The 64,410-nt window shown below is 35.3% G+C and overlaps 1 protein-coding gene across 2 annotated transcripts; it reads left to right on the plus strand.

Annotated features, from left to right (window-relative positions):
- Nucleotides 1–12,302: 12,302 nt before the first annotated feature.
- On the plus strand, nt 12,303–39,550 carry LOC110094400. 2 transcript variants are annotated; one of them, XM_028692454.1, is made up of 5 exons: nt 12,303–12,733; nt 12,824–13,048; nt 29,373–29,398; nt 29,486–29,751; nt 39,130–39,550. In XM_028692454.1, the coding sequence occupies exons 1-4, from the start codon at nt 12,374–12,376 to the stop codon at nt 29,721–29,723; spliced, it is 849 nt and encodes a 282-aa protein (XP_028548287.1). In that variant the 5' UTR covers nt 12,303–12,373; the 3' UTR covers nt 29,724–29,751; nt 39,130–39,550. The 2 variants fall into 2 exon arrangements, with proteins under 2 accessions (XP_028548287.1, XP_020675287.1); XM_020819628.2 differs by lacking the exon at nt 39,130–39,550 and having other exon boundaries at nt 29,486–29,892.
- Nucleotides 39,551–64,410: the final 24,860 nt, after the last annotated feature.

The following is a 64,410-nucleotide window of genomic DNA, read 5'->3' on the forward strand; positions in this document are numbered from 1 at the left end:
AGTTTCTCGAATTTTAAATTTAAACTTATTTAATTTTTAAAATTTATTCATATTTAATAAAAACTCACATAGAGTGGTAAAGATATGTGAAGATACCTCATGATATTTTGGGACTAAACTAAGCTAACTTATGATAAATTTAAGTCTCTAATGGATTTAACCAAGCTATGATTCCACAAGGGTTAGCCTAAGGTTAGGCTTGTCTCTAGGTTAGCCCAAGCATTAGTCTAATCAAATCTAAAGCCCTAATTGAGTCTTAATTAGCCCAAAACACATTCAATTGGGTTTTTTATACAAACATATTAAGTTGTCCTTTGGTGTATTAGAGGTGAAACCTAAGATTGACTAAGCCCACGTAAATAGATATATTAAGCCCATATGGCCCATCCAACTGTATTAAGCCCACACGGATTGGTCATTATGATCAAAATGGGACCTAACTAGAACCAATAACTTCATCGACAAAATTGGCCAACGCCAGGCTCAATTGAGCTCCCCACATCTAGTTGTTAGATCCCTAACAATGAGCCAAGTTCAACCATGCTAAAATTGAACTTACCTAGATATAACCAAGTCTACCTAAGCTAGTTTATAAGAAAATATGGAAAAATCTAATAGTCGAGCTAACAGAAATCAACCAAACATCTTTAGCTCACTCCTTTAATCTAAGGGATCATTTGAAAGAACTCTCATTACCATCTAAAGGTCTAGGGATTAGTGACAACTTAGTTATGACAATCTTTATAATTTTCTTGGCTAGTTATTAATATAGCTTCAGTAGGGACTGGGAACCTTAAGGCACCATGTCCTCCCTAATGTCATAACGGTTGGATAATGCCTAAGCACAAAAAATTGATTGGATTAATCTACATAATCATTTTGGATATTGTTGCGTCCTGGAATATTCACGGCGGTAGAGAAATATATGGTTTAACGTCTTAGCATTGTACGAAGATCCAGCACACAAGCAGATAAGAGAGGGGGTGAAAAGTTCATAAGAGACACCAGAGTTTTTACGTGGAAAACCCCTGTAAAAGGGAAAAAAACCACGGGGCCTGGCCCAGTTTGAATGAATCCACTAATATTTATAGTCGATTACAAATGAGGCCCTTCCTTTCAAGAAGGCCTGGTATTGATGTAGCAAATATATATCATATATATTGCATTACATGGTAGGAGTTACATATACATGTTTGTTTGGTCGGAAGGACCGTAGTCGGTAGGAGACCGGGGTCAGAAAGACCGTTGTCTGTTGATGAAGGGTCAGACGGACCATAGTAGACGACGGAGGTAGGAAGGACCGTAGTCGGCAGGAGACCGGGGTCAGAAAGACCGTTGTCTGTTGATGGAGGTCGGACGGACCATAGTAGGCGACGGAGGTCGGGTGGATCGTAGTCGGCAGGAGACCGGGGTCAGAAAGACCATTGTCCTGTGATGGAGGTCGGAGTGACCGTAGTAGGCGACGGAGGTCGGGTGGACCGTAGTCGGCAGGAGACCAGGATCTGAAAGACCGTTGTTGGCAGGAGACCGGGGTCTGAAAGATCGTTGTTGGAAGGAGACCAGGGTCTGAAAGACCGTTGTTGGCAGGAGACGTGGATCTGAAAGACCATTGTCTTGTGATGGAGGTTGGAGTGACTGTAATAGACGACGGAGGTCGGAGGACCGTAGTCAGCAGGATATTGGGGTCAGAAAGACCGTTGTCCTGTGATGGAGGTCGGAGTGACCGTAGTAGGCGACGGAGGTCGGGTGGACCGTAATCGGCAAGAGACCGGCGTCAAAAAGACCGTTGTCCTGTGATGGAGGTCGAAGTGACCGTAGTAGGCGACGGAAGTCGGAAGGACCATAGTCGGCAGTATTCTGGGAGAAATGTGGGCATCAGGTGGTGGCCTAGTGGAGCTCAAAGCCTTAAGTAGTGGTCCGGCGGAAGTCTGGGCCTCATGTGATGTTCTGGTGGAGCACACAGCCTTTGATGATGATCTGGGGAAGACAAGGGCATCTGGCGAAGGTGAGGGCCTCTGGCGAAGGTGAAGGCCGTTGGTAAAAGTGAGAGCCTCAGATTGAAGACGTCAAGCCTGAACGTCGAGCCTTGAGCAGAAACATTGGGCCTTCAGCAGAACGTTGGGACTATGAGCAGAATGTCGGCGATGAACGTTCGGGCTTTAGGTGTTCCCGAAGGTTGGTGGTCCGGCGAGGCTCCGGGGGGTCCGGCGAGCTCGGGCGGTGTCCGCAGGCTGGTGGTCCGGCGAGGTCCGGCTGTGGTCGAGGAGGAGCTTCTTCCTTCTCTTTACCTTCTCCCTTTCTCTTCTTGCTTCTTGCTTGCCCTCCCCCCCCCCCCGCCCCCTGTTCAAGAAGAATGAGGGTCTATTTATAGATTTTCTGGAAGTGGCAGTGCCCGTAAAATAGGTGAGAAGATCAGGGTAAATGGGGAACGTGGTGGACGGACGGCCGAATTGAACCCCTTGATCATGGACCGTTTTTGTCAGGCATTTTGGAGGTCTTAGTGATTTAGAATCGGTGAGTCTTGGGCGTCGTTGGATTCGTGCTCGTCCGAGCCATTCGATTGAGTATATGCTCCGTTAAAAATCGAAGCTCGTTTAAAGCGAAAGACCGTTTGGTAATCCAAATTATGGTTTGAACCTTTCAACAGCGCTTCGGGTCCTTGATTTGGACCCGTTTGGGCTCGGATTGGGTTGAATTTGGTGTCGTTGGGTTTGCATTTCCGAGACACTCTGTTCGACTGTAAGTTTGCTGAAATCGGAGTTCGGATGGTCTCCGAATTAATTTTTGAAGTTTCCAACTTGATTTTGCATCGAGATTCGCGCCGGATTAAGAAAATTTTTTGGACGACATATCAGATAGAAATGAAGAAATACTCGAAATCTTAGAGTTGAAGCTTTAATATCTATTATTTTTCATGGGTGATCATTAATGATTCTCCTTTATGGTTTATTTAAATATTTTATGGGTCTTTAATAGGGAGATCATATCCCCTCCTTTTACACCTTATTTTGGTTGATTAACTCTGGCATATCCATCATAGTTGTTCATTTTTGCATAATTCTATCTGATCTGAATAATTCACACATACAATCAATTATGTATGCACAACAATGCATCTTAATCTACCCAATTTACTTGACTCACAATCAATTCCTACAGCTCTGATAATAATCAATTCTTCTAATAATATTGCTTTAATACTAATAATCACATTCCAGAATCTAATTTGAAAGAAATTTTCTTTTATATTTTATTATACAATAATTAGAGCTATCTAATTTGATATATTAGAATAAATAACGTAAACAAATTTTATAATTCAAAATATTAATACACATATATATTCATTGACCTAAAAATAAATCATTTATAATACTCAGGAATCTTATAATCATAATATATCCTTCCATTCATGAGTATAAAAGAATAACTAAAAAAAGATAGAATCTGAAAAATCCTTGATCAGTCTCATACTCTTGCATCTTTTTTCTAACTTGAAATTATTTAAATAACATATAATGAGTTAAAATGTCCAGCATGTCACTAAAATCTAATAACTGAATTCAAAATGTGGTAAAGAAGCAGTATGCATGTTACCAATCAATTCATGATAATAACAGTAATATAATTAAGAATTAATATAAAAATAATAAAACTCACATATATAGTAGCAGTAGCATATGTAAACAATAAAATAATATAATATGAAAGACAATAAAATAATACAATGAAAAATTAATAAAGTTGTACAATAATAATGATTCTCTAACATATATTTTGGTAGTCACACTTAAACAAGTAAAAAGTCCTAGATATCATGGTATTTTTTAGCACTCGTTAAATAATAATTAGTAATCATTAGCTTAGTAAATAGAGTCGTTACTCTTTTCTCGTGGACACAATGATAACTCCTTATAACTCTCAATCGTTGTATCATTGTATCACGTGAATTAGTAGATGATATCACCCAACCAAAGTGTTTGAAGGAAAGACCGTCGACCCACCATCCTATACAGATCAATCAATCTTCAACAAACATGTCAACCAATCTTTACTTGTCTTTTACATATATTACAATAAAAATATAGTGACTAACTATTACCCAATCACATATATATTTTAGTTCTTAATGATTGTATTAACATTATGCTTAAATAAAAATACTCAATTTCTATATAGTGTAAATCATATAAAATTCAATAACTTTTATTTTACCCGGTGAAATTCATAAATGTTGCAGTCAAAATATTTAGGATAATCAATATGATAGCATATAAAAAGTTGTGCGGTAAAAATTAAATGAAGAGAAAAAAAAAAGTAAAATCAATTTTGAGGAGAAGTCAGCGGTCACAACCAAAATATTCGATCGGTTTCAGTGGCCCAAACAGCTCCACCATTATTGTAAATGATGAGGTTTCCATCATGTTGTAACTTGAGGATGCAACCAGATCTCTTTCCATTGGTATTTGATTCCCATATAGATATAGGGTTGTAGGAATCAAAGAGGACGATATTACAAATCTTGCTGCATGATGATGAATAAGAAGCCATCATTCGACAAAGACTCTCTTGACCTTAGTATTTGTGTGGATTCCAATATGTTGTGAGCCGAGGCCGGTTTGGCTACAAGACTCATAATTGCTATTCCAGACAAGACCAGAATCATCGCAGAGCCGAAGTAGGAGATCATGGGATTTAGTTTTGTAATTGATTGTTTAGCTTGTTTGATAAGTGCATGCTCATGGTATATATATAATTACCTTGATATATTATCAAAAAAATTATCTTTATGGGGCACGAATCTCAAGGCAAATCAAGTTGGAAACTTCAAAAATTAAATCGGAGGCTATATGAACTCCGATTTTAGCAAATTTATAGACGAACTCAACGTCTCGGAAATAAGAACCCAATGACACCAAATTCGACCCAATCCGGGCCTAAGTAGATCCAAATCAAGGATCTGAAGCGCATTTGGAAGGTTCAAACCATAATTTGGATTACCAAACGGTTTCCAAATATGACATGCTTATAGTTAAATCTAGCGGATCGATGAGAGAAATCCAATGAGCCCAAGATCGCTAAATTCTAATATCATTAAGCCATTCAATGTCTAGTAAACGATCAATAATTAAGGGAATCAACATCGGTCGCCCATTCAAACGACTCCCAATTTATCCTTGATCTTTCTCCTATTTACCGGCCATGCTACTCCCAGAAAATTATAAGTAGACCTCTCATTTATCATTAAGGGATACAAGCAAGAAGAGAAGAAGAGAAGAAAGAGAGCTGTCTTGCCACCAGACTCTTCCTTGATCACCGCCTGATTTTCACCTGGCCACTGACTGACGCCAGACTTCCACCCGGCCTCCAAGTAATTTGCTATAAATTATATTTGTTGCCATGAATATTATATATGAATTCCACTTCTATAGATAATTGAGCACTAACAACAAAGCATATATGCGGGGGCGTTTAGGATTTATTTTGGGATAATTTTTTAACCATTATATTTTTAAAGAAATTTTTATGCTAGAAAATTTTAGTAGAAAATTCTGACAAGAAAAATTTTTTTTATTGGAAAACTTTGTATTGAAAATTCACAATGAATATTTCTTTCTAAAATTTTAATAATTTATGAGATTTTCTAGTAGCTTCTCAAATAAGATAATTATCATTAATTAAGATGGTAATCACGAAAGGAGCTTATAGGGCCACACAAATATATCGGTGCAGAGAAGGCAAATCGAGTTATACATCATTTTCCATTCGGATCTCATAAAAAGGAAAGATTTTCGTTCATATGAATTTTTTAGCCCCTCTCGAAATGTCTATTAATATTAAGATTTCATTTGGAATCACTTATTACTGTTTTATGAAGTAAATTTTTAATATAAAAATTTTTTAGTTTAAAAATTTTTTAAATAAAAAACTATTTTAAAAAATAATAAAAAAGCCGTCTCAAACGAAACCTAAGTAGAAATCAGATTCCTCAAGTAGAGCGATGCCATTAGATCTAATAAAAGAAGTGGGAATATTGAGATAATTTGGATTATGCTGAGATGACTGATGCTTAAGTGCCCGTAAAATAAGTAGGAGGTGGTTGGCGGAAATGAGGATGGTGGTCATTGGCGATTGTTAAAGATGGTTGCAGGCAGCTTTGGTGGTCGGCGTTGGCTATCAGTCAGTAGTTGCGGAGGTAGTCATTAGAGAGTACTGGCGATATATGATAGTGGCTGATGGTGCTAATTGTTTTTTAATAAAATACATCTAAAATTATTTTAAGCATTCCTAAAAATAAATTTATTATCATTTGTGATCTTGAAGAGATTTATTATCTTAAGGTTTGCTTGGTTTGTAGGAAATTGGGTATGAAGTATTCTTTTTGTAGGAGTTTAGAAAACATTAATATTTGGTTAGATTAAAAAAGAATGCAATTTAAAGTATTTTAAAGGTAATGCAAAGTATTATAGTTAATTTTTTGAGTTAAAGTAAACTTGCCTAATTTTGAGTGAAAATTTCTTTCACAGCAACTAAGCTACCATGTCAACGTCTCTGCCAGCCATTGCCCGCATGTCGCTGGCATCCACCACTATCGTCGGTCACCACTAGCCGCCACCACCATCGTTGCAACCAGTCGCCAATATTGCAGCTAGCCACCTTCCGTCGTCGCTCAAGCACCACCATTTTGAATTTTGTATCGTACTTATTTTACTTTTGTCTAACTACAAAAAGTAATATCATGAATTCATTTTACACTCATTCAAACAACTCATTCTTTTTACACTCCATTCTTTTTTACTATGCATTATGTTTTCATTAGCTAGTAAAAATAATGGGTTGCAAAAAATATGAACATTATTGAGAAGAAAAGGATAATTGCTTTTCCAATCCATGAAATCCCCATTCCTAAAAAGAGAGTAACTATGCTAATATATAAGAAGAGCCTCATTGAGCCCAAATTGTTCATATACTTGTAAGGCCTTAGCTCTCCCGTAAGGAGCAGTCTTATAGCTTCTTTATTTGGTGTTGGGTTGGGTTAACCTTGATTCTTGCTTTTAAGTTTCTCCATTTCTTATATTAGGGGTATTCTTTTAGGCTAAAATTCTTTCAACATTAACCTCTAACCTCCTTTGTGTTAAAGATATTAAACTTTTAATTTAGATGAGTCCTATAACTTATCTATTTCATAAAGGGAATGTTCTATGAAGATTTATATATCACTTTTGTGAGTGGACTGTCATATCACTAATATACTATGTCATTTCTCTTGGGAGCGAGTGTCTCATTAATTTTGAAGAAATGTGTATTTAAGTGCATTGATGGTGGTGTCAGGTCAAATTTATAAAAAAATTTAAACATTCAAGACTGATTTGGGCTCTTTGTTGTATGACGTTTTGTGTTCCCATATCCATGTTATAAATTTTAATATAGGGTCACTTTCCTCATAATTATTCTACTTCTTAACTTGGATATTTGTCCTTAATTAATAAGTCTTACTTCCACCTTGAGCGACATGTCTAGCGATTTCACTTTTTGTATTGAAACATTCTAAGTTTTGATTTTCACTGCCCTTTGTTAATTATAGGACACAACATAGTATGACTACGAATAAACTTTGGCATTAGTGATGATTTCATGGTTTGAGTTCCTTTGAAGGGTGAGTCCCCCAATTTGTTGAAGGGGGATGAATTTTATGTTTATCTTGACCAATTTTATTGTGGACTACGACTTCTCATTTTTGTTGAGGAGGTGACCATGTTTGGTTGCTATCGGTTAGTACATGCCCTAATTGTGTTGAGTACCTTCATCTTCTAGCCACCCTTTTGGCCATTTTATAGGAGATAACTATAGTGGAGCATTTGCCTTTTTTACAACCAATTCAAGGCAAGGAAGGTCTAGTGCAATTGCATACTCTTCTCCTCCTATAATTTAATGATTCATGAAATGAGGGCGACGAGTGTCTGGATGAGAAGATTTTGTTTTCGTGAAGTCGACGACTATAAGATGTACCAAGGCTATATTAATCCTCAATCCATGCTAATACCTTGTGTTGACCCTTGATTTTTTCTCTAAAGGAGTTTGACTTTGACAGGAGCTTGCCAAAGGAGGGGCTAGATTGCTAGAGTTATATACGTGACACACCTATTTGTGTGACCATCCCACTTCTACTTAGTCCTCCGTGTAAGTTGCTTAACCTTTAAGTTTTTTTATTATATTACTTATAACTTTTCTTATTCTTTCAATTATCAAAGCCACGCCCCTAGTTCCTTGTTCTTTTGAAGTCAATGAGCTTCTAAAAGGTGAGAGATAATAGGTTAGGGTCAAATCTAGTTCCACTTGCCACTCTTGATTAGAAAGATTATCCATTAGGATATGAGTTTCGAGGGACTCAATTATCAATTCTGAATAATGATGCAAAGATCTTAATGTTTAGGTTTTGTCACTTAAGGACTAGAATGTCAAGTTGAAGAATGTAGAGAAGTTCTGAAGGGAAAGAGAGTGGCTTTCTAAGTTATCTTGAATTGAGATTGGTATTGGCTATGCATAGGAGTATAATCATCTAAATGACACTTGCATATATGATTTTTTTATCTTATTGAATACTTTATACTTAACTTCAATTATGAAAGTATCACACACACACACACGCACACATACACACACACATATAGATGTATGTATATATATATGCATCTATATATGTGTGTGTAATAACAACTTTGTTGAGTGTAGTATTTTTTATCTACCTTAATACCTCAGCTCACTTAGATGTTACCTATATAGGGGCCTCAACTTAGTTGCATGAAGTAATCTTGCTACTTTTAATATTAATTCTAAGATGAGATTGCCCTGATCCTATTCTTAAGTTAGTTTATCCCCTTTTTTTTTTAAGCGAGATTTCACTTACGAAATAATTTTTTCTAATATTGACCAAGATTGTTGATGTGCCAACTTAGTTTAGGGCTAGTGGGCTCAAAACTTTAGAGTTGGCCACTAGGTTTTATGTCTAGGTTCTTGACAATTTATGTTTTGTGATGATATTTGAAGGTCATGATGATTTGTGGTGGTGACATGCAAAAGAATAGGAAGAAGATTTCTTAGACAGGAGCGAGTTACCTAACTTTAAAGTCAAATTCCATTGAGTTATTGAATGTTATCTTCAACATCTTTGACTAAGTTGAATTCTCACTTGGTGAGTTTAATATTCGGAGGGAATAAGTATAAGGCGGTGAGTTCCTTGAGTTTTGCTAGCAAAATAGGTGTGTTCCTTGAGTTCTAAATGAGCAACCAATTTTTTTTTTTTTAATGAATTCCTCTTTCCTTCACCCACTATGCAGGGGAGGATTATTCTTTGGTGTTTGGGTAGAAGGTCTCATCAATTCCATGCATTATTATATGTTCCTTATCAATAGATTATGCCTTCTTAATGATTGAATCTAAGGATCCGTTTGATATGTTTGCCCTTAGGTACTTCCTAGTGACTTTCTTCAACACTCTTCGATTATCCTTATGATTCTCTCCTTCATCTCCATTAAATCACACCAGGTTGTAAAGTTTTGATTTTTTCATGTCCACCGATGTCTCATCGTCTTAATTTTTTACTTCATGAAGTACTTATTTTATGATCAATGGAATTAAGTCCACACTCACCACACCTTTTATGATATTGGAACTAAAATTGTTTATTGGTGATAATCTAAAAACATTCTTTAAAGTAAAAATGGTATGAAGACCTCAAAATGTGTTTATACATTAAATTTATAATGTGTGAATGACCACATGCTACACTTAAAAAATAAAGTAAAAAATACATAATTTAACTGATACATATACATAGACATGACTCTAATAGTGACACGTTGATAACCATATCCAAAGTGTCCCTTGCAACAACCTAAGGATACAACAAGCATTTTAAATGAAACATATGAATTTTTTCTTTACTGATTGAACTGGAGCACCTTGGCATTATACATGTGAGCATTGTGGTGCAAGGGTTAAGAGCACTGTAGTGCTAGAAACTGCCACTACGGCACTAGTATCTTTGTTCTATATTAAATCTAAATTTTTCATGTGATGTTGTGGCGTTGGGATTGAGCACCACGATGCTAGGCCATTAACAATATTTTTTTAGTATTTTTTCCATCCCACCGCCTCCCTCACCCCTCACTTGCATGCCTTGGCCGGGAAGGAATCGAAGGAGAAGGGCAACAAATAGGAGAAAGAGAGGAGAGAGAAAGTTTATTGGGGCATTTTTGTTTGCCATTCCTTTTATGAATTGTGTTCTAATCATAGTAAGTAACTATCCTCTTACTTTTGTTTTTTATAGTTATAATTTCTATGGATTTATCTCTACTAAAGATGCAAAAAATACATTATCTCTTGATTTTGTGAGCTTTCACCACATAACTTTTGATATTTTATAGGTTTGATCATTATGAATAATTTGATATGATTTTCTTGCATTTTCATTGGTTAATTTTAGGTGTAAGAATTTCTATGTGAAAGATGTGGGAAAAATATGTACTGAAATGGAAGTGAAAGGAATGAAATGTGATTGATGAGATGTACTGAACTATAAGATGCTAAATTTATTGATTGATACTAGAATATAATAGTAATTTGACTGAGAAAGGAAAGGATGTACTGTACTAATATTGATGTTGATTTGATAGAAAATGGATGTATTGATTGATATCAAATATATGATATGATAATCCTATGATAATACAATAATTAGAGCAACAATTGGGAGTCATAAGTGCATGAGCAAGATACCCTTACAATACCCTAAATTGAATATCAAATACAATATTGTTTACTGATAATAATACATATTACTGACATTGATCACTGTTACTAACGATTATTGATATGATCACTAACACTGATATTGATATTGACACTAAATTGACTATGTACTGACACCGTAATAACACTTCTACTGATTATTGGTATTGTTACAAACTATTATTACTAACACAGATATGGATACTCATACAGAATATAGACATCGCTTAATGTTATTGATTACTATTATTGATATGATCACTATTACTGACACTATGATTAATGATGTAATAGATCAAGATGTGATGTGTTATAAACTAAGTAATTGGTAGAGATAATCATTATAGATATTGATGCATAGATATCTTGATATGATTTACAATGTATTGTTTCTCTTTATATTACATTTATTTATTTTTTTGAAGGATATTGTATTTATTTCAGTTGTAAGATATTGACTACTTATTGGCCTAGTCACTCATTACGTGGTTTAAATGATTTAAGATAAGGAACTTAGAGCTCGAAGTTATGTATGCAGTGGTGCTAGTGTAGTTTTCATTTTAATTTTTTGGTTTTTGTATTCTTTTGTAGCCAAAGTAGCTTTATATATTATTTTGGACTCTGTCGATATGATGTAATTCTGGACTATAGAAATGTGAATTATATTTTTCGTTGTTTATTGTTTTTCTATAATACAATTAATCAATTTTAAATGTTTATCGATCTAGTTGATAAATGAATAGAATGAAATTGAAAAGATAATAGCACGAAAAAGAAAAAAAGTATAAAATAAATTATTTCACTATGGATCCTGGGGGGTGACCTGGGGGTGACAGGCCCTGGGATATAGCCAATGAGATTTTTGAGAGAGGCCTTATTGAATAACCTCGTAGGCTAAGTTGTTGACATGTGGACAACCATATCCAATGTGGCCCTATAATATAGCCAACGATTCCCAGTGCCTTTATCAAATAATCTTTTAGGTTGAGTTGTTAGCTAAGTGTAGCCAATACTATTGAATTGGAATATGTGAGCATTTGTTGCTCATGGTATGAGTAGTGGGTGCTCTTGTAGAGTGGACTTCCACATCTCTGAGGTGATTAACTCCTAATTTTCACAACTAGATTATCCAGATGCTGAGTTCACATATAGTAGCACACAAATAACATTAGTTTAACATATTTTTATCTTGATTTATTTGATTTGTCTTAGATGAGAGGAGTTTATTTATTTACTCTTATATTTTAAATATTTAGTGTTGAAATATAAATATCAATATAATTTTAATGTAATAATAATAATTTTTAAAATTTTTATCAAATAAATTTAGTGGCACACAATTATGAGGAAATCCATTATTCCAAGAAAAAAATAGAATATCTAAATGCAAATTGAGTTATATATATATAATTTTAAATTTCTGTCTGACTTTCTTACAAAAGTTTTTTTTTTTTTCAAAAAATATTTCACACATAGATTAAAAAAAAAAACACATATATCCACAAATCATAAGAGAATCCTCCATCCTTTATCCCTTAACAAATCTAGTCTTCCCTCCCGACTGTGATTGCAAGCTCTGGCGATGCTTTGTACCCATCAAATCACTCTGCACTTATCTCCGCTCTCTTCCTCTCTGCGACATCGTCACTCGCCTCTCTTTCCTTTCCATGCCTCCCGCATCTTCATCTCCCTCCGACCGTCGGCACTGGCGGCCGTTTCCCGGCCATGGCTCGCGGAGCTTCCCGAGCCACCATCTCCAGAATCACCAATCGGAGAAACCGAAGGACCCGTCGAACTTATTTCCTCTTCCTCGTCTTCCCTCTTTGCAATCGATGACAATCCGACCCCCTTGCAGATTGCCACTAGTGTTCTTCTCACCGGCGCCATAACTATCTTCCTCTTCCGCTCCATTCGTAGAAGAGCCAAGCGGGCAAAGGAGCTGGTACTAGCTTCGTTCATCTCTTTTGGTGTCTCTGTGCCAGTGCGTAATTTTGTCGAACACTTATAGTGTTATATTGGAAACCTGTTGTAGAGAGTGCGTTCTACGGGAACGACGAAGGTGAAGGGTATAAAGGAAGAAGCTTTGGATAGCTTGAAAGCAATCGGAGTTGGTCCCGTTGAAGCTCAGAGTCCACCTTCCCCTGTTCAGGCGTTGCTGGGAGGGATTACGGCTGGGGTAATCGCTGTTATACTGTACAAGTTCACGACCAACGTTGAAGCCTCTCTTAACCGCCAGACTATCTCTGATAACCTATCTGTAAGTGTCTCCGCCTACAACACCTTTAGTTCGTGGAACCGAGCATGTAATTCCCCATGGTAGACCTCCTTTGAGAACGAGGATAGAACTGTGGAAGAACGCAAATAAACTAGGAACACTATAAAACATTTCTAGGCATATCCGCCTACTCCAATTTTCTGTTGATTGAGAGAAGATTTCAACAACCACTTCACTTTAAAATATTTCTAGGCTTTAATATAATCCATCATTCATAGGGATGCATCATTTTAAAATGAGATTACAACCACACAATAACAAAAAAAAAAACGTTTAATAAAAATGAAATATTAAATTCCTCTTGATAGTTATCTACATATCCACCATTAACTTCCACTTGATAGTTATTCAAGTCTCAAGTTTGTTACCCATATTATATGGATGATTTGAGTTTATCAACAAATTCCTCCCTTAAACTCAAAGTCCCTTCCATTCTTCATGCCGATTTCCATTTGCATTTTTTGAACAATATTTTGGGCAACGACTTTGTAAATATATCTGTTAATTGATCATGACTCGCAACCTGACTCATTCTTATGCTTCCTTCTTTCACGTGTTCTCGGATGTAGTGAAACTTGACATTGATATGTTTGCTTCTTTCATGATGTACCGGATTCTTTGCTAACTTGATACAAATTCGTTATCAATATGAATCTCGGTAGCCTCTGTTTGTTGGAGATTCAATTCATGGAGTAAATTCCTTAGCCAAACTGCGTGACACACACATAATGATGCTGCCACGTATTTCGTTTCACATGTCGAAAGTGTCACGATCGGTTGTTTCTTTGATAGCCATGTAAATGTTGTTTCTTCCATAAAAACACATACCCCGATGTACTCTTTCGATCATCTATGTCTCCGCACCAATCACTGTTGGAGTAACCCATCAATCTATATTTCTCTGTCTTCGAATAAAATAACCTAAGTGATTCTGTCTGTTGGATATATCACAAAATTCTCTTTAGCGCTTTCCAATGTGTGTAAACCGGCTCTTTCATAAACCGACTTACCACTCCAAGTCTCCAACACTGTAGGATATGTCTGGCCTTGTGCATGTGAGATAATGCAGACTTCCCACCAAACGTTAATATTTTGTTGCGTTGACGCGATCTCCATCATCAAATCTTGAGATTTTAGCACCTAGTTCCATCGGTGTTGTTAGTGAATTACTATTTTTCATCTTGTTCTGCTTTAGGATGTCTTTTGAGTATGATTCTTGTGACACAAAATTTCTGACTTTCCTTGTCTAACTTCTAATCCAAGAAAATACTTCATAAAGCCCAAATTTGTCATCTTGAATTCTCGTTCTATCTCACCTTTAAATTTTTTTATTTTGTGTGGTTGTAATATCATTTTGAAAGGATGTAACCATAGGAATGGTGAGCTATATTAAAGTCTGGAAATATTTTAAAGTGAAGTGATTGTTGAAATCTTCTCTTAATCAAGAGAAAAGTAGAGTATTAGTGTTCCCAGTTTATTTGTGTTATTCCACAAATTGGTATCAAAGTGATGACAAGTCTTGGAAGTTTGTCAATGGAGCATATATCGCTACCAGGACTCACAAAGATAAACTATGACAACTGGAATATTTAGATGAGGGCATTGCTGGGCGCACAAGATGTATGGGAAGTCGTTGAGAACGACTTCATTGAAACGACAGATATGACGGGCATGACGACAAACCAACTAAAGGCGTTGAAGGAGACGTGAGTGAAGGACAAAATTGTTTTCTACCTGTGTTGGTGGAATTTTGAAAACATATTTTAAAAATATTAGTTTTCTTTGCGACTTAAAATTGAATTCTAAAATCGAATTGTCTCGTTAGAAAAGTATATCACCTCGAAAGGTGAAAATAAAATTTCATAACGGTATTCAGATTTAGAATTATGAAATTCATCTTGAATATCGTGATCGGATGCTAAAGAGAACTTCATTTGGCCCCGAAGGGTCAAAATGAGATTCTACTAAATATCCAGCCACAATATTCAAGAAGTGTGATCGTTGATTTCACATCCAAAGCCTTATCAAAGAAAAGTGTATCTCCCTAAAGGGAGAAAATACCATTCGATGATAATTCTTTTATCGTGATAATAACGATCACTAGTATTTTAAGTTTTCCCAAAGAAATCTAATTGAACTTTTAAAAATCAATTTTAAAATCAGGTGTGTGTGGCTCTAAATCTCCTACGAGCGCAAGCCCTCGTAGTTAATTATATCGTAGGGAGATAAAGCCCCCTACGAAAACTCTCGATTAAAATAGTGGCAAATTTTTGTCAGATTTCCTAGGAGTGATATCAAAAAGAGAGGAATTTTGGAAATTCAACAGGGAATGGGTCAAAATTGAACAATTATTGACGGAGTTAAAGGCGGAGAGGTAGGGGACACTTTGAGATTCAGGAACCATCCGGAAGTGTCCCAACTTAATCTATGTGTTGGGCTTTATGTTTTGGATTGAAATGATATTTAATTAAAGTTGAGTATTTTATTAGAAATTTGGGATTATATTCCCGAAATTTGGGGTCTTATAATCAAAGATCTGCCCCAGATCCTAAATCTATTTTTGGACGCTGGACCACAGTCGTCCGAACCTAACTAATGCAGTGCAAGGTCTGGACTTACCCCGGCCTGGATTGGGGAACCAGCTAACCACCTAATCGATTTAAAAGAGATGAGTCCGGTCTTTTATGAAAGAGTGGTAGGGACGTTATATTTAAGATTTTGGAAAGTTCGGGCCGACATCTAGAGATTCTCCTAATTGGCCCCTTTGACTTATGTTGGGTGCAAAATGCTAAGGACTATGAAATTAAAATTTTGATTCTTTTAATTTGTTTCTAATGCAATGCATGCTAGTTAACAACCTCAAATCAAATATGCTTGAAATTTTAAAAACAGGCTTAGAAAATAATTTTTTTAGAAGACTGGGCTTCCCCAGGTCCAGCACTTCGTCCTCATAGGTCAGACTATCCGGACTCTACCCGTAGGCGGGGAAGGGTCTAAAACAAGGAGAGAGTAATGCAGAAATATGCATGCGACCCTGGGGTCGATCCCCGGCTAATTCCCTAGATTCGTTATCTTTCTATGTTATTTAGACTCACTAAAATTTTAGACTTTTAAAGTTATGAGTATAAAACTTTCACACCCTCACGAGTCTCGCGTAATCCAGGTTCGAAAACAAAAGCGGCATACATCGCAAACTAGTAAACAAGTATCCTAAGCGCAAATCAATGAATCACATCAAATATATTAAAGTTAATTAATAAGTCTAGGCAAAGTTGCTAGCTTATTACAAAGATTTTTGCAGAAAGTAAAGTGGCGGGCACAACTGACAACAACGGGATTTCCTAATCATGACGCAAGTATTTTGAGTGGGATACTCTCATCTTCAATTTCAATCTTCAATCTTGTTCTTCTTTTGGACTCCTTTTTCAATCTTCCGGATTTTGTATGGTATACCAATGGATAAGAGGGCACTTCCTTTAAGGGAGAGGCCACTCTTTCCTCTTTGGGTAAGGGAAAGTTGTCCAAATTTGGATTTCTCCAAATGAGAAAGAGTGTTCCCAAAGGGGATCCTTTTCTCTTCTTGGAAGTCCAGCTTTGGATCTATTATCCAACTCAAATAACTTTCACAACATTGACACTTACACAAATTACATGTTCATTTGAAAAAATCTAGACTCACTCTAAGGTTATCCTAAGCATTAATATATAAACAGTTTCCCAGAGTTGTATTGAGACAAATAAGTAAACACACTGCCAGCGTCTTTTATGTTGGGGGCTTTGCAGCTGAAGCCACTGTGCAAAGATGTTATACAAATAGTTTATGCTTTTTTTGATTTGCCCTTTTTAGATTGCCCTGCATGAGCGTGGCAACCGCAGAAAATTGTGTCAACACGGATCGTACCTACCTAAGGGTAATCTAGTCGCCAAACACATCAAATCCATCCACAGAGTGACAGAAAAAGTAAGCAGACCAGCAAAGCAATTTCATCACAACATGCAGTGAAAACTACGAAAAATCCGGCACACGCAGTAAAGTAAACACCGGCCTAACCTAGATCTAGAGTTGTTTCCTAGAGCCATCATCTAAGTGTGTGTAGAAGTTGTGTGGTGGGATAGTCCGTAAAGTGGGTATATTGATTGAGTTTGTACTAAAACGTTGGTTTGTTAGGTTTAGAGGGAGTTAAGGTTAAAGATTTAGATAAGTAGATTAAGAATTTATTAAACCATATTTTAAAAGTTACATTGGATTGCTACTTGTTTCAACACCGATGGCGTGAAGTTTATTTTCACCTCTTGGGGCTAAGCTAATAGCCCTCGTAGGCCTGGTTACCCAGTAGCAATCGGGGTTGATTAGTTATTTAAGTTGGTTTGGAATTAAAGAGTGGCTTGATTAAGGAGTTGGTTACTGATTTTAATGGGTTGGTTGAGAATTTTATTATCCTATGAAGAAAATTCTGGAATTTGAAGGGTTAATGGGTTTTAAGAGATTTCCGGATGTGTTAACTAGGGGTCAAAAATTGACTTTTAAAAATATAGTTAATCTTAAGGGTTTCTGATTTTTAATAAATACTAGACCTAATTATGAGTTGTTAGACAGGTGGCACACTCAATTTGGAGTTTTCTATCAAAAGTTATGATTTTTAGAAATTTTAACCCGATTTTGACTTAGAGTTGACCAAAATGTTGACTTTTTGACTTTGACCTGATTTTGGGGGTTTAATATTTTTAATAACATTAGGCATTATAATGAGTTGAATGCAAGTGAGTTTGGTCAATATGGATTTTTTCTTGATTTAGTATGAATTATTGAAGTTTTGAGCATTTTAATGAATTTTTGAAATTGTTTAATTATAGGCTTTTTATGGTTTTGCTCCAAATAAGTTCCCAACTTCTTGAAAACACCTCCAAAGGTCAGGAATGACCTAAGGAGGGATTCCCAAGTGTTTGGAAAATTTTTGGGATTTTTAATTATTATTAATTATTTAAATCAATTAAATATTAACTTTTACTTAAAATTAAATTAAGGCTTAATTAGCTGTCAAATCAAGGGGCTTTTAATTTTCATGGGTTTAGGGCTTGATTCTGGTCAGTTAGAGGGGTTACATGTAATTTTTGGATTTAAAATGGATTTATTATATTTTTTGAAAGTTTAAAAGGCTTAATTAAAGGTTGATTTAACTTTGATGGTATTTAGGCCTTGAGTTTTAATTTTGAATGATTGTAACTTTGTTTTATGACTAGTAAGAGTCGATTAAGGTTGATTAAGATTGATTTAGACTTTCAATGAATTTTATTTGATTTATTGAAATTTATTGAACATTAAAACTTTTAAAGAGAAAAACACCTAAATCTACTAGTTATTTTGAGATCAATTAATGTCAAATCAAAGTGAGTTCAATCATTGGGTTCATGACACTAGTTTTCTAAGTTTAAGTTTCATCTCAAAAGAGATGTGTGAAGTCCACCTAAATTGATCTAAGTTAACTAAGACACAAATCCTTAATTATTGTCCTTAATGTCACTAGGTTATGGGCTACAAATCAATGTTCTTCTAACCCTTTGACACTAATTACAATCACATCAAAATACGAACAATGAACAATAAAAGTGCTCCTAATGTTCTATGGAAGGATTATAGTGAATCATTATAGTTATAGGTCATTTGATGACCTATAAACTTAAACAATTTACCATAGAGGAATAGATACATCAAGTTAGAATAAAATGATCTTGGGATATATATCTATGCATAATTGTTGGTTAATTTATATGATCAATCTAGGTTAAGCAATTTATTGGTTAATTAAACTAGGTTAAGCATGATATTGAAGGTGGATTTTAACTAAACCATACATGATCAAGATCTAAACCTATTTTCAGTGAAATGAAAACTTTACACTGATCCCATAGAACTCTAACACGCCATGATTGGATTTGATTTGGATTATACTTGAATTTACAAAGGTTTAGGTCAATTCATGATTGAGACTTTTGTAAATTCAAATACCACATATATATGCATCAAATGAGCTTGAGAAAATTACAGTGAATCAACATTGGATTCTATTACACCTCTGCCAAAATTCAGCTCAATATAATTTGTATATTTTTATTTAAAAGTCAAATTAGGTTTTCTGTATTATTGAAATTACTAATAAACTGTTAATCAAAATAATTTTTACTTATTTTTAAAATATAGTCCTTAAAAATACGAACAAAACAAGCCCAAGAACGCCAAAATTGGATCAGAAATGAAATTGTGATTAATTTTTGAAGTTATGGCATTTTTTTGAATTAAATCATATGTATTAAATGCCTGGTCAAACGGCGGCGGTGACCGGGACACGCGGCGCGCGCGGGGATGTCCATTAGGACTACGGCGGTCAAGAGGGACCCGCCACTTAACCAGCTCGGCAGGAATTAAGGCCGTCAGATCTACAGCGGGTAGATCTAACAGCTGAGATCAAACCCGCAGTGCTAAAACCGATCTGGAATGATCGGACGGCTGTCAAAGATCCCGCGGTTTAAATCTAGGGTGCAGATCTGGTCGGACGAAACTATGGTAGACCACGATTTCAATGGATTGAAACGGGGTTCGAACCCGACCCGATCTCAGCCGTTGATCTGAACAGAAAAGATCCAACGGCTGAGGGATCGTCTTCCTCAGTCCAAACTGAGAACCCTAGGGGTATTTTTCATTTCGTTCTCTTAAGATACTAAACCAAATGACTTAAGATTTTGAGCAGAGATGTATTAGAGTCTAGTGAGTAATGGGGAGTTATTTATAAGTCCTTTGATGCAATATTGAATGGGTTATTTATGAACCTAGAAAACAAACTAGGGTTTAGGACTTATCACCGTATAATGGATTGATTGCGTTAATTTTATCACGGTTGAACTTGTAGACTGTCCACGTGTTGATTTCCTTCAGGCCTCGAACTCGGAGAATCACCGGAAATGGAGCTAAGGGAGTTTGAACTGAAGTGGCTCTTGGTCAAGCTCTGATCTCCCCGCCGACAGCTTCAAAACGCCGAGGATCGATAGGAAAAAGAAGGTCCAGCTCTAGGAAACTAAAACGAAATCTTTTTTAGCTCTGGGGAGTGACTGGAATGGAAGATCACTTGGGATCAATGGGAATCGTGCCTCCTGCCTATTCACGGGTTTAGAGCCTAAAGGGACGGTCGGGATCGATCAAGGAGAGTGCTGGGATGATGAACACCTGTCCCAGACGGTTAGGGGACAGGAGGAGCGGCTGCCTCAGGTGAGAGCGACTTGGGGTCCTTTTCAAGCATAGGGGGACCACTAGGGTGTTAGACCGAGCTTGGGGGCATGCCACCAGCTGGGATGAGTCAGGATAGCTCCCAGGAAGCTTCTGGAGTCATTTCAGTGGGCTGGAAAAGACTTGATTGGGCTGGGTTCATTAATTTGACGGGTTTGACCATGGGAGATTATTAAAGCTCCCATTGACTATTTGAGCGGTCAACAGGTGAAGGGTTGCTGATGTGGAGTTTAGACCATGCCTAGATCAGATCTAGACTGTTAGAAGGGCTTGGTTTGGATTGATGGGTCGAGTTGACCATAGGAATGGTTCTTTGATCCTTGAGTTGACTTGTTGACCAGTCAACCCAATCAAGGGTTCATGGAATTGCACCTAAGTAATCCAAATGGGCTGATTAGGTGGATTGGAGGGTGATTCCAAGAGTCATGTTTGTCAATTGAATCAAGAAGACTTAATGGGCCCTTAATGGGCTTTCAGGCCAAAACTGGTTGACTTGGTCAACCAGTTGGGTTCAGGGGCTGGAAATGAGTTCAACAAATTCAGAAAGTCATCCTGAGTCTATTGGATGTGGTCCCAGGGTTTGGAGAGGTCAATTTGATCAAAATCCCTATTTGAACCCTTAAGGGTCTTCTTGGGTCAACCCTGTTGACTTGGTCAACCAAGTTGACTCAGGAGTTGGGAATGGGTCCGACAAGTTTGAAATGACATTTGAAACTTGCTGCAAGTGATTGCATTCAATTTGAAGTTCATTTGGTTTGAAATGCCTGTTTGAGCCCCATAGGGGTATTTTGGTCATTTTGGGCTCATGGCCACCAGGGGCTGAAATGAGTCCAAAAAAATATAGTTTATTAATCAACATATCAGGATTAATGGTCTAGAATTGATTAGAGGCTTTGGTGAAGGCTCTAAGGTTAGAATCTTCAAGGTGACAGGTCCAGTGTCATAGGTTGTAAATATCTGAAGGTTTTACAGCCTTTGGATTTAGATTTAGATTCTAGGGTTAGGGATCTCAGAATGGGCTCAAATTTGAAGGGTAACCTCTAGAGACATGTCTTATCACTTTGCAAGTGATAAACTCTGAATCAGAGGTCATTTGACTGGGTATTGGAGTGTTTGAAAAATTCTTGGAAAAGGTCTTTAGGATAAGGCCTTAAGACTTAGGATTTGATTCTGGATTCTGGGTTTGGCTTGGATTTTAAGTCTGAATGATTAATATTGAAGTATCCAAATCATTTACAATCATTTGGTGATTATTAATGATTGGATGGGGTCAGAGCTAGATCAAAGGTAAAGTCAAAGTCTAAATTGAAGTTTGGATTCTCAACTAGACTTAGTCAAAGTTTGAATGTACTTGAAGTTTAAATTGATTGAAGTTTAGATTGATTTAAGATTTGAATTGATTTGAGATCTAGGTTCTAGAAAGGTTCTAGGATCTAGAGGGATTCTAAGGTCTAGGATCTAGATAGGCCTTAGGGTTTAGAATCTAGAAGGATCTCAGGGTCTAGGGTCTGGAAGAATCCTAAGGTCTAGAGTGAATCCTAAAGTATGGATCTAGAAGAATCCTAGAGTCTAGAATAGATCCTAAGATCTAAGGTCTAGAAAAGTCCTAGGATCTGGAGTCTGTAATGGCCTTAGTGGCCTCATACAAAAATGAGGTCAACAACCTGCTATGTCAAGCAGTGGATGAGCCGGGCTTTGAGAAGATTGCTGGTGCGACAACTTCAAAAGATGTGTGAAATACTTTAGAGAAAATGTCCAAAGTAGCCGATCGTGTCAAGCATGTACGCCTCCAAACTTTGAGAGGCGAATTGGAGGGGATGAAGATGAAAGAGTCAAAAGGTGTATCTGACTACATAAGGCGTGTGCAAATTATAGTAAATCAACTCAAGTGAAATGGTGAGACGTTGAACGATGCTAGAGTAGTGGAGAATATATTGCGGTCATTAATCAACGATTTTGACAATGTTGTGTGTGAGATCGATGAGTCAAATGATCTTGGCACACTAACTATTGATGCTCTCGCTTGCTCTCTCAAGGCACATGAGCAACGAAAGAAGAAGAAGAATGAGGAAACACTTGAAGAAGTTCTTCAATCTAAGGCAAAAATCAAAGAATATAAGGTACTATATTCTCAAAATTTTTGTGGAAAGGATGTGGAAGAAGAGGTCGTGGAAATGAACATGGTGGAAGAGGTTGTGGTCATAGAAGATATTATGAGGAGCAGTCAAATCAACAAAAGCTTCCAATTTTGATATGTAGAGATGCTATTTCAAAGGATTGCAAATTTGGAGAATTTCTAATCTTGTTTTTTTTTGGATGCTCAGGGGCAGAGCCCAAATTCAATTCACTGTAATTATAAAATTACATCAAAGCTAAAAATCCAAGTTGCAACTCAATAATGTAACATAGAAACAAAATTGAGCTGTGGCAAAAACAAAGCAAAACTCAATATAAAATAATTAGACAACAACCAAAAGGATATGAAAAAGTGGGCTTAGAATTACATGCTATATATCATAACCCATCAGTCAAATATCTAGCAATCAATTAAAACATACTAGCATTCCCCTGCTTGCCATAGGGACCTTCCAAGGGGAGGTGAGAATGACAATATATTCATCATCGCCCACCAAACTCCAAAATATACGATCCAACGAAGCCTGAGCAGCCAATAACGAATAGGAATCTAGCTACCCAAATTTGTAATAGACAGAATCATCAAAATAAATATCAACAACAACAACAACAACAACAACTATGTGGGGTCAGCTACATGAATCCTTTTTCTCCATTGTGTCCTATTAAGGGTCAAATTCTCATCTAAATCTACTAAATAAATGTTATTTCTAATATTTTCTAACCAAGTCTTTTTAAGTTTATCTCTGTCATTCTTAATATAAGTCAAATCTAATACATCCACTTTCTTAATCGAGTCATCAGAAGGCCATCATTTTATGTGACTAAATTACTCCAATCTTTTCACGTATATGCTCATTTCATATCCTATCTTTAAGAGTAAAGTCACTCATCCACCTGAGCATCCTCATCTCTGCAACACTTAACTTAATATTATGTTTCTCTTTTAATGACCAACATTCTGCACCATAAAGCATTGCATGTCTCACTATCATCTTATAGAATTTTCCCTTCAATTTGAAATGGACTTTTCTATCACATAACAAGCCCAATACATTCCTCCACTTCAACCATCCAACTTGAATTCTACTAATAATATCCCCATCTATTTCACCAACACTCTGAACAATAGACCTAAGATATTTAAAACGTGTGTTCTTATTAATGACTTGATCGCCCAAAGTCACAATCACTCTATTAGATCTATTATTACTAAAATTATACTCTATATATTTAGTTTTAGATTTAATCAAACGAAAGCTTTTAGACTCTAAGGTTGACCTCCATAATTCAAGTTTACCTTCAACTCCCTCTCTAGTCTTATAAACAAGAAGAATATCATTAGCAAAAAATCATACACCGGGGTAGAACCTCTTGCAAATGTCTAATGAAAACATCCATGACTAAAGCAAAAAGATATGGGCTTAAGGCTGATCCTTATGTAATCCAACTGAAATAGGAAAATATTTGGTCAGACCATCTTGTAAACACAAGTAATAACTCCATCATACATATCATTAATGACTTGAATATAAGCAATTAACCCATTTCTTATACAGAACTCTCCATATCACTTATCTTGAAACTTTATCATATGCTTTCTTTAAATCAATAAAAATCATGTTGATCCTCCTTATTTTCATTATACTTCTCCATCAAACCTCTCAATAAATGTATAACTTCCATGGTATATCTACCTAGCAGGAATCCAAATTGATTTTGAGAAACATTAGTGTCACGCCGCAACCTATGCTCCATAACTCTCTCCCATAGTTTTAAAGTACGACACATTAACTTAATTCCTCTATAATTTGAACAATCTTGTACATCACCTTTATTCTTAAAAATATGAATTAACACACTTATTCTTCATTCATCTGACTTCTTTTTAGTCCTCAAAATAATATTAAAAGGTTTAGTAAGCCAAGAAATTCCTTTATCTCCTAAGCATTATCACACATCTATTGGAATATCATCAGGTCCAACAGTTTTTTCACGCTTCATTTTCCTTAAAGTTTTTTTTAACTTTGGTTTTACTAATATGCCGATTAAAACAAAAATCTTTATTTTCATTTAGGATGCTAAGGTCACTAAAGTCAAATGCATTCTCATAATATTTATTAAAAAATTTAGCAAAATATCTCATCCACCGTTGTTGAATATCCTTTTCTAATAAAAATTTTTTTGATCTTCATCCTTAATACACTTCAGTTGAACTAAATCCTTACTACTCCTGTTTCTTTATTTATCTAATTTATACATATATCTTTCACCTTTCTTATTATCTAATATATTATATAAATCATTAAAAACTAAAATCTTTGCATTGCAAATTGCTTTATTAGACTCCTTACGGGCCTCTTTATTTCTTTCTCAATTATCAAAGTTTTACAGCTAAATCAATTTTTATAATAAATTTTCTTATTTTTTATCTGCTTTTGCACATTTTGATTCCACCAACTATTTTTAGTATTAATAGTTTTTCCTTTTGATACATAAAGCACATTTTTTACAACATTCTTAATATTAATAGCTACTTTGTTCCACATAATATTAGTTTTCTCATACACAGACAAAATCTTAAGATCTAAGATCTTACTCTCAAAAATATTTTTGTTAATATTCATCAAATATCCCCATCTAATCCTAGAACAATTATTTATTTTAATTTTATTTTCTGTTCATTCATTTTAAAGGTCAAAACTAATAAGCGATGTTGGGTACATAAAGTTTCACTCAGAATAACTTTACAAATTTTACAATCTAAATGATATATTTTTTTTTATAAAAAAATAATCAATATGAGTTTTATGATATCTATTCTTATAAGTGATGAGATGCTCATCTCTTTTCTTAAACAAGATATTAGCAGTTACAAAATCATAAGCTAAAAAAAATCTAATATGGTCTTTCATTAGTTGCTCTAAAGTCATAGTCATCATGAATGTTTTTAAAATCATTTATCTCTCTATCAACATGTCTATTTAAATCTTCTCCAATAAAATTTCTTTCTTCGAGAGGTATCATTTGTATTAATTCTTTTAGGTCATTTCAAAATTTTAATTTTAAAAACACATATTCAAACCTTTTTGAGGAGCATAAGTGCTTATAGTATTAATAATTTTAGCATCAACCATAATCTTTAAAGCTATAATCCTATCTCAAATTCTATTAATTTTTACAATATTATCCTTCAAACACTTATCTATAATCACACCTACACCATTTCTAGTACGATTCTTACCAAAATATCTTAGTTTAAATCCTAAACTATCAATCTCCTTAGCTTTCTCTTTAACTCATTTAGTTTTCTGAATGCAAAGAATATTTATCTTTCTATAAATCATAATATCTATTAATTCCATTAATTTGCCTGTAAGGGAACCTATATTCTAAGTTTCTATCATAATTTTAATTTTATGGATTAGCTTCTTTGCCCACATCCATCCATAATATGGGAATCCTTGCCTATTTAACACAGCACCCCGGCATTGGTGGAGCGACCCTTGCTCACTGTCACTATATTTAAGCCATACAACGCGTCACTTCTAGGGAACTCTCTAGCATTAACACAATATATTAAAGGATTCATTTCATGATTATTCGACAAATTTTATGTTGACTGTCGACTAACCTAACGCAACCCATCACTTTTCTTTTCTATGACTTGGGACCTGGCAACGACAATGTTATTAAAGTAAATATCAATAGATCTAAATTCAAAAGTAAGAGATAAACTACTGAATGGGTCCAGAGTTCTTCTAGGAAGTTGTCTTATAATAAAGTGCTTTTTTTAATTCTAGCACAAGTGGTAGAAGAGCTTTTAATGATATCATCAAATCTCCTAGCATTCCTCTCCCTCCAAATGAAGTAGAGGGAGCATGCAGTAGCCAAGAAATAATTTTTTTGCATCTTTCCCAAAGTGATCCATATCAGAAATGTAATTTAAAGCTGCAGAAGGCTCGACCTGAGAAGGAAATTTGTAGCCCACGGGAGAAAGTATGAAATAATGCTAAAAGAATGTTGAAACATTCAAAAAATAGGCGAGTATAGGGCTCCTCAAATTCAAACAAAAGGTGCAAATAGGTTGAGATGGTATATTTCGTTTTATTAAAACAACAACCATTTTTAAACCCCCAACCAAGGCCAGCCATAGTAAATCTAAGTGAGTATTTACTATGCCAAATAAATGAATGCTAGGAAATATCATGTTGATCCTGGGAGAAATCCTCAAGAAATTTTTTAAAATTAGCATTATGATTTTCCTTCCAAGTAAAGCAATTTTCATAATCAACGGTCCTGGAAATATCAAGAGTAGCATTTTTATTGTTTTGAGAGAGAGTATCTAGCAAAATTCATCAATTTTTGGCTATAAAATTAGAAATAGGTCATCGCAAGGGATGGAAATAGACAATTTTTGATTTGCAAGTAGCTTAGATAGATTCCTGTCCTCCTTAAGCTAGGGATCCCAAAGTAAAGAAAGCTCAGAATGTTGAGTAATAGTAAAGCAAAATTTCATCTTTATACTACCCACAACTAAAGTGATCTTTTTCCACAAACTAGATGCATTTGGAGCTGCTTCTTCGAAGGAGAGAAGTAAACACTCATACACCAGCTAGCAAGTAATGAGGTAGAATTAACCAAACGTCAAATAAGAGAGGAATAAATGCATGTGTGAATAGCTGGTATGCCTAATCCACCCAGTGCCTTGAGAAGAAAGGTTCTATTCCAAGGAACAAGTTGCATTTTCTTTTTCCTTGAGTTCCCATGATATAGGAAACTAGCACAGGCTCTTCCAATGAACTTACAATGACTTTTAGGCAAGATTGATCAACCCCTAATCCAGTAAGCTATATGTATTCCATATTGTAAATTGAATAACCCGAAGCATACCCACAAAGGACAATAGCCTAGCTTTCCAACCAACAAAGTGGTTGTTAATATTCTCAATGAGGGGTTGGAAATCATTAATATGAAGCCTCTTTGAAGAAATAACTATACCCAAATATTTGAAAGTCTAGTTAATATTAAAGATACTGAGAATATTGCAAATCTCACTAGAATTACTAGCAACTTTAGAAAAGGAGATGTTGCTTTTCCTTGGGTTAATAAAGTGACCAGAAACAGCCCAAAATCATTCATAGTTCTCAAATGCACAGAAGCATTGTTCTTGGAGCTCTCACAAAAAAATGAGGAGATCATTTGCATATAAAAGGTGAGAAATATGTTGTCTCCCAACATATATACCTGCAAAAGAGTTAGGCCTAGTAGTATTATCCAAAAGATTAGATAGCCCATCCATTGCAATATTTATTTATTTTGCATTTTCATATTCTTGTAGGAGACGAGATATCTCCTTCGATTTTGTCATAGTTTGCAACAACTCAATTAAGTGTATGCCATGATTTGTATTAAACAACTAATCTTTCTAGATTTCCGTCAAAGTAGCATATGTCAAGTTAAATCTAAATATGATAATATGAATCCATAAGAATAAAATCCAAATCTTACGACAGGTTGAGAGGCGCAAAGAAAAGCTTGTTAAAGATGGAGTGCTGATGTGATGAGTTGTGATAGGGATCGTACCTGGGCAAGGAGTAGGTGGGTTGTAATCAAAGCATTATGCTAGAATGGGTTGATGGAGATCATGATTAGTGGATTGTGCTAGATAAATCAAAAGTGGTTTGTAGCACAATAGTCTGCCACATGTTTGATAGACTGAGAACTGAGATTGAATTTGGAAGGCTTGCAACAAATAGGTACATATAGCGGTGTGATGTGTTGCATATTGCCGTGTAATTATGGTGAGGTGCAATAGGTGTTGTATGCGGTGGATAGGGAGGTTGCAAATCCCTATGATAAGTTAGGCAGGTTGGAATTGCGATGTGGATGAAGGATGAATGGTTATGGTCGTGGAAAATTGTGATGGCAAATGCTTTGATGGGTTAGCTTGATGATGAAGGTGAGGGTGAGGGTGTTGATCGATGAGGGTGAGGGTTTTGTTATCGATCACAAATGGGTGTGGTTGTTGATAGGATCATAGGATCACATGAAAGGGTTTGTTTGATGTGGAAGTTGAGAGCTTGCAAAAGAGCCTGATGAGCATGATTTAATCCTTTCATATTATGAAACATATATTTTCTTAATGTCTTCATCCTTAACTTAGATCCTATTATATTTGTTTTTAAATCATTTGAATTGATCATAGTTTTTAAACCTCTTATTTCTTACCTTAGCTATTTTATATCTCTTTTTCTTCTTTATACAAAGCCTATCATATAAATCTTCAAAAGCTATAGCTTTTCCTTTGCTTACTACGCTCTTAATAAGTCTTCTAGCATTAATATATATATATTATAAACCTGAATAGTATTCAAGTTTTGTCGCTCTTTTAAAAACATTTCTTTTTCTTAAGAGCACGTTACCCCTCCTCACTCATCTCCATCTTATTTTCGTTGCATGATTTATTTATACTCTTTTATAATTTCTACGACAATTATTTTGATGGAACTAACTTTTAAGTTTAATCCCACGTAAAGTTTTACTTTAATAAAGAATTCTAATGCACTTTTTCTTAAAAACTATCTATAGAGCTTAACAAATTTTCACCTTTCGAATTCCACAATCTATTAGGATTATATTATATGAAAATAACATGTCTATCTATTATGGAAAATATAATAAATATGGTCTGAATGATGAATCTTGAAATGAAGAAATATGCGTGGCTTTAAAATTTTGTTTCTTTAAATTATGATTCAATTTACTGGTTCATGGAGACTCCTTGGCATCACATTAATCATTTCCCAGCATATTTTAATCAAGTGATGAGCGAGATATTTTCCTTGTACGCATATTGCTTACAAATTCCTCTTTTTTAAATCGTTCCAGGTTCGCCAGTTGACGATCACAATCAGGTTTTGTCAAATTTTCCTTGTTCCCTTGATGTTTCGTTGATCCGGGTTTGCACAATCTCGCATAACTCTTTGCTTCATTTTTAACAGGACTATTGTGAATGGTTTGTGCTATCTGGCAACTTTTGTGTTTGGTATTAACTCAATTGGGTTGATTCTCTACTCTGTTCAGCTTGCCTTTAGTTCTTTCATGGAAGGAACAAGCAAAGAATCATCTTCCACTATGAATGAAGTTGAAAAAACAGAAGATATAGATCCTTCCAATACTTCAACAGATGAAAATGATTCAAGAAACAAGGGAAAGCCTGAGAGTTCAGATGAAACTTAGTTTTTCAGGAGGCTGACACTGAGCTCAGGTCAGCCCATTGCTATCTTCTTAAAATGTTGATTCTTTTTATGAATTTTGGATGGATAAAAAATCCTTATGGTGAACTCCTTTTGATAGAAAAATGAAGAACCGTATATAATATTATTCTGCAAATTTCAATAGTTATGGACAGCGAACCATCTATGGTGGGCAGTTGACGATAGAATTTTAGGCTTTATTTGGTACGGCTTTCTTACTGCTTTTTAAAGGAGCTTTATAGTACAAATTTTAAAATTTTTTACTAGAAAACTGCTTTAAGAAGCAGTAAGAAAGCTAGGGCTGCAAACGAACCGAGCCGAGCCGAGTATGTGAGTGTTCATGTTTGTGTTCATTTAATATCCGCTTGTTCAAGTTTGGTTCATGTTTGTTCGAGCTTTAGCATTTGTGTTCATATTTGGTTCATTTAAATTGAGTGTTCATGCTTGGTTCATGTTCAGTTCATGTTCGTTCGTTTAGTGTTTATCAAGCTTGTTCGTGAACATATTTAACGAATTTTTTTAACTGTCAAACAAACACGTTCATGAACATATTTATGAACAAATACATTTATAAAAAAAACAATTGTCTATGTAACAAAGGTAATGATTATTTATATTTATTAATTCTATAGTCAAATATTAATTATTTTTATCGAGCCTATTCACGAGTTAAAAATCGAACATGAATCGAGCTTTTATTGAGCTTCTTATCGAGCTTGTTCACGAACTTCAAATGATGTTGTTCGCGAACATAAATGAGCCGAATGCATTAGTGTTCAAGTTTGTTTATTTAAGAGTCGAGTATTTAAAATATTGTTCAAGTTTGTTTGTTTAGTTAATTAAACGATCGCAAACGAGCTTTAATTGAACCGAACAACGAGTAGCTCGCCGAACGTTTGGTTCGCTTGCAGCCCTAAAGAAAGCTGTCCAAAACGAATCCTTAGGCCATTCATCACTGATCCTTTTTTTTTTCGGCTTTTTGTTTCCATAGCATTCCCACACCCTTTCCTTTCCTCCAAGAACTCATTTGGTTGCTTGTAGATAGATAGAATATTGTAGTAAATAATGATTTTATTCTCATTATTTTTGTCTGCGACAATAAAATGCCATGTATAAGGGATTTTTAGGTGTTTGTAAACTTTAATAGTCATTAGTTTCTCAGTGCATCCAAGTAACTTCATTCAATCATTTGGGACATAAAGGAAAAGTAGAAAAGTAGCTTCTGACGCAAAGATCACAACCAATATGTACAAAGTTCTAATGGAAGGCAGAAAACTATGGAAATATTTTATCAATTTTTATGAAGCATGGATGCTTTAAAGGAGTTCTACATTCATGCACTATCAGGAATGGAAATCTCCACATATCATTTCCCTTGAGGATTTAGTTAAAGTTTTCATAGTTAACTGTTGATCACTGATGCATATAACCAGAAAATGATTGGTTGTCATTTAGTTCCAGAAAGTCTTTCACAAACGTGAGTTGTAACAAGAAAAGCAAGGAGAAAGAAAAAGAATAGAGAAAGAAGGAAACTTCTGTATTGTCTTATCATAACATAAGAAATATATACAGTAGCCTATTATAGAGGCTAGAAGGCAAAAGTACAATTATTCAGCTAATGAGAAATTGACATGTGTATTTCTTGATAACTGCCTGGTTGATCTTGAGTTCTAGCTGTACCATATGAGATTTATGTTAATAGGCCCCCTCAAGTTGTTGCATCTTGAGATGCAACCAGTTTAATTGATAAGAAATGAAACTGTAAGATAGAGAGGGATTTAGTTAGGAGATCAACGAGCTGATCTTTAGTAGAAATATGATGTACTTGGATGACCTTGTCTTTGCTACAATCTCTAATATGGTGACAATTCACTTCTATATGTTTTGTACGGGCATGAAACACAGGGTTGTTAGCTAAAGCTATGGCAGACGTGTTGTCGTAAAATAGTGAGGTAGCAGTAGACTGAGAGCAGTTAAATTCTTGACACAAGCGATAGATACAAATTATTTCGGCAGCAGCAGACACTAAAGCTCGGTACTCAACTTCAGTAGAGGAACATGCTACGACATTTTGTTTTTTAACGCTAAAAGAAAAAGAGAAGAGCCAAGAAAATTAAAGTAATCGATAATAGATTTCCAGTCGATACGATCTCCTGCCCAGTTGGAATTCACATAGGAATGTAGTGTAAGAGAGTATCTAAATACAGGGAGACCGGTATGCTAAGTTCCCTGAATGTATCTCATAAGACATTTAAGAGCTTCAAAGTGAATATTTAATGGATTTTGCATATATTGGCATACTTTGTTAACTACCAAAGATATATCCGGTTTGGTTAATGTGAGGTATTGAAGAGAGCCAGCAAGTTGTCAGTATAAAGTAAGATTTAAAAAGACATTTTAATTGGTGGTAGTATGAGAGGCTTTTGTTTGTGAAGGGTTGAAATCGGTTTGCAATTTAGCATACATGTGCGGGAGAGAATGGTTTGGGAAAACTGACTGTGATTTAGGTGGAAACCATAGGACACATGGACCACTGATTTAGGTGGAAACCATAGGACACATGGACCACTTGGATACCCAAAAATTGAGAGAGAGATCCGAGATCTCTCATAGTAAACTTTGAGTTGAGATTATCGAGAAGTTTCTTTATAGCTTTGGTATAGTTTCTGGTAAGAAGAATATTATCCACATAAACCAAAAAATACATTGAAATACCATTAGTATTATACATAAGAAGTGAAGGATCTGATGAGCTAATCCGAAAGCCAATAATTTGAACATATCCAGAAAGAGTAGCAAACCATTTGCGTAGAGACTGTTTAAGTCCATATAGTTCCTTTTTCAGACGACACACGTGATCAGGATAAAGAGCATCAGTGAATCTCGTAGGTTGTTTCATATAAACCGTACGATTTAGATGGCCATGGAGGAAAGTATTAGATTCATCAAGCTGATGAATATGCAAAGCATAATGAAGAGCAACAACAAAAAAAACTCGAACAGTGGGCATTTTAGCCATCATACTGAAAGTTTTTGTCTAATCAAGACCATATTCTTGATTAAATCCTTGTGTGACCAATTTGGCTTTGTACCTAGCAACAGTTTCATCGGCTAGATACTTTGTGCGAAACGTCCATCTACAACCAAGTACGTTTTGATTTGAATTAGGTGGAACAAGATCCCAAGTACCTTGCAATTGAAGTGTTTGAAATTCTTGAGACATGGCAGCATGCCAATGCTCTTGCTTAACCTCTTCAACAAATGTGCTAGGATCTTGAGGAAGATCATGATGAAATAGATTGAAAATGGTTTTAGGCTTTAGATGACCAGTTTTAAATTTAATTTGCATTGGATGAGTGGTTGTTTGAGGATTGGAGAGGTAGCAATTGGCGGATTTGTGTCATGCAGTGGAGCGGCTAGCGAATGGGTGTCTTGAAATGTAATCGTAGGGATGGAGGATGAGTGCGAAGCCGAGATTGATTGGTTTGTAGAGATATTTTGAGTTATAGTAATGGGAGAAGTGGAGCTTCTTGTATTGATAGTTGAAGTAGGAACCAATATGAGGGGTGGTATGAAATTTTGATTGGAATTGGATGATGTGTTGGAGGATGCTTGTTGCTATGGGAAGATGGATTCATTGAATATCACATGTCTAGAGATGTAGACTTGACCGATTTTTGGGTTGAGACAATGATAACCCTTTTGAGAAGAGGCGTAGCTGATGAAAACACAAGGATTGGAAGTGGTGATAGTTTGGTGGTGGAATAATGACGTAGCCAGGGATAACACAAGCAATTGAAAATTTTGAGGTGATTATATGTGGCCGGTTTTTTTATATAGGATATGATATGAGCTGTGTTGTTGTAGAGAGCGACTGGGTAGACGATTTATAAGATAGATGGACATATAAAGAGCTTCAACCCATAGGGATTGAGGTAGATTAGCTTAAATAAGAAAGCTACAAACAGTTTCCAAGATGTGTAGATGCTTTCTTTCGGTAACACCATTTTGGGATGGAGTATATGGACAAGTGTATTGATGAATTATATCCCATTGATTGCAAAGAAGTTGAAATTTAGTGTTAATAAACTCGCCACCATCAGAATAAAAAAATTTAATGTGAGTATTGAATTGACAAGTGATCATATTGTTAAATTCTATGAATTTAGAGATCACTTCAAATTTAGTTATGAGAGGATACACCCAACAAAACTTGAAAAAATTATCAATGAAAGATACGTAGTATTTATAACCTTGCATTGAGGTAGTAGGGGAAGGTCCCCATACATCCGAATGGAGTAACTCAAAAAGAGACAGACTATAATTTGTGTACTGATTGAAAGGTAAGCGTTGGCTTTTGGTCAACCGACAAACATTACAATGAGGACCAGAGAAATTAGTACATAAAGAAGAAATAATGTTTGCTAATTGTTGGAATGTGGTGTAGGCAAGATGACCAAGACGCCTGTGCCAAAGATTTGGTACACCTTGAGCTGAGAGAAGGGCTAGATGTTGCTTGATAGTGGACGAGTGAATATGATACAAACCGTTAAGATAGGGACCCTTGAGAAGAAGGCGGGTCTTCGAATCCTGGATTTGAAAACCATGAGAGGAAAATTTGACAATGCAATTATTGTCAGTGATAAGATGTTGGATATATATGAGATTGAAAGATATATTAGGAACATGATATAGATGATGAAGATTGAGATTACCTGTAGGAGTGGGAAGAATACCTTTCTCAGAATGTTGAATAGGCAATTGTTGGCCATTACCCAAGGTAATTTGATGTGGTCGACATATGACTTGATAGAGTTAAGCTGCGAGGGATTAGTGGTGAGATGTGTTGTGGCACTGCTATCAAGATACCAATCCAGTGGAGCGATAGGTTCTGATGATGAGAAGAGTGCCGTTTTCTGCGAGTCTTCTGTGTAAGAAGGATCATGATAATACCAATAACGTAGAGCAGAATGACCAACTTTAGAACATATTTGGCATTTTATTGAACCAGAATTATATTTTTCTGAATGAGATTGAGGTGTCCGAGATGACCGATTGGGAAATGGAGGATTACCTCAGTTAGATAAATGATATCCACATCCACGAGGAACTGCTAAGGTCATAGTTGGTTTAGAGATTTGAAGATTTTGAAGCTCTTTGGTCGCTTCTTGAGCAAGATTTTGCTCTTTGCTGCATAATAATGTATACAAATCATCAAGACTTATGGGTTGAAGATTTGTACGAATGGTAGTTTTGAATTCTTGATATTGAGTGGGAAGGCCATTTAATGTATAAAGAATAACGTCTTTAGGATCAAGAGGAGATTCAGTTGTGGCAATGGCATCAACCGTGGATTTAATGGTAAGTAGGTATTGGGACATAGTTTGGGTTTTCATGGAAAGATGGTGGAGTTCATTGCGAAGTTAGATTGTGCGGGATCAGGTTGACGATTAAAGGCGGCGGGCTATAGTGTCCCAAATTTCTGCTCAATGATCCAAATATAAAACATATGGGAGAAGACTAGGAGATATAACCGAGTATAATGCAGCTGCCAAGTTTTGATCAAGAAGCGTTCATGTTTGATAGGAAAGGGTTGTGGGAGAAGATGAGCCATTTCGGGAGGGACAAGTGCAGTTCCCGTCAAGAAAACCTTCAACGCCGTTTGCTCTAAACAGCTTGAAGACTTGTGAACATCATACTGGGTAGTTGTCGGCTGTAAGAGTGAGAGGGATGATGCTCTTCATGTTGCCCATGAGAAACTTTAGCTAATTAGAAATGGGTTGGGGATCAAGAAAGGAGCTTGAGTTTTTGCCGAACGTCTGGTGCGACTGCAAGAGACGCGGATGAAGTCTCCATGAGAAGTGCTGTTTCACGGTCACGGGAAAGCTAGCTCTGATAGCATGAAAGGATTTCACAAACATGAGCTGTAACAAGAAAAGCAAGGAGAAAAGAAAACAATAGAGAAAGAAGGAAATTTCTATATTGTCTTATCATAACATAAGAAATGTATAAAGTAGCTTATTTATAGAGGCTAGAAGGCAAAAATACAATTATTCATCTAATGAGAAATTGACACGTGTATTTCTTGATAACTGCCTGGTTGATGTTGAGTTCTAGCCGTACCATATGAGATTTATGTTAACAGGTCCGTGTTCACAGGTGTTGATTCAGGTTAATGTTAAAAAATCTAAACTATAACCCGACCTAATATGACATGATAAATGCAAAAGTCGTGTCAGATTAGTGTCAATCTGATTCAAAATGGATACCATTATTTGACTTGAATGGAACTAAAAAAAAAAAAATATAAAGAGCAGAAAGATCAAATCACTGGAGATATATATGATATCCTTGGCCTATTGGTTGAAAGCTTAGGCTTCCAACTAAGAGGTCCAAAGTTCGAGTCCATGTGTATGCGTTGTGTGTCTGAGTTTGCCTTAAATGGCCTAAATGTCTCAAAAAAAAAAAAAGATCAGATCACTCTCCTGCACATACTATAGCGTTTCTGTGAAAGATGTCAGACATGTAAATTGGTAAAATATTGACACTAAAAATATATATATTTGAATGAATGTACAAAACAATTGGGCTTTCAATATTGAACGCCCAATTGTTATTTGAAGTAAATATATTTTCATGAAAAGAAAGAGTATTATGAAGCTTTGGAGTGGACTTTTTAAGTGATTTTTTCAAGAAAATTTGGAGTTTACTTATAGGCAGTTAAGTCCTGTGCAGTCCAAGTTAACTTGGCTTGGACTGGCTCGGACCTAACCGACTTGATGCGAACTTAATTTGCAGAGTGCAGTGGGAATTTTGACACTGATAGTTGGCATTGGTTGATTTCTTGTTAAAATATTTTTTCTGTGATAGTTAAGTGGAGTTAAAAAATGATATGTATATCTAGTTGTATTCATTAAAATAACTAAGTATATAAATATCATTATTTTATAAATACTTCTCTTTACAAGAAATTAAATGTTTCCTATAAAAAATATTGTAAAAGAGAATTTAATATATTCGATTAATTAATATTCAAAATTCGGTCACGGGAAAGCTAGCTCTGATAGCATGAAAGGATTTCACAAACATGAGCTGTAACAAGAAAAGCAAGGAGAAAAGAAAACAATAGAGAAAGAAGGAAATTTCTATATTGTCTTATCATAACATAAGAAATGTATAAAGTAGCTTATTTATAGAGGCTAGAAGGCAAAAATACAATTATTCATCTAATGAGAAATTGACACGTGTATTTCTTGATAACTGCCTGGTTGATGTTGAGTTCTAGCCGTACCATATGAGATTTATGTTAACAGGTCCGTGTTCACAGGTGTTGATTCAGGTTAATGTTAAATATGACATGATAAATGCAAAAGTCGTGTCAGATTAGTGTCAATCTGATTCAAAATGGATACCATTATTTGACTTGAATGGAACTAAAAAAAAAAAATATAAAGAGCAGAAAGATCAAATCACTGGAGATATATATGAAGATCAGATCACTCTCCTTGTGTGCACGAAAAATTATTAGGTGCGGAGTGCAGACGGGGTGAGAACCGTCTGCACAGACACAGTACCGAGCGGTACCCAGCGGTACCGAGTGGTACCGAACGGTACCGAACACTGTTTTATACTAGTGTGCAGACGGTTCTCCCGTCCGCACTCCGTACCTAATAATTTCTCCTCCTGCACATACTATAACGTTTCTGTGAAGATGTCAGACATGTAAATTGGTAAAATATTGACACTAAAAATATATATATTTGAATGAATGCACAAAACAATTGGGCTTTCAGCAAAACAATTGGGCTTTCAATTTTGAACCCCCAATTGTTATTTGAAGAAAATATTTCATGAAAAGAAAGAGTATTATGAAGCTTTGGAATGGACTTTTTATGTGATTTTTTCAAGAAAATTTGGAGTATACGTAAATTAGCTTCTTCATGAAGATTTATAGTAGATATGAAGTAGTTTATTCACGAGGACTCCTAAATTTGTCTTTTAACAGTGGAGAAAATGTGTACATAGCAAAAAATCACATCCAAAATAACAACTCAGCCTCTAATTTGATAAAATATTAGAGAAGTTCAATAATGTAAAGTACTTAGAAATAAATATATTTCGTTAACAGAAGTTCGATAATGTAAAGTTGATTTGAAATTTATATGGCTTAATTTGAATGTTTGACTAAGATGAAGTTGTTTGTCGGGCTCCTAAGAAGTCATTGGCTTGATGTGTATTGATGGACTAATAGCTGATCAATAGCTTTCTATGAAGTTGTCCATCTAAGTAGTTGTTTGGGATGACTTCAATGGTTGTACTCGCCAGTGCCGACTACAGGCCGCTTTTGTCTACTTGGAAAAAGTTCTTATATTGTAGTCTCCTTCGGGAACGGAGTTTACTTATAGGCAGTTAAGTCCTGTGCAGGCCAAGTTAACTTGGCTTGGACTGGCACGGACCTAACCGACTTGATGCGAACTTAATTTTTGGCATGTTTGGTTTGGTTTTATGCATTTGGTTCCTATTCTAATTTTGTTATTTTACTACTGCTAGATTAGAATAAATTGATGTGATGAGGGTGAGATATGGCTAAAGCTATTTAACTTTTTTTTTTTTTCATTTTAAATTTGCAGAGTGCAGTGGGAATTTTGACACTGATAGTTGGCATTGGTTGATTTCTTGTTAAAATATTTTTTCTGTGATAGTTAAGTGGAGTTAAAAAATGATATGTATATCTAGTTGTATTCATTAAAATAACTAAGTATATAAATATCATTATTTTATAAATACTTCTCTTTACAAGAAATTAAATGTTTCCTATAAAAAATATTGTAAAAGAGAATTTAATATATTCGATTAATTAATATTCAAAATTTTTAGATCCTTTATAGCAAGCCATCACACATAATTAATGAAAACAAAAGATACAATCAAGCATTTTGAAATTATATTACTCACTAATTGAAGCTCATTAGAGAATTTCATTAATTATTGGAAGTAAATAATGTGGTTGAATTGCAATCATTAGAGTGAGAGAAAGCTTGAATTAAAAATTAATTCTTTGAATTACTTCATAAATGAAAGATATAAATGGACCTTATGTTCATTTAAGATGATTTGTTCTTCTCATAATTAAGGGTTTTAGTGACATTACGAAATGAAAGTTGGCTAAATTGGGATGATCACCATACAAAATGGATTGTATATAACATTGATTTTTCTATCCATTGGCCACTCAAATTTATAAGGTTCTATGTTGACCTAATTATAAATCTTGATGTAGCAAATCTATGATCATAGATCTTGAAGCTCATTGTTCATATTTGATTGTTCAATATGGGCTTTGAAAATTTACAATCCAGTCTCTCCGTGGCCATTTTATTCTTTTGCAGGTCAACGATGAGAGTTTTAACGAGTATGTCCTAAAGGAATTTTTCAGAAGGCAGATTGAGTTTTTAATAATATCACATGTGATGATAGAGCCATGTCTCCTATCTATTCCATCGAAGGATCATACTGGAATTTAAGTTCATTTCTTGACCTGCCCAACGTGTATGTGCATTATGCTCGTCGGAGCTCATGCCGGTGTATGCTTTTACATGTATTTTGCATAGTGTATTGGTGAAGCGGTTATTTGTATGCATGCAATAGGTGTGTACAACACATTTGCATGTACGCATGTATGGTGTATTTTGCAGTTGCATAACGTTTAGTTGTAGCATGTGATATTTTTGCATGTAAATGCAACACAGAATAAGATGCTTGAATGAAATCCTCTGCTTATTGCAAATGTACGTAGAAGGGCATTTTAAAGTCTTCGATACCAATCTGCTGTGTGAGTGGTTGTCGTTCGGGTGTGCACAACATTTTATTTAGAAGCTTGTAGACTATTTCTGTCTGCTTGTATGAATATTATGGATTTGGTGGCGTTGCTGAGCAGTGTATTGAACTTCATATATTGTACACTAGTAATGTAGTTTGTCTCATTTCATCTCGTGCATATTGTCATTTTCCTTAGTATTCAACCTGCAGGGATGGACTTCTACCTGCAAACATACTGTATAATACATTGGGAACCCTCCACTAGTGCTTCGTAACTTTTACTACAAGTTCTCTGCTTCCACTTGCAGGTGAATCGTAGCGTTGCACTGCATGTCATTTGCTGCTTTATGCAGGTAGCCATTCGTGCAATGCGAGCTTTGTTAACACTGCTCGTGCTATAGCATTAGGTATTTAGGAGTCACTAGCTATTGCAAGTAGGTGGATTGTGCTCAACGTGAACCTTTAAACATTGCTTGTAAGCGGGTTGTAGCGCTGCACTACGAGTCGCTCACTGCTTCTTGCACTGCGAGATTTGCATAGACCATCAGTGGGCTGCGAACTTTTAAAAATCACCAGTCCTTGCATGTAGGTAGCATTCATCTTGCATAAATTCTCCAACATTGCTTCTAGGCAGAGCTGCTATATGCATTTCAACCTTACATGCTTTACTTACAGACAATCTATGTTCACCATGAGTTTGCCACCTTAATCTCATATGCAGGCTATTGTATGCATGATGGATATCCTATTGTTGTTTGCAAGTGTTGCCACGAGCAACTGCCACTTCCTACAAACAGGCTGTTGCACAATGCTCCATGGTCCAACTAGTTCAACATAATCACCTAAAAAGTTCCTTAAATTTCATCGTTGTGGTTAGTGGTATAAATGAGTCAAGCCGACTTATGAACAAGCTCAGGCTCGACTCAATTAATTGCTTGCGAGTCAAATTTGATGAGTCAACGAGTAAAGTTAGGGTTAACCCCGATTGGACTTATTAACTCATGAGCGAACTCATTTAGAAACATTATTATAAAAAATACTTAAAATTATATCATAATTTACGAGTCTATGCACAGAGTTGCTAAAAAAATTTAAAATTTGCATCTCACTTTTATTAAGTTATTATTTCTTATTACTATTCTAATTTCTCATCATTTTTATCATTTATTATAATCATAATTGGAGTCAAAATAATTTTTTTTTTAATAATAAATAAGAAGCCAGACTCATATTCGTTGAATTATGCGTTTGCTTGAGCTCAAATTTTATGATATAATCAAGCTCAAACTTAGGGTTTATTTGGATCAGCTTTCTTATTATTTTTTAAAGCAACTTTTTAGTATAAAAAATTTAATTTTTATGTTAAAAAGTTGCTTTAAGATGCAACAAGAAAACTGTCCCAAATGAAGGAAAAATTATTGCGTCCTCCCACGTGACGTAGAGATACGTCCTCCCACCGCTAAAATCGCGCTAAAAAATGAGAAATACCAAGCAAAACCAAACAATAACGAGGAATATCATCATGTGAAGACCAATACCGAGTTATACCGAGCTATACCGAGCAATACCGAGCAATACAAAAAAATACCTAGTTTTTTCTAGAAAAAACTCGGTATTGCTCGGTATATCTCGGTATAACTCGGTATTGGTCTTCACATGATGATATTATTCGTTATTACCAAATAATAGCTAGCAATACCGAGCAAAAAACCGACTTTTTTAGCGGTGGGAGGACGTATCTCTACGTCAGATGGAAGGACGCAATAATTTTTCCAAACGAAGGCTCTAGTTTGAGTACTTATTTACACCACTAATTGTGGTTAGTTTAATAATCCACCAAATAACTCTCCCTGCCATATGCAGCTAGCTTGATAGAGTAGGCAAATAATCTGTCCATCACCTTGTAATTGCCTGATTCATTCAAATTCTTCAAACTGAGTCAACCTGATCTGAGTGCACAAATGAAATAACATGCTGCAATAATAATTTTATTTATTATATTAACAAAGTTATATAAAGTTAACAGAATTAAATTATAAAAAAATATTGCTTAGTGCACCCAATCTTAAAATAATTATGTTCATAAAAATTGAAAAATATATCCAATATACATATAAAATAATTTAATTTTTAATTGAAATAACTTCAAATGTTTTCAAATGCCAAGTCAAAATAAATAATCTCTTAGGGGATATTTGGTTTATAATGAAATGCAGGATAAAATGAATATAATGTATTTGAAATATTTGTACGTATTAGAATGAGTTTAAAATAAATATATGTGATTATTTTTTTATATTTGGCTTGCGGTAAAATCAATGTAATGTAAAGTTCAAAGATGGCAGTGACTAGAGGGTGGCGGACGGTGGCCAGTGGCTAGAGGCGGGCTGCAGGTGGCAAGTGGTGGTTGTTAGAAGCTAGCATGAGGCATAATGTAGGCAGTTGGCAATGGCTGGTGGTGGTGGTAGCAGCTAGGAACTACCCATGTTGGCTAGAGAGTGGTTTCCAAATACTTCAAAATTTTGCCGTGTTTCTTTTATTTCATACCAAACTTCAATTTGAAATACTTTACAATTTTTTTACTTCAAACTAAACGACCTCTTAGTTCATACCAAATAAATAATTTATTATTATACAAAATAATATGGTTATTCACCTTTTTTACCAAATGGCAAATCATAGTGAAACCTAAATCAAATGGCCATTAACCCTAAACCCTAAGAAAAACATACAAGAACACTGATTATTAAAAGGAAAAGCTAATGAATGATATTGACCTTTCATAGTTTTTTTAACACTTCAAATGAATGGCTCATGCATCATTGCTTGATCCACAATTTTGAATAGAAGATTTTATATAAGTTAAGATGAAAATGGATCATTAAAAATCAAAGTTGAATGATTAAAAATATGAAAAGAATTAGGATTATTAAACAATAATATGTGACCATAAATAAATAAAAATATTTTTATAACATTATAGTTAGGTCAGTTTTCTCATTCTCAAGTGTTGGATTGGAGTATAAAAAGTTATACTTACATTTATTGAGGAATGATAATATTAGAGGACCCATAATAGTAGCATATATTGGTTGAAATATTAGGAATAAAAAGAGAGTTCCTACGTAATATTGATACAAGTTATTCATGAAAAATTTGTGCATGATAGAGTTATGTTTCATTTGAGATGACTTTCTTATTGTTTCTTAAAGCAGCTTTTTAAGTACATAAATTTTAATTTTTTACTAAAAAGCTGCTTAGAGAAGTAGCAAGAAAGCCATACCAAAGGAAGCCTTAATATCTCTTACAAATGCTCGACCAAAATAAAAGAAAATTAAGAATCTTCAAAACTAATCATTGTTATTGTTCCATTAATATAATGTTTGATTGAGTATATATAGACAATAATAAATGCCCCCTCTATTTTCTTCTCTTCATAATGACATTTATCTCCAGCAATCTCTAGTGATTTCATCTCATTTGTGGATTTCGCATACTCAACCGCTTCTTTTGAATTGAATAATGTTGGATGAGGGACCTTTTGTTGTGCAACACAAACACAATAAATACGATGATTTACGTTGCTTGGCAAAGATGCCTACGTCACAGGGAGGGGATGATGCTTTCACTATATTGAACAACAATAGAGAATTACAATGAGCTCTCTATTGCGCTCACATACACTCAAGAGTAGCCATCGGTGCTCTATTTATAGAGTTCAGCCAAAGTAAATCAGGAAAAAGCTTCCTAATCTCATCCTAATTAAATCCCTAATTAATGTAATAATTAGACCCCCTAATTAATGCATCAATCAAATCTCTAATTAAAATTTAAATCAAATAAATTTAATTGGGGAAATAATCACTCCCTAATTAATTACATAATTGAGTCATTAAAGCCTTCTAAATCATGACTGATTTGAATTTGGCGAGAATTCCAAATCAACACTTTTTCTCGCCATATTTACTTATCCTGCTCCTCTTCCTCCTTTTCTCTGATACTAATAAAGCTAATTGCTCAGCCTCACAAGAAATGATCCAACTCAATAAGATATTATCTTAAGAATCTAAGGACCTTTCTTGTCGTATTCAATTGAGAGATGGAGAATGCAGAATAAGAATATTAAAATAATTTTTTAGTATAAATTTTTTTTTGAAAGTAATTAAAAAATAATAGTCAAAAGATGTCCCAAATGAAACTTCAATCATTAGAAAAAATATAGGATCTTGTTTTTATAATCTTAGAGCTAAGAAACCACTTTATGTTCTAACAACTTGAAACACCTATCTTCAGAGTTTCAATGCCGTACACACATAAATAATAGAATCTTAAAAGATCTCTCTCCATGTAGTTTATTTTACCACTTTTCTCATCAAATATTTTAAAATTTTCGTATTTTTTCTGTCTTAATCGCCATTGTTCTTTAATGCAAATACATCCAAAACATTCTCTAATGGTTTCAAATAATAAAAAAAAGTTATTTTTTAAAAAATATATTTGGAACTGTGGTAAAAAAAAAAAAAAAAGAGAGTGGTCAATAGTTTTGGGCTTCCTTTGGAATAACTTTTTAAACTTTTTTGTGAGAAGAAAAATAGTTATTAAAAAATAATGTGTATTTGAAAGATAATTATTTAAAATTTTTATCTTTATAAAGCTATTTTTGAAATTTTTCTTTAAATTGTGGCGAAAAAAAAAAAGAGGAGTTTTTAATTTTAAGAACTTAAAGTTAAAGGTTTTGTTTGAAATAATTTTTTTTTATTAATTTTTAAGCTTTTTTTAATATAAATTTTTGTAAATAACCAAAAAACAGTGGCTAGAACGGTCTCAAATGAGAAAAATTATTTTGTGTGGACCTCGGAAGGCGTCCGGAGACCAATCAGAATGCACTATGCCATTTTTTTTCTCGGTACCGGTGCTCAATACCGCTGTGTACCGGATAATATGGTGCGTTCTGCTTGGTCTCTGAACCATCTGGTGTCCGGACAGAATAATTTTTACTCAAATGAAGCCTAAAAGAGTTCTGAATCTCACCAATATCACCAAAAAAGAAAAAAAAAAAAATCTTCATCATACAGCACTTCTATTTTCAAGTTATGTCATGTTCAAATGCAAATTATTCAAACTTTATTCTTACTTGGGATAGCTAGAATGATTTCAGAGTCAAATCCTCACTGTTCTCCACTATCATTAATCAACTCAGTCAAAATTCTACTTCTTCTTCAGCAAAAAATTCTAATATGTTTAATCATCTAAACTAAGCAGCGAAGAAAAACTAATCAAGCAGACCAAGTAAACTTGTCTTCGTTAATCCTGACATGAATTCTTTAATTGCTGTATATAGTTGGATAACACTATGGATAGCGATTAGCTCTACGTGAAGCTGATGACGATTTCACAGTGCCTTTTCTTTGTCCTTTGCGCTCAATGGGGACAATAACGTCGCTCTTTGCACGGTTCAGCAAAGAAAGATAAAGAAAGTATTTCGAATAAGAATTCAACGTTTTGTTTCAGAAGTTATAGCAGCAGTAGCTAGCCGGCTAAGGACTTGTTCAAGGGGGCTCTTTGGTTTGAGCATTTGGAGTGGAGAGATTCATGAAATATTGCAGGGAAATTTTTGATGAGTTCGTAGGGGCTGTTTGGTAGCAGGATTTAGGCTGAATTTGAGGCGGATTAGAGCGAAATCTAGCCAAACAAGTCTAAAATGCAAAACCAAATCGAGGGAGAGGGACTGAAGAGGTAAATTCCGCCTTTTCTTGCTAAATCCTGGATTGCAGAATCCTGTTTTTTTGCTGGATTTGCGAAATCCGTTGACTGAAGAGGAAAAGTTCGCTCGTTAAATCCGTTTTATACCCAAACAGTCACACAAGATTTAATAGAATTTATCATGAATGTTACCAAACAATTTTTAGGATTTAAACCCCTCAGAATTTCTGAAATTCAGATTAAACAAATTTACAAAATTTTAGTTAAATCAATCTCTAGTGCTATCAAAAAGACCCTTAAAATTTGTGCTTGGGGTTCTATTTTTTTTTCTTTTCTTTTTAAATTGGATTGGAACAGTAGAGGCTGTTTGGTAGCTGGATTCATATGAGTAAATGTACTCTAATTCCTGCCAAATGGCCCAATAAACAAAGTATAAAACTCTATATTTTTTTAAATTCCAATTTACCTTCATTTTGTCCTAGATTTTGGATTTGCTAAATCTTATACTTTGGCAGATTTACGAGATTTAGGTGATGGAAACCTGACATCATGCTGTGCAGGATTTTCTCACTTCTTTTTCATAGAGGGCTTCAGATGGAATTTTTATTACATCCAGTGAACATACGCTCTTCTACGTTCGATTTTAGACCAAAACAGCGCAATACCGAGTTTTTTTAAAAAACTCGGTACAACTCGGTATTGTGCTGTTTTGGTCTAAAACCGAACGTAGAGGAGCGTACGTTCACTGGATAAAATAAAAGTTCCTTCAGATGGCACCAAGGGGGACAGATTATTATGTGCGGAGATAATCAATTAGAATAAGTCAAGTTAGCGGTATCAACCAGTACGGAGTCATTCGGCATCTGCACAAAATAATTAATCCCTAAGGGGAGGGGTGGAAGATGAACTTTTTGGTGAAGTTGCCTTCGCTAGCGAGATCTCGCAATGATTTAATTGTTTCCTTTTTGTGGAGGCTTTATGGTAGGCATTGAAGGGGGAAGAGTGATAAATAGGAGTATTTCTGTTAATTTGATTAAATAGAGATTTTTTTAATGAATTTTGATTAATAATGTTAATTAATTAAAAAATTAAAAAAAATTGAAGTAAATTAATATTATTTGTTGTTTAATTTTATAAATTAAAATTCTTATATTAAATATTAACATTCAATCAAATAAATTATATATATACATTGATTTATAAGAGAAAGCAACATTAATGATTAGTATTAGTAAGTTAAGAGGATATAAACTTAAGTAAATTAGTATTATTTACATAGAGAAAGATGAGTATTTTGGTTAACTTGTTTTTGCTGGTGAGCTCTTTTTCTTTTTTATCGAGGGTTTCTATTAGGATATGTAGAACTTTTATTTTATCCAGTGAACGTACGCAGAGGAAGGTTTGGTTTTAGGCAAAAAAGCTCCTGTACCGAGTTTTTTCAGGCGCGAAAAACTCGGTACAGGCACTTTTTTGCCTAAAACCGAACCTTCTTCTGCGTACGTTCACTGGATAGAATAAAAGTTCGGATATGTAAGCGGAGGAATGAGAAATAAAAAAATTTTCGTGTCTGAGAAAATAGAGATTTTCATGAAATTGTCCACCTTAGTAATCATGAAGATGACTTTATAGTTTGTACTCATTTGGGCTGACGGAAAGGCCATATTCTCCTAATTGAGACCAGCTTTTATATTGCAGTCGCATGTTTGAGGCAAATTCTCTTATAAATTGATCACAAGCCTCTTTAGAGCTAAGACCAAGTAAAATCGAGTTTTCTTAGTTTGAATTGGGTTGATTTAGCTTGAACCAGCACACTTTGCGTAAATCCGATTTTTTAGATACATGAATGTACATTTAATTCTTTTTTTTTGGGAAATTTTGGGGCCTAAGCCCATATATTACTATAAATGGAAAAGATACAAGGAAAAGGAATCCAGCCCCAAAAGCTAAACACAAAAATTAGCTAGGGGAGGAAAGGAAACCCAAAAAAATCAAGAAAGAAAACTATACCACCCAATACAACCGAGTAAAAAGAGAACTCCAAAAATTGAGTAGCAAAAAAAATTAGGACTTAGGCTGCAGCCAAAGAAGCTACACGTCAAAATTCATCACAGATGATCTGAAAAATTCCCCTGGTTGCCGAAGAGAGACCCTCTAAGGGGAGAGGCTACAACAGTCATCATAGTCCTGCAAAACTCTTGTTTTCGGAGATTCCTCGAAGCGACAGTATGAAGACTCCTGGTTGCCATGGAAGTCCATCCAGGGGACTAAAATTCGGAGTAGCAGTGTCGGTTTCAAGATTCCAGCATACCGAAAAATCGAGGTGAATAACAGCAGGTCCAAGATGAAACAAAACAAAAACCCAGAACAAGAAGAAATAGTCAGCAGAATGGAAGCCATATCAACCAATTAGATGTATGAGATTATAAGCATTTTTCCAGTTCTCCAACTTGGCAAGTAAATCTCTCTTAATCTTCCTAGCCAATGTGTTTTGGAAGTCAATGATATTTCCAAAAGTTCTGTCATTATGAGCACACCAAATGTAGTAGATAACAATATTAAGCATGAGGCAGTAAAGACTAAGAATCTCTCTATTCTCCGAAATGTCCTCAATAAAATTATAGGCCTGGAGAAGATTAATTAGGCTGGAGGAAGGGTTGAGATTGAAGGATGAGAATATTAATAATACAAAAAGGGAAATCACACTAAAAAAAGAGATGAGTGTGCGTTTCCCAGGTAGCCGCATAAAATTTACAGTAAGGATTAACATTGATACCACGACGAGATAAAATATCAACAGTTTTAAGCCCATGTTTAACAACAATCCAGGCATAGGAAGAGAATCTCAGGGCAAAATGTTTGTGCCAAACAAACTGGTACCAGCTAACGACAAGGTAATGTTTAAAAAGTTCCTTGTAGAATCCACTGTTTGAGACTTTTCCAGAGTTGAGCCAAAGACAACCAATACCATGGTTCGAAATATGAACCAGCTTAATGAGATTCACAATATGGGAGGGAAAGGTGTCAGGAGCAAACCAATTCCCACTATGGATAATGCTAGAAACAAAAGAGTCATTGTAATTTTCATGACTAAGCACACTAGTCTGCGTTGCCAACCGATCCATATGAGAACTGCCTAAATACCAAGGGTCCCAAAGAAGAGAGAATTTGCTGTTCGGGTGAATCCCAAGGAAGAGACTGCTTAATTTTCTGAGAAAATATGCATAAATATTTCCACTAGGAAGTACATCATTTAGGATTAGGAGACCACAGGGAATGATACAGATTGCGCCACCAGTCGAATAAGGGACCATTGTGATTGAGAAACCTCCATATAATAGAGCAGCTCAACCCATGGGATATGGAGTTCAGAGAATGGAAACCCAAACCCCCATTATACTTAGGGAGGCAGGTGTCTTTCCAAGCAATTAGGTGGAGTTTCTTCTCAGAAATGTCCTGGGAGAAAAGGAATATGGAGCAGAGTTTGGTGATGATATTGCAGGAGTTTTTGGGGATAATTGACCTCCTAATCTAGTAGGCACTAGTATTAAAAATGGTGTATCTCAAAAATTGAGTTCTCCCGACAAATGAAAGAGTTTTAGCTTTCCAATCCTCCAGCGCCTTAGTAATTTTCATGATAAGCGGCTGGTAATCAGTTTGAGTGAGTTTTCTCATAAAGATCGGAAGACCAAGGTATTTTATGGGTTTGTAAGTTTGTTGCATATTAAGGATACCACAAATATCATCACTCAAGGTATAAATTTTTGAAAAAAGAATAGTGCTTTTTGAGGGATTAACCTTTAGTCCCGTCAGAGAAGCAAAATGGTTAAGGATAGCATTAAGACATCTAGCATATACTTGATTAGCCTTGGAGAAAACAAGCAAGTCATCAGCATATAAAAGGTAAGTTATAGAGGTATTACCCACAGTAATTCCAGAAAATTCATGATTTGCCACGGCTTCATCAAAATAGGTAGAAAGCCCGTCCATAACAATAGTAAAAAGATAGGGTGATAAAGGACATCCCCGTCTCAAACCAGAGGTAGAGCTGAAATACCCTTCAAGAGCCCCGTTGATAGCCACAGAGAAATATATGTCTGTAATACATGATTTGATCCAGGAAATAAAGACAGTAGGAAACCCTTTAGCATGAAGTCGATCCAACAAAAATTGCCTAGAGACAGAATCAAAGGCCTTGTGAATATCGACTTTGGCACACAAAATTTTTTTTCTTAGTATTCAAATTGAAGTTGGCAAGGAGTTCCGTGGCTAGGATGATGTTGTCAGTAATAATGCAATTCTTAATGAAACCAGCTTGGCATTGGTGGACAATATAAGGCATTACAGTTTTCATCATGTTTGCTAGTAGCTTAGCAATGATCTTGTAAAAGGAATCGCATAATGAGATGGGTCTGTAATCATTGGCAGAGCAGGCATGGGGGTGTTTAGGGATGAGGGCAATGGCAGTGTTTTTGGCTTGCTTAGGTAAAAATGATGCGGAGAAACAAGATAGAACAACATTGCAAATTTGGTTGCCAATGGTATTCCAAGTAGATTTATAAAATTTAAATGTTTAACCATCTGGACCTGGAGAAGCATTCGCAGGGGAAGAAAAAATGACATTTTTGATGTCTTTAGTAGTAAAAGGGGCCACCAAATTAGCAACAAGAGATGGGGGTATGATGTTCCCAGGTGGAAATGGGGCAGCCAGGGTGGGGGTTGGAAATGACCATTAAATAAGGTTTGAAAATGATTGATGAAAGCAGAGCTTATGCCCGAGCTGGAGGTATGAATAACTCCATTGTCAGTGATACCTCTAATCTGATTGGTGTTGTGCCTAATATTGATTTTTGAGTAGAGAAATTTCAGGTTGTCCTCACTAGATTTTAACCAATTCACTTTGCCTCTTTGGGAGATCCACTCGGTTAAGCGAGATTGGGCAGCAGAGATTTTTAAATTGGTAGTTTTCAGCCTAGTATTGAGATAATGGTTTAAAGGGTCATCTTGTAGACTGGATACACTACAGGAAAAATGCCCATTACCGGAGGTTCTAACCGGCGGTTCATGGACCGCTGGTGTTACCAACGGCATAGCCGGCGGTGTGACCGCCGGCTTTTAACGGCGGTCTAACCGATGATTTTGCTACGTTAAGCCGCCAGTACTAGCGGTATCCCTAAACCGACGGTAAACCGCCGGACATCAATATGAACTGGCAGTTTACCGGCGGCTTGGACCGCCGTTGATAAGTGATTTTTTACTGGCGGTCTAGACCCCGGAAAGCCGCCGGTAGAAGCCCTAATACGACCAGACCCGCGTCTCGCATTTCATTTTTACTCTTTCCTTCTCTCTCTCGGTCGCTCTGCCGTCGCCTCCGCTCGTCCGACCGCCGCCGATGAATCTACTCCGACCGCAGACCCCAATCCGACCGCCGCCGACGAAGCTTCTCCGACCGCCGACAGTTAAACTCCGACGTCCGACCGCCGGCCTAGTCCGACCCCAAACCATCCGATTTCTATTTTAAGGTTATTTTTTATGGTTTTTCTTTGATTATTTGTTCTCACTACATATTTGCAAGTGTTAGAGATATTTTGGATGATTTAGGTAGTAAGTAAAAATGTAATGTTGTAATCATTTTGTTAGATCTAATTTTTTTTTATTAAGTGTTATTTTAGTTTAGGGTATATCAATTTTGTTGATTGTGACTTTGAGTTAGAGCAAGATAGGAAGAGAGAGATTGAGGGAGAGAAAAGAGAGGGAGAGGGAGAGAGATATATGAGAGAGCAAGAGAGAGAGAGAGAGAGAGATAGAGATGAGATGATGAGAGAGGAGGAGAGAGAGAGAGAGAAAGTGAGAAAGGGAGAGAGATGAGGAACAAGAGAGATAGATAAATGCAAGTGTTAGAGAGAGCGAGAATCGAAGGGAGAGAGCAGGAAAAGAGAGGGAGAGGGAGAGAGAAAAGAGAGGGAGAGAAAATGAGAGTGAGAGGGAGAGGAGAGAGAAACAAGAGGGATAGATAGAGCGAGAGATCGAGGAGGGAGAGAGCAGAAAAAGAGAGGAGAGAGGCGAGAGAGAAAAGAGAGGGAGAGGAAAAAGAGTGAAGAGCTGACGAGAAGAGAGAGAACAAGAGAGAGAGAGAGAGCACCTCGTCTCAGAGACTGTTCATTGGGACATTAGAAAGCCGATCGCAGCATGCCTAATTGGTATGGAGAGGGCGTTTGGGCTGATTTGAGTCTATGGTAGTGCTGGGCTACCCCTGAGTTTATAAAAAATGAGAGAGTAGAATAAAATCAGAACAGAACCTCTGACTTGTGGCATCTTTAGGAAAAGCTCTCTTCATACTGTGGATCTAACCTCATACGGAAACATAGCAGTCGCCTCGTAAGTGTTTTGAATTAGTTTATTACATATATTTATATTATTATAACTAAAGCCTTAAATTTTCAGAAAGAGTATTCTTGGTTCGCGAGCCAACACACCGTTGGAGTTGCATACAAGAACTCATCAAACATCAAGCTGACCATCAGTGGGTTGATGAGAAGGCTAAGAAGGCTCATGTGAGTAAAATTTTTTAGAGTTTTAGCATTAAAATTTATTTTAATAAAACTAATTGATAACTCACAGGATGATTTCGTACGAGTAGAGAAAGTCGGCAGTCCACTGGTTGCAGGGATCATCTTTCAGGATCGGCCCCCACATTTCTGAGTATCATAACAATGATCAGATGTTGTATGGTGGAGAAACAGAGGGGAGATATGGCAGGCGAATTACTACTGCATGGGTCATAGGCTTATGTTCTGAAGGCAGTTCATCCACCTCTGTATTTCATGATCCAAGTGGGCTGAAGAATCTGTAAGCGAGAGGGTTGTAGCGCTACTAGAGGATGAAGAGATGAAAAAATGTTCAAGTCTAGAGAGATTGAAGAGAACATGAGAAAAGTTCAGAATGAAATGCAAGCAAGAGTTGCAATCCTACAGAAGCTGAAAAACAGAGGAAGAGAGGACCAGCAGAAGCAGCCTCTGCAGACAGTGAGGATACAATGAGGATTAGATATTTTTTAATGTTTGATGATGTATTAATTAGAACTTGTGGAAGCTTGGGATTGTAACCTTATCATGAACTTACTTGTGAACTGTGATTGTAATGTTATGATGAGCTTGTGATTGTATTTATAATTTATGGTTCTGATGAATATAGCGGCGTGTTGCCCAAAATATCTTGCTCGTTCTGCAGGTTTAGACTTTAGGGTGAACCTCCCTCAAATAGAGGGGATGCTGTCAAAATTTTTTTGCAGGTGCTACAGGTTTCTAGCGGCCTACCGGCAGTTTGGCCGCCAGAAACTACGATACCGGACGGCCAATGCCAAGCCGCCGGTAATGGCATTACACAGCCGGTAATAAACCGGCGGTGTTACGGTGGACGTCCGGAGGTGTACACCGTCGGTAAATGAACCGGCGGTCTACCGACGCTTGCCGGCGGTTTAAGAAACAAACGACGCCCGCTTTAACCGCCGAAAGACCGTCGGTAATATGACCGCCGGTCAGCCGTCGGTCAGATAACCGACGACATAACGGTCGGAAAACCGCCGGTTCCAAATCCGGTTGTCACCGGCGGTATGAGCCGCCGGAAAATCGCCACCAACATAAACCGCCGGTACATGTTTCCTACACGATTTTTTCCGGCGGCTGGAATACCGCCGTAAAGCCGTCGGTAATCCATAAAACCGTCGGTTAATCTATGGTAACCGCCGAAAAAAACCGTCGGATTTTGACGTTTTTTCTGTAGTGATAGGATTTTAGACTGAGCCAAGGAGAGGTCCTCTATTACACCTTTGAGCGCATTAGAGGAGTTCCAGTTTCTATGTTTAATGTTGCATTTTAGCTCTTTCAGCTTATGGTAAAGATCATAAATGGGGCTTCCAGTGAAAGGGAGAGTGAACACCTTGAGAACATCCTCTCAAAAATCAAGGAGCTTACTCCAGTAGTTCTTAAACATGAAACGGTGATTGTGGTTAGAGATGTTCTCCATTGGAAGAATGATAGGATAGTGGTCAGAGACATCAAGATCACCCACAATATAAAAGGAGTTGGAAAAACTAGTCAGCCAGGTGTCATTAGTGAAGACTCTATCCAACTTAATATGGATGGGTTTATCCATTCTTTGATTGTGCCAAGTGTAGAAATGCCCCACCGAAGCCAAGTCATTGACACTAGTATTAAAGACAAAGTTATTGAGTTCTCCAAGTTTACTACAAGGGAGAGAAGTCCCCCTTTCTTTTTCTGTGGAGTACCTACAGCAATTGAAATATCTGATAACAGCCTACGGTAGAGAGATACTGTCAGCTAAGTTAACAACTTGATTCCAAAGAAGTTGCCTCTCAATAATAGAATTGGAGGCGTAAATAATCGAAATATAGCAAATATCCGAATTTCCCAATTGGATCAACCAATGGATTAGTTGACTAGAGGTAAACAGTGGCCTGAATGAAACCCTTTGAGCGTTCCATTTTATCTAGATACGACCAGGAGAAGACCGAATTAGTTAAATTAAACCAGTCATTAGTAATATAAAGAGAAGAAATCTTAGCTTCTAGGATAAATAACATATCCAGTTTGAATTTTTTGACCAGAGACTTGCAAGATATAACTTTGGAGGGGTTGTTGAATCCCGTAATGTTCCAAGAAGCCATATGGGAGAGGGTCATTTGGATTTGTTTTGGGGATTGTTTGCCTTTTTAGCTTGCCTGTTTCATGTGGACTTAGAGCTAGTCTAAATGGCAGGATGTTCTTGACTAGTGGCATTATTGTTACTGTTGTTGTAGTTTGGACTGCTAGAAGAGGATTGCTTAGGAGAGGAGGGAATTTTGGGTAAGGCCTGGTCTTTGGTGAGGAGGGGTTGAACTGGGGAGGAGCTCTGAGTGAGGGGGACAATGGGTGGGGGAAGCAAAAGGGAAATAGAGGAGGAAGAGGGCAAATCCTGCTATTTTGCAAGAATATCAAATTTATTGTTGGTGGGGAGAAGGGCTTGGACCGGAGAGGAGTGTAAGTGTTGTGGAGGTGAAGGACTGTCAGACAAACATAAGTCACCTGAGGGGGAGTTGAGATTGCGAATGTAGGGTGTTTGAACAGAAGGTGTAGGAAGAAGGGCAAGTATGGAAATTAGGAGAGGGTTTTTTTTTTTTTTATGGTAATAGGAAGTGGCGGTTGGCTCTTCCGAGGTTTCTGACTTGTGCTGCGCCCTCTAGGAGGAGGTAAGCTTGGGGGCTATGGGGCGGGGTTTTTTGGACATTAGGAAGGGACATGGTATATGGAGCTACAAAAGGTGCAAGGGGAGGGTTTCCAGTCATAGAGAATAGTAAGGGGTGTTATTTTTTCATCCAACTAAATGAAAATTTCATCTGGCAAAGGGGCAGAACACATCACCTAGGCACAGACCCGCATGAACGTTAGCCTAGTTTTGGATACAGTTAGAGCATCCACTGCCAACGGCATGCCAACATAGCTCGCCACTTCAGAGATCCCCTTCGGCATCCAATATGAAAGAGAGAGGCTCTTAATCTTAATCCAGAGAGGGATGGAAGCGAACTCTTGTTGCTTGGGGATGAAGTCCGATGTCCACTTTTGTAGGATAAATGATTTTCCGAAGAAGAAGCAAGGGCCTCCAAACCATGCTATGTCATAGTCTTATGGAGCCGAAAACTTTAACAGGAAGAAGCCAACGTCGAGGGTTAAAAGGGAGAGTTCCCCTTTCAGCTTCCAGATTTTTTGAGGACAAAGAGGAGGGCTTCATAAAAAGGTCTTGAGCAATAAATCATAAAATATGTGATTCAAATTCATAATCTTAAAATTTACAACAACAATGTCGCTAGTAATTTAAAATATTCTAAACTTGAAAAACCCTCTGATTTGACTCCATTTGAAATAATTTTTTTTTTCATCAGCTAGCTTTAATATAACTCAATATACTCAAAATGAATATTATATATACATTTTATTTATTACAAATCATTTCTAAGCCAACCTAGAGTCCAAATTCATGTGAACCTGAATAAATTTTTTTAATTTCGACTCATTCAAACTCAACCCTATTCGAGGCCTTTTTAATGAACTCAAATTTATGGGAAATTCTTCATAGCTGATTTCTGATGGATTCCTAACAATTAATGAGGTAATTGAAAATTAGCAAACTGATAATTTCTTGTAATGTTTGTTAATCTTTCTCATTCACACTTGAGATAAACAGTAATTATTTTTATTAAGCATAAAATCCATAGATAGATAAAATGCATTAGACACCATATTTCTATGATTAGATGCAACAACATCAAGGCTTTATCCCACTACATGGGGTCGGCTACATGAATCCTTTTTCTATCACAAAATAGACCCGATGCATTCCTCCACTTCAACCATCCAACTTGAATTGTACTAATAATATCATCATCTATTTCGCTATCACTCTAGACAAAAGACCCAAGAAATCTAAAACATGTACTCTTATTAATAACTTGATTGTCCAAAGTCATCAAGGATTTATCCCACTACATGGGGTCGGCTACATGAATCCTTTTTCTATCACAAAATAGACCCAATGCATTCCTCCACTTCAACCATCCAACTTGAATTGTTCTAATAATATCCTCAACTATTTCGCTATCACTCTAGACAAAAGACCCAAGATATCTAAAACGTGTACTCTTAATCATAACTTGATTTTCCAAAGTCATAATCCCTTCATTAGATTTATTATGTACTCTTATTAATAACTTGATTGTCCAAAGTCATCAAGGATTTATCCCACTACATGGGGTCGGCTACATGAATCCTTTTTCTATCACAAAATAGACCCAATGCATTCCTCCACTTCAACCATCCAACTTGAATTGTACTAATAATATCCTCAACTATTTCGCTATCACTCTAGACAAAAGACCCAAGATATCTAAAACGTGTACTCTTATTAATAACTTGATTTTCCAAAGTCATAATCCCTTCATTAGATTTATTACTATTAAAATTACACTTTATATATTCGATTTTAGATATACTCAAACGAAAACCTTTAAACTTAATGATTGACCTCCATAATTCAAATTTATCTTCAACTTACTCTCTAGTCTTATCAACAAGAAGAATATCTTTTTTTGTGACATTTAGGCCATTTAAGGCAAACTCACACACACAACACATACACAACGACTCGAATCCTAGACCTCTTAGTTGAAAGCATAAATTCTCAACCAACAGGCCAAGGTGAGCTGTGTACAAGAAGAATATCATTAGTAAAAAGCATATACCAAGGCACCTTGTCTTTCAAATGTCTAGTAAGAACATCCATTACTATGGAATATTCCTATGATTAGATACATTTTCAAAAATTATATCGGTATGAATTTAAAAATTATTAAATTTATTTTAATTAATATTCTACAAAATTTCTATATATAATACTAATCTGAAAACAAATCTAATACTTTTCAAATCTATCCTCATACATTATTTATTTTATGAATTTATTTCATCATTTTGCACATTTTGCTTGACAAAACTGCACAAAATCAATTATTTATTTTTAATTTGTGATTTTGTTTGGTGGAAAAGTTCTCAAAGATCTTCATTCCCACAAACAAAATTTCAACTTCTATAATTTTTAAACAAACTAATTTTGTTTCATAGAAATAGTATTGCAACAAAATTACAAATTCCCATTTCCAATTAGATATTTATGAGCAAATATGATTCAACTCTGAAAAAGATGTCAGCCTCTACATCACCTTTTTTCATGAAATTGACCTTATAAACCCTAGAAAATGTCAATTGACAATAATTTCTTGAATAAACTAACAAAATAAAAAACTTATCTCCACGCATTACATTTTTGTAATTACAAATAAATTCCAAATTGTGGATGTCCCAATCATCTGTCGAGAGATATTGAGCACATATTCCAAATGAATATGATAAAATATTCATTTCTTATCACCTTTAATTTACTTGAGATGTTTCAAGAGGAGGAACTTCTCCCTTAGAACACAGCATCCTCATTAGCTGTTTTTCTTTGTTTTTATGTTAAGAAGTATCTATTGATTAGTCTGCAATCACAGTAAATGACAAATTTTAAGATAAAGCTTGCCTTCTATCCAATTAGCTTGATGAAAGGGAGCATGTAAAATATATTTTTATGATCTTATGGCTCTTAATCTGGTTGCTGAACTATTTTCTTTCTTCAACTTTTGGTGTTTTGATCCATTGAAACTGTTATAATTTCTGTTGATTTGCAGCTTCCTGGAAGGGAGACAAGACTTCTGTTTTGAAACTTTTGCGGAAGGGGTGTTTAGTTGGATTAATTATTCTGTGCGGATTCCGAACGCCGTCCGAAGATCAACCAGAATGCGTCACGTCATCCCTGTACTGTGTACCGTGGTTCGTTAATGCTTGGTACCGCAGCTTGGTACCGCTAACATGACTACACCTTATTCGCCTCCGGACATAGAGCTACGTCCGGCCTCCGAACAGAATAATTTCTCGTTTGGTTGAAGGATTAAGATATATATATATATAATAAAAAGCTACTTTACAAAGAAGTAAAAATAAAAAAATCATCCCAAATGAAGCCTTAATTATAGTAGCGATTATTAAATGTTATAATATGTTTATACATGCGTGCCTATATATATATATATATATATAGATAAGAGGAAAGAACATCGAAGAAAAATAAAATTAAGGGGAATAATCATGATTAAGAATACAATATAAGAATAAATATTATATATTTCTAAGCACATATGTTACTTAAAATGATTAAAAATATAATATAGTAATATAATAACTCTAATGTCCCCCTATAAACTTAAGATGGGTTTGCTATAAAGAGTTCCGCCAAAAAAAAAATGTAAATATTTTGCATCAAAATTCATGATTGAATGCATAGATTATTTTGGTAATGCATCATTTCCCCTCTATTTTCAATCATTAAAGTCAATTCTATCCAAAATTATACATTGAGTTTTTATTAAGCATAATACAAAATTATAATTTTGATCTTTTTAGATGTCAATATGGTTGTCATGGCTGCAAACCAAATAAAACATTTAGTCTTTTATGAAGTTTGGTACATCAATTGAAACAAAAATTGATGAAACATTTAGCCCTAATTTACAAAAAATGGTTTACTTTAAAGGGCTAAATTTTTGGTGGAGACTTCATGGGGCATTTAAAATGCTAATTAAATTAATTTAATTTTTATTATGCTATTTTTGAGGAAGTCTATCATACATCTCCTTGTAATTAGAGAGAGAAAAGGAGAGAAGAAAGAAATATGAAAGAGAAAGCAATTTCTGGCTGGTATTTTCCATTGCTCCAAGCACAAAAAATATTATGATTATAGTAAATAACCTTAACCTTACATCTATTTTTAATGATTTTGTATTTTTTTTTATTCTTCCCTCCTAAAATTGATAAAAATACAATATCTCATATTTTAGTAAACTTTAACCATGTAAAATTTGGAATTTGGTAAATATCATCTTTATGAGCATTTTGGCTAGTTTATATTGAGATTACAACGATTAGTTGATATGTCATTTTATTTCAAATAGGTAGTAATACCAAGTATAAAATAATTAGGAGTCAATGCACTATATATAGACATGAAATAGATCTTATGCATTAATTTATGATTTATTTGGTCTAACATGTATTTGACATAATACATGCATATTGTTGGGTATACTGGATAGATTTACATGCTATTATCATTACATATGATGTGTATACGATGCATATTATTATAATTTGCATGATGTAAAATGTGCATAAAAATAAGAAAGACTGGCTATAAATGATTGACTAATTAATACTGGTTAGAAACATGTTACTTTGTATAGAAGGATGGGTCGATGGAAATGTCTTTAAATAAGATTTTTGATATTGATGCATCCTCAAAAAATTATCTTGATCGGCACGAATCTCGAGGCAAAATCAAATTAGAAACTTCCAAAATTAAAATTGTGATCATCCAAACTTTGATCTCAACAAACTTATAGTCAAAATGAATGTCTCAAAAATACGAACCCAAAGACACCAAATTGAACCCAATCCGAGCCCAAATGGGTCCAAATCAAGGGTCTGAAGCGCTGTTGGATGGTTCGAACCACAATTTGGATTACTAAACAGTTTCCAAACATGACGTGGCTATAGTTGAATCAAGCGGCTCGACGAGACGAATCCAACGAGCCCAATATTACTAAATTATGATATTACTAAGACATTCAAATGTCCTTCAAACAGTCCAAGATCGAGGGATTCAACATAAGTCGTCCATGCAAACCACTTCCCATTTTCCCTTGATCTTCCAACTATTTATAGGCCATGCCACTCAAAGAAATCTATAAATAGAGCCCCCTTTTCTCTTGAAAAGGCCCCAATAAGCCAAAGGATTCAAGAGAGAGATCGGAGATCGCTCTTGCCTCCTTGCCTCCTCGACCACCGCCTAGAGCTCCGTCGGACCAGCGCTCCGCCAGACCACCACCTAACTTTCTAAGCTCCGTCAGACCATTGGTTGATGCCTTGAGCTAGGCCGGACCACCACCTGACATCCTAAGCTCTTCCGAACCACTACTTGATTCTCTAAGAACCACCGGACCACCACTTGACGCCTTAAGCTCCGCCCGACCATTGCTTGACACCCTGAGCTCTGTCAGATCACCAACTGATGCCAGGAGCTCTGCCAAACCACAGCTTGATGCCTGGAGTTTTATCAGATCACCACCTGACGTCAGAGTTCAGCCAGACCACTGCCTAAGGCCTTGAGTTCTACCTGACCACCGCTTGACACCTTGATTTCCGTAGGACTACCACCTAACACCCGGAGTTCTTTCGAGCCACCTACGGACACCAGGATTCTACTAACTGACACTCAAAATTTTAAGAGACGCCGAAATTTCTACCAGATCACTGGGTGACACTGAAGTTCCACCATATCATCAAGTGACGTCGGACTTTCATTTACTCCTAACTTTAACCATACATTTGATATTTGTAATATGATCTCCCTCGAGGGCGAGTTAGCACACTATAACCTACTCAATTTCTAGTGGAATCATTTTCAACTAGGCAAGGCCCCATGATTTTTCCCCTTTCTAAGGTTTTCCACGTAAAAATCTTGTGTTATGTGTGTGTGAGCTGGATATCCGGGCAACGCTAAGATGTTGGATCATAACTCTATCGCCGCATATATTCTAGCCCTCAATAAGTGTAATTCTATGTGATATGAAAAGGGAGATATAAAAAGATTAACTGAATTGATATGATATACTGATGGGTAGGAAGTGACGACTTCATATATGAAAGTTACCTAACTTTTGATATGTGATATGAAGCTGATTTATAGAATTATGACTGATATGATTGATATTGATTCTTATTTGGCCTAACGGGCTTATAGGACTTGATACAGGAAAACACGATAGGTAGTCAGATGCCCTTGCTTACATGGTATATGAGATAAGCATATGTAATAAATGTGATATAATATCATAAGAATATTACATAAGATATATATGACTAATACATGTATATGACAAGACTAATATGATTGATACAATGATATATAATATATATGAAGTACATGATATATATATATTTATGACGTTGTACCGACATGCATAAACATGTGCACACCGGCTGATCTCTGTGTGTGTGTGAGTGTGAATGGCATATAATTAAGGTAAGTTTATTTATTGATATTCAAGAAATTCATAACAGAGCCATTGTATTGTAACTAGCAAGTGATACAAAAATGATACATACTACATCCTTTATTATTACTATTGATCACTGATTAGAAGTATGTTGTTTATTATGTTTCTATTCTATATAAATAGATCTCATTAATGCAAATATCATTTTTGCCAGCCATTTCACACTGAAAATATCAAATTGTCAGAAATTATATTCAAGAAATATTTTTGTCGTAAACACGAGTTTGAAAAATTCTTTCGGAGAAAAAAAAAAAAATCGCCATAACATACGGAGATTATTTTTGCCCGTAAAATCAAAAAAATTAAAAATCAACCTAACTAGCCCGCCCCAGTTAGCCCGCTGCCACTAGCCTGCCTGTAATCCGAGCCCAACAAGCTAACTTGTGGGGCCCGCCCAAGATAGTTCTTTGCGCCCCAACCTACCCGCAAGCCCAAGCTCAATGCCTACGATGTGGTTCGAACCCCAAACTTTCCCCTGCACAAGACCCCAACTACCTAGCCATCAAGGCAAAGTTGCTATGGTAACTACTTTTTTATTTAAATTATAACTTATAAATATTAAAAATAATTATTATTTTAAATGTAAAATTTTTATAGATTAAAATAATTAATTTAATTTAAAAATGAAATATAAATAATTTAATTTAATTTAAATAATTTAATTTGACAATAAGTTATTAAATTATTTAACTTATTTTAACAAAATAAATAATTATAAAACTTATTATAATTTAAGTTTATGTTAAATAATTAAATTAAATTTAATTAATTTTATTATAATTTAAGTTATAAAATTAGTTATAAATTTAAATAATTTAAGTTATCTTCTTAAATAAAAAATATTTAGTTTAACAATAAGTTATTAAAACATAATTTAATTTTTTAATTTCCATCAAAATTCATTGGAAATTCTGTTAGAAATCCTTCGGAAATTTGCCGGAAATTTTTCGTTAAAAATTTGCCAAAAAGCCGCCATAATTTGTGACGAATTTACTTTCGCTAGAAATTTTGCCAAAAATAAGCTGTTTTCCTGTAGTGTCTTCTTATATTTATTATTACTTGTTCTTACTACAATATGTTTAGATTGATATGGATGTAATGATTACATGCATAATATTCCTATTATTTTGCATTTATTTTAGTTGTAGGTTCTCATAATATAATGAGTTGTGAGCTCACATGTAGCTTTTACATATTTTTTAGGAAGAGGATAAGACCAAGTGGAGTGAGGTTGAGTATGACTTCCAAGTTTTTTATTTTATTTCATGAATTTTTAGTTTTATTCTTTTATAACCAGGAATGGTAATGATAGACTAATGTTAGAAATGAATTCTTGATTATTATATATGAATTTTGAGAAATAAATATATAATTACAACTTGATGAAGAATGATTTATAATTGTTTTTGCGATCTCATTTGTACTAGTGAATTATTAGAATCTTAGGTAAATTAATTAAAAAGTAAAATAGGCAATTATTCTAAATTTCGTTTATGTTGTTAGGAGACGGTGGTTTGAGAACCGTAGTTGACAAGTGATAGAAGTCAAGAGGTTCATGGTTATGCGACGGTGGTCGGTGGACAATCGGTCGGATGGAGGCCCATTAGTGGAGATAGGTAGATGTATGGCGACGGCTAATAGGTGGAGGTTCGAGTGTAATGATTAAATTGGAGGAGATTCGGTGCCAGTGTGGAGCAACGAAATTCTTCAACCCTTAAAACTCTATTGAATTTCTAGCTGAGCTCCAAGCTCCATCTTTCATGTAGAGAGTTGAAGCCTATTTATAAATTTTTGGAAGTGGCATGTCCCATAAATATAGAAAAAAATTGGAGCAAATATGGAATATGGAATACTCCATTAGACAAACTATATTAATTCTCTTGATCATAAGCAGTCATTCAACATTTATGTGCCTTAGTGGAGTCAGAATTAGATGATCTTGGACTCGTAACTCGTTTGCTTTGTTTTGTTGAGATGCTAGATTCGACAATAAGCATACAAAAATTGGAAGTTATTTGCACATCAAATTAGAATCTTGAAGTTTCTAATTACATTTTTGGCCCTTGATATGGGCTCATTCAAGCTTGAATTGGATCATTTTTTGTTGTTGAATTTGTGTAGTCAAAAAGTTTTGTTCAATTATAAGGTTGTTGAAATAAGAATTCAAATATTCCTAAATTTAATTTTAGAAGTTTTCAATTTAAATATGCCTCAAGATTCATGCCCGATCATTATAATTTTTTGGTGACGCACCAGTTGCCTCCATAGTTTTTGATGTCAAGGTTCACGAAAACACGTCTCTAAATCTTTTAAAAAATTTGCGATGCAAAATTATAATTTCAGAAAAAATTAGGAACTATGATCAGTTCTTGGAAGCAGTGGCGGAGCCAGAAAATGTTTGTAGGGAGGGCCTAAATTAATTTTTTTTAAAATTTTCCTTCAACTTTTTATATCCGGACTTGGGACGAATATAGTTAGTTTTAAAAATGATAAAACTTTGATAATAATTAGTTTATTTTTTTCCTTCACAAAACGACTTACAATCATTAAATCATTTGATTACTGCTAGAACATGTTCAATATATTAATTAAATATATGATCTTAAAAATCTTATTGCACAAAAACAAATCATAAAATCTCATTAAGATCAAATCAATACAGGATTAAACTAATATCAACCAAGAAAAAAAACGTAAAAGAATAGGAAATTAAATTTGGAATGATTTGAATGGATGACCGATGTTAAATCTCTTGATCATGGACCGTTTATTGGGCATTTAAATGTTTTAGTGATATCAGCATTCATCAATCTTCGGTTCGTTGGATTCGTCTCGTCTAGCCGCTCAATTCGACTATAATCATTTCATGTTTGGAAACCATTTGGTAATCAAAATTATGGTTTAAACCTTCCAAATATGCTTTGAGTTTTTGATTTTGAGTCATTTGGGTTCAGATTGAGTCGAATTTGGTGCCATTGGGTTCGCATTTTCGAGACGTTCAGTTCAATTGTAAGTTTGCTGAAATCGGAGTTCAAATGGTATCCGATTTAATTTTTGAAGTTTCCAACTAGATTTTATGTCTGTACTTTTTTCCCATTTTTTAGGGGGGGTGGAGGGGCCTTCTCTCGCCCATGCTTGGGAAGCCAACGTCGTACTTTCCCTCGAGTCGATGGAACAAAATAAAATGTCTTTTACTATAATTGCAATATTTCATGAATCTGGGGAACCGGTCATACTAACAAATATAGGAATTTTTAACCCCAAAATATTTAAAATTACTCAAAACTGATTGTAGAAGCCCAATTAGGCTTCAAAATTAAGTTTAGAAAGTCGAAAAATAATCTTGTTTAATTGGCCAAATTTCATTGGCAATTGGATGACATTGTCACCT

Source organism: Dendrobium catenatum, unplaced genomic scaffold (assembly GCF_001605985.2).
Source record: "Dendrobium catenatum unplaced genomic scaffold, ASM160598v2 original_scaffold_209636, whole genome shotgun sequence".
Lineage (NCBI taxonomy): Eukaryota > Viridiplantae > Streptophyta > Magnoliopsida > Asparagales > Orchidaceae > Dendrobium > Dendrobium catenatum.

Excerpts from the sequence above, each read along its gene's own strand:
- LOC110094400 (XM_028692454.1), top strand. The coding sequence starts at position 12,374 with ATGCTTTGTACCCATCAAATCACTCTGCACTTATCTCCGCTCTCTTCC. Across the intron at positions 12,734-12,823 it reads CCAAGCGGGCAAAGGAGCTG|AGAGTGCGTTCTACGGGAAC; the intron begins GTACTAGCTTCG and ends AACCTGTTGTAG. Across the intron at positions 29,399-29,485 it reads CAGTTGACGATCACAATCAG|GACTATTGTGAATGGTTTGT; the intron begins GTTTTGTCAAAT and ends CATTTTTAACAG.